Source organism: Netta rufina (assembly GCF_964035555.1).
Source record: "Netta rufina genome assembly, chromosome: 16".
NCBI lineage: Eukaryota > Metazoa > Chordata > Aves > Anseriformes > Anatidae > Netta > Netta rufina.
In genome coordinates this window covers 5,183,697-5,249,201 of record NC_140140.1, presented here as the reverse complement: position 1 = coordinate 5,249,201, position 65,505 = coordinate 5,183,697, and the positions used below count along the sequence as shown (strand labels likewise).

Below are 65,505 nucleotides of genomic sequence, written 5' to 3'. Positions count from 1 at the left end.
AGGAGCCCCCAGCCCCCAGTTCCTTCCATCTGCGCCGCCCAAGGTGTCCATGGCTGGGGATATCAAAGCTTTCCTCCCCATTGTTCCTTCCACAGCCAGGACAGCCCGTGGCCCTCTGCCACCACAGAGCTGGATGAAAGCAGGCCGGTGCCTTTGTGTCTGCTCTGCAGTTCCTGGCATCACGAGGCTGCAGAAAAGCCCCTGTGCGGAGAAAGGGGCACAGACCATGGTGTGGGGCTACCACAGCAGCATCTCAGTAGGCTCCGACGTGCTCACAGCCTCCAAAGCAGATGCTCATGGCAGCACATGGTGCTGCTACTCCAAAACCCACCCCCTTGCAGAGCTCTGTGGTTTGTGTTCCTCAACCTGCCCTTTCTGACAGGTGGACAAGGGCAGAGCCCTGTGGTGGTGATGCTCTTCTCCCTCAACATCTCTCAGGGTCCACCACCAGGTCCAGGCCACAGCTTTATGTCCATTAGGGTAAACTGTCAGAGCCTGGAGCAGAGATATTTTCCATTGACAGCTTTTACGTTGCCTTGTCTGTATGGAGAATTTGGCCAGATCACAGCAACTGGCAGAAAAGTCAAGTGCCAACAGCCTGGGAGGGGCACGTGTGTCCCCATCCTACAGCAGCCTGCCCTGCTCCAGCCACCAGCCCTGGAGCTCGCCCCAACACCACAGCACAAGCAGAAAGTCACAGTCAAATGAGGAACTCCAAATTGTTTGACATTACCAGCCAAAGCTAGGTCTGCCATGCAAGGACTATCTTTCAGGGAGATTTGTATCCTAAATGGGGCTTTTCATGAGAAATCCACTTAGTATTCCTCTAAAATTCCAGGAGGGTGAAATCCCCCACTCCCTCATCTCATTAAAATGAAGGAATGCCAGGTATGTGGCAGGAATCTGGGGTGAGAGGAGGAGTGGGGTATATTTTAACCAAGCTGCAGCACGGAAAAAGAAATTATAGTGATCTAAGGACCGGGGTTTGAAACATTTCCCGGCGCTGAGCAGCAGTGCCAGCCAGGAGCATCCTGCTAATGCACAACGCTTAACCCAGGGGACGTAAAACTCAGTTTAAAGATGACAGGAAAAAACCCAACCCTGCCACATTCAGGAACAACCAGAGCTGCTTTTCCTAATACTTGACAAGCTGTGCAAGGTATTATGCAAGCAGCTTACCAAGAGCTCCCAGCCAGCGCTAGCAGATGGCATCTACCTGGTAACAGCCCTCCTGGCCTCCCATAAAAACCCGAGGCGGATCCCAGGGGCACGCTACTGTGGGTACATCCGAGGGAACAGCTGGGGACATTTTAAGGGTATTTTGCCTCCGGAGAGCTGGCAGCAGGTTATAAAATCGAGGAGTAAACAAAGTTATTTCTAGAGTTGTGCAGAGGAGCCCTGCGAGTGCCTGCCAGCCCCCGGGGCAGGCCCTGCGGGGCTGGTTCTCCCCTGACGTGGCTGGGCTGCCACTTGGACCGCAGAAACCAGCGTGAGTCGGGCTCATGCTCCTTATTTATTACCCTTCTCCTTTGAAGAGAGCGAGAACACCCCAAAGAACAAAATCTCCACATCAAATTCTTTTGGGGAAAGATGTGGCTGTCCAAAAACCACTGTTACAGACTGGACCTGGCCTTCCAGCCAGCCTCAGAAGAGGCAGCAGGCCCTCAGCCTCCCCTCTCTGTCGGGACAGCCTCCCCTGTGGGGATTCAGCAGGAAGAGCTGCAGAAAGGGGGAGATAATTTAGAGAGGTGGGAAATCAGCCTCAGCCAGCAGCCTCTGGCCCCTTCTAAGCACGGGGGCACTCAGGACAGCCCATACACAGCAGCCCTACATGCCACGATGGCAGCTCTGAGGCTTTTGGGGCTGCAGGTCACCAGCACCTTCCTGAACTTCTCCCACCCGGAGGTCCACGAGGCTCTCTTGCCTGAGGGAGGCACCCAACACACCGCCGCCTTCCTGATGGCGGCCAGAGGCCCAAACCTCATTGCTCCCAAGCAGTTTGATGTATTTTGAACCCTAAAACCTGAGTGATAGGGCTCCAGTTTAAAGGCCACCTGCTCTGTTACCCCAGTGCATGTCCTCTGAATGCAAGGAGCTCAGATGCTTTCCAAAGGTCTCTCTCTTCTGGAATATATGTGACTTAGGTTTGAATAAAGCCATATTTTTTACCTGAATATTGTAAAGTCTGGTCAGACTTGCCACAACTGTTGCCCTGAGCTTCCTTTGGGGACGAGCTTCCTCTTGATTTAACAGCCTGATTTCACAGCTCTTGGAAATGCAGGAACCCAGATGCCTACAAGGAAGCCCATTGGCAACATAAAAGATGTTTTCCCCACCGACACGTCACTTTTATTTCCTGACAGGTAAAGGGAGAAGCTGCTTTGTACTTTACCTAGCTGTTGAAATAAATTAATAGGCAAAGAAATCCTGTCCTGCCTAAAACCAGGAATTTTAAGAGCATAAAAGCTTCTGAGTCAGCCCATAAATCCGGCTTGTTCCATATTCTGACAGCGATCAGTAGCAATTGCTTAAGAATAAAAGAATATATAGAGAGTGATTCTTACCCCACTGCCTGCCTCACCCGGCTTCAGGCAAGGTGTGGTTGGAAGACCTTCCACTTGCACCTGGCCTAAATGTGCATTAAATGAGCACAGCCCCATTCCCCACAGCCCCATTTCCAGCCTTCCCACCGCCCTTACGGTCTTCTGCAGTTTTGCACCGCGTGAAAAGCCTCCGCTAGCACACCTCCCAGGTTAATTCTGCTGTTACAGATGCTGAGACAGGGAACCAAGGTCGAAGCAAACGAGCACAAACTGGCTTGTCAGGAGTAAATAGAGATGAAAATTAATGCACGTCTCCTGGCTCCTGATGTAGTGCTATCATTATGGTCTTTACCGCATTAGGAAATTGCAAGCAAAAACAACAAAAAAAAAGAGATCCCTATGGATGGAGAAAACCCAATACAATTAAAATCAAACAAACAAACAAGAAACTTATGGCACTTTGCCATCCTAAGAGCTAGGGCTGGGCTCGTGAAGAAGTGGGGCAAAAGGTGTGCATCACCTAAATATAGCAAACCCGGCCTCTGAAAAGAGGGCACAAAATGCAGCGTGAAGAATCCCTGGCACACCAAGCAGCAGCCTGAGCCTTTTAAGAGCGAGCAGTTTTGTTGAAGCTGATGCTCGGGGACTGGCTCGCTATCGCACGAAGCAGTGGGAGTGAATAATGGGACTTGGAACAGCTGCTCTGCGCCTGACGTGTCGAACCGGGGTGGAAATCCCACCATCTGACTTGGGGGATAATGCTAAATCCATTACAGCAGCCTGCCCTCCCCTGCTCATCCCACACAAGCTTCAAAACTTCTCGCTTACAACGGGCTGCTACAGGATCCTTGCAGGCTGCCTCTGGAGGGATAATCCTAAATTTTAAGTGACAGCTCATGGGCATCTTCTCTTTCTTCTGACATGCTGTCTTACACAGCACATTAACTCTTCTGGAGATTAATAACTGGAGCAAAAAGCTCTAATCTTGGTGTCCTAGTGGAGATTTAGCAAGGAATGGTTACTGTTTGAAGTCGTTATGGTGTAGGAAATGTAAGAAGCCTCCAAGACCAAAAGCAACCCTTGTATGCAGCTCGAACGGAAATCTGGGACAGCAGACACGTGCTCTGTTCGGTCTCCAGGGCTCCTCACTGACGTGGTGTTTCCACTCGGAGCAGATCTTAGGGACCCTGCGAAAGGTGGAACCCAGATTGAGCTCTCATTTCCATTAAATAGACGAGCTCACCAAGCCTGATGAATTGCAGCTTGTACTTTTGCCTTCTTTGACCTCAATTAGGCGATAACTTGGTTGCATAATAAGGTTACAGCTTGCTTTGAACTTCAGGTATTAAGGACCAACCGTGAACCTCTCAACCACCTCTGACCTGGCAGCTGCACTTGTTGGCGTGCAGGACACCTGCGAGGACAAACACCCTACAGATTTTAGGGCTGCTTACGCAGCAGCTCACTCAGTGGCACCTCTACAACCGCTTGGCAAAGGCCCTCACAGCATCACTTCAAGTTTCCTGTCCACAGAACTCTTTCCAATATCTGGTTTTCTCATTGTAGCAGTTCCTCCAGTTCCACGGAAGTCCCAATAAAAAGAGACAAGGAGGTGCTTTCCTGGCCTCTTCCTGGCATTGGGTGGCATAAGCCACTGCACAGAAGAAATGTTCCAAGTCCCTTTGGGTTTGGTGAACCCTGTGACAGTTATATGGAAAACAAACACCCAGCTCCTGGCACGGGCATGAGAAAACCCTGCACAGAAGCGTCCCAGAGGTGGAGCTCCAGGAGCACTTCAGCCAACGCTGCTGTCAATGCGAACACCGCTGCGTCTGCCTGCCCTCGACATCCCACCCCCGTCCCACTTCTGTGCCACTGCTCATGTAGCACTACAGCGAATGTTCCAGGGAACCAAACCCAAAACAGGCAGAATTCATCCTGCTTTGCCACATCGCTACTCCAAGCAATTAAGTGACCACCAGCATATTTAGCACAGCTTCTGGCTGTAATTGTAGTGCCCAAGGTCATTCATTACCCCAGCTGCTACAAGGATAAAGTAACAAATTAACTGCTAATATTTAGGACAGGATAAAATTATGCTCCCTTGAAGGTGTTTAGGCAGCTGATCTGACATTTCTTTACTCCATCAGGCTTTGAATTCCTACAAAAAAGTGGTTGGAATGATTTGGCCAAACATTTAAAGCAATGTCACCATCTGCTGCAGGTTTCCATGCTGGAAGTTTTCCGCACAGCACCCAGCACCAGAACAAGTTTCTGCACCACAAGCATTGCTCCTGCCGTGACTGTCAGAGGGGTCAAACAGCAACAGGCCATCAGAGCCTGCACAGCAGCTCACCCACCCGAGCTGAGATCAGAAGAGACACTTGGCTGGGGTGTAACATTTCTGCTGTCAGCACAGCACGTTCTGCCACATTCCTTAAACACCTGCAGAATTGCCGTAATACTCCTGAAAAGCAGCAGGCCTCCAGGCAGCTGGGGACAGAGCGGCAGGCCGAATCTGAGGCCATCTGAAGGTAGCAAACTCCCTTCCCCATCCAGCTAGGGCCAGGCCATGGAGAGCAAGCAGCTCAGGGAACCACACAGGAGCAGGTGACAGCTCTTCCCCCTGCTGAGCCACGTGTGACTGCAGGACTGCCCGCACACGGGCGTGCCCTCGGTGTTTGATAGCAGATTTTTCTTAAGGTCAGGTGTCTGAGTAATGCTTTCTGAATCCAGCAGTGTGCGTATTGCATCCTGTAGCAAATAAACTCCATGCTCCAGCACCAAGTACCTCACATCCTTTGTTTTCACGCTGCCAGATGACTTCTCTTGGAGCTCTGCAGTTCTTCGGGGACTGCAAGCCACCACCTGTTTACTTTCCTTATTCCAATTATGGTCTGGATATTTTCCCCATAGTCTTACCTTTTCCAGACTAGAGGCTTACTTGCCAAACTCCTGCAGTCTGCTTGGGTTTCGGTTCAGCATCGATTATTCTTTTGGGAAAGCAACAGAGTTGTTCAGTGTGAGAACTGAATCCCTGGTCAAATTTCAGGTGGAGCGTGCTGTGCAGCAGGACAGGGGCCTGGCTCAAACCTGCATTTTTCAACAACACACCATCACTCACAGCCTGCAGTCATTAAAGAGGTCAAAGCACTGAAACACACACAGCCGTGGTAAAGCAAAGAGTTTGCTTTATTGCTGAAGAGACTTTTGATGACCATCATCTACGCTTAGACTGCAAGCAATTTAGAAGGGATTTATTATGCCAAATTTGAGCATCTGAAGCGTCTATCAACCCTGATACATCAGTGTCAGCATTCATCACAACACTGAGACCACCTGAGGTGTGGCAGGGGACACAGCATCAGTCCTCTTATTTCCCAGCCTTGCACCAATGAAGCTGACACAGATTGTTTCAGGGGATGTGCTATCAAGAGGCTTTCAGTGGAGGAAGCCAGTGGATTGTGTTATCATGAAACACCAGCGAGCTTTTTGCAGCTAACGTGGAGGTGCTTCCAGCCAGCTTTTGAAGAGCAGCAGAGAAGATTCCCCCCCAACCAAGAGCTGCCCTGCTCAGCCACCACTGCTGTAAAACCACCTGAGCACTACATGCACCTCAGCTTCCTTCTGGACTGTGCTTTATGTGGGGCTCTTTCTGTACAGCTGGACCCCACGTTATGTCAGGTCTCCAGTTTCAACCAACGTCAGTAATACCAACAACCACATAAAGCATCCAGAATCCTACTAATTGTAGGAAGTTTAGTGGAAAGCACGCAGAGGGATGGACATCGGACAAGACACAAGGCCAGGGGGCCTCAGGAGGAGGCAGAGAGCAGCCCCTCTGGCCTCCAGCAGCACGACACAGCCTGACAAGCACTCGCTGTGACGAGCGAGGGAGACGCCTGCTGGACTGCCTTGCGTGATACAAGTCGAGCTTTTGAATCACACCACGAAAGCAGCATACAAGCAGTAAGTTTTAATAAAAAAATGTAAAACATTTGCTAAATCCCCTGAGTCTTACTGTGAAAGTTCCTAAGGCTGTACTTTTCTCTGGAATGCACTGTTCCTGTGTTCCTGCTTGCCGACTCGCCCTCCCGCGCTATGCAGCAGCAGCACTGCGTCTGCCAGGTGCTGCAACCGGGCCAGCTGCTGCCCCAGAGCAGCTCGGCCTTCTGCCCCTTCAAGGGCCTGGATGAGATGCCTTGTGCTCCATGCACAGCTCAGACTGCAAGACCACAGGGAACTCTTCTCTTTGCTCTTTTATCTCCCCCTGGGGGGCTGTGGCAAAGGCTCTGTGCTACGCCTGCTCACAAGGATTGCCCGTGCTAGATGTCAGAGCTCTGCTGGGTGCTAGTGCCTCTGTAGTCCGTGGGGCTTGCTTTGGAAGTCTGATGGGAACATAAACGTTTGAAGCACAGTGTTCCTTGAGATATTCTCCCCCTTTTTCTTCATAGTCCTTCCTGGTTATCCAGCCTTCCTCACGGGTCATGTGTTCCACTGCCCAGTCCCTAGCCCCATACCAGGCATCTAAAATTGGGCTGGAGGCAAGGTGAACCTGGATGGAAGGAAAACACAAGAATAAATGTAGGAGAATATCGAGTTGTTTAATAACTAAACACAGTAAAGTCCTTTTTATGCTGGATAGAATAGTATGGGATGTAAATCACAATTTTAGAAGTCTCAGCTGATAATTCAGTGCTTCTGAAAGGAGCATGAGGAAAGGATTTGACATGTTTTCACCTTGAGATCAGTTCACCATGAGACTGCAGTTTCTACAGACTGCAAAGCCTGTATTATCACATTCCCAACCAGCAGCCCTCACAGCTGGAAGCCAACACAGGAGGACCTGGTAGTAATGCAAAAAAAGTATCAAGTGCTCCAGCGTGAATTCCAGCAATGCTGCAGGCTAAGAAATCACAGTATGTGGGGAAAAGACCACACGTGTCCTTTCTACTGGTGTAGATCCCATTTCTATTTAAGTGATTCCTGTCACTGCAGCTTAAAATGCTGTCCTGCTGCAGTTACAGGCAGGCTAGACTAGACACCATGCAAGTACCATATGAAATATCTGAAATGACAGATTTTTGACAGAACCAAACTATGGAACATATTTTAATGGAAAGAAATCTTTATTCTGTTAGAAATAGTGATATTAAAAGCAGCTCATTCTCTTCCCATTGCCAACCTATGGACCCCAAACTAGTAAGCAATATCCTTCCTAAAACCGCCAAGTATTTGGTAGTCTGTCAGTCACACCCCGCTCAGAGCTACAAAAAGACACTCTACACAGCAAATGTTACAGAACCTGTTACAGGACCACAAATTGCCACAAGAATCACTGCTTTTCTTCTCCTCCTTTGCTTAAAGTGATCTGCTATTTGAGACAGTGGTAGATTTTGGTACATAAGCTAGTTTCAGACCAGCAAGAGAGGCTTTTACAAAACGCATGGCAAGCTCTGGGTCTTCCCCAGCTGGGATAGTGCTATTGAGAAAGTAGCAGAGGACGATAGGTTTGTAAGATAGGTACTATTACCTGCTATCCCACAGTTGTTACATCAACTGTATCTTTGCTTCACCATCATTCTCTGAGTCAAAGCAGCTGTCATATGCCTCATCATGGAACATTCTCCATCCCATGCTCTAAGTACACTCACTCCATACCTCTCCCAGACAGGAATACTTTTTAACACATGTTTTTGTGAAGTCTGTTCATCTGTCAGGACACGTACCTGAAAAGATGACTGGAACGGCCGCATTTCGAGGAGTTCTTTCTGAACTCTAGCTTTCAGTCCAGGGTACATCGCATTTCCACCAGTGAGAAAAACATTCTGGACAAGAATAGCTTGTTGCTCCTTTGGATACCTACAAGGAACAAAAGAGCTTAACCTTTTCCAAGAGCAATATTCCTATAAACTGAACAGCTATGAAGAAAACACTGATAGTTTGCCTTCAAGACTCACTTTGAGAAATTTCCTTCACTTCACCAGCATGAGACCCTGTGCTCATTTGGTTTCTGAAAATTCCTGGGGTGGCAGAAGAAAACCCTTAAAGTCCTCTGAACCATACCCCCATAAATCAACAACTCAGCAGATCTGGAATTCTTGCCTCTCAGAAAATGCAACCTCACATGTTCTCACAGGTTGAGGGGTTACATTTGCTAATGTTAAGTTGGCTGGAAATAGGCGTCCAGCAAGCGTGCCTGCATCATACCTTACAGACACCACAGATGGCTTTGGTTTTACAAACCAGACTGCTAGCGTATTGTTTCTGGGGATGGATATTTACGAGGGTTCTTTGTTTCCCTGTACAACTTGTACCAGTGCTTTCCAAAGTGGGACATGTGCAAGACAATCCATGGGTATACAGGAAGAAAGTATTTTTCACAGTATCACCGTATCAGTTATGTTGGAAAAGATCCTTAAAATCATCAAATCCAGCCATCCATCAGGCACTACAAAGGCCGCCACCAAAATAAGTCCCTGAGCACCACATCCACACATCTCTTAAATGCCTTCAGGAATGGTGACTCCACCACTTCCCCAGGCAGCCTGTTCCAACACCCACTGCCTTTCCACGAGGAAATTCTTCCCACTATCTAGTCTAAACTTACCCTGGAACAACTGGAGGTCGTTTCCTTGTATCTTATCAGTTGTCACCTGAGAAGAGAGACCAACACCCGCCTCCCTACAACTTCCTTTCAGGCAGTTTTAGAGAGCAACGAGGTCTCCCTCAACTTCTGCTTCTCCAGACTAACCCCATTCCCTCAGCCACTCCTTATACACTTTATTTCCTAGTTCTTTCACCAGCTTTGCTGCTCTTGTCTGAACGCATTCCATCAACTCAATATCTTTGCTGCACTGAGGGGACTAAAACTAACTTTCGTAGCATTAATAAGACATTTCATCCTTTTAAAATTTCTATTATGTTTTATAATGTTAGCACAGCATCAAATATCTGTAATTTATAAATATACAAATATTGGGGGATCTGTGCTCTTTTGTTTCTTTTTAAACTATATGGGTGCATGATCAAAAATGTTTGGAGACCACTGACTTAGAGGCGACATGTGGCCTTCAGACCAGAAAGACATCTCTAACCTGCAATGCTCAAGCCTACCAAAAAGAACTATTCAAACATATTTCTCAAGTTCTTTTTAAGTAACCACCAGTATTGCAAAAGCTGATATCAAAACAAGACCAGCCTGTTTGAAGAACGTGCCTGTTAGCTTCATAAACTCACCTCTCAAGGACATATTGCATAGTTTCTGCTATACCAGCCTGGTCTTCTCCTATCAGGGAGGGCTGGAAGACAATCTCTGGAGCTCTGATTCTTTCAGTGCCAAGAAAGAGTTGGTGGTACTCTGCCAGGTTAAACACGGGCTTTAAAAACAAGATCGAGAAGTATTAGAAAGTTATGCTAAAGAATAGTAACATTCTATAGTAATTAAAGTTTTCAAACAATGCTTTACAAAAAAACAGTCATGATCTCAGAGAAAGGACAATGCTGTAAAAGGTTATAAAAGGTTAAAGAAAATGGACTTATCTTATTCCTCCCCCCCAATTTGTTGCCACTCATTTCTATGGCTCAATCTTACCAAATGAAAGTTTTGTTCACTGCGATGTGATATTGGGTTATGGATCACACACACACAAACTTAAGCAGGACTTTTTCCCTAAAAGCACAGAACTGCTATAACATGCGCTGCCTGTAGAGATAAGAGCGGGTACATTCATGCCCCAAACCATCAGTTACGATGGAGAACATTTCTCCTCTTGGTGTTCTGTTCAGAGGGTTAAGCACCTCTCCCAAGAGCAGACATTGTCTGTATTTGGAGAAATGTTAGCACACTAGTTAGACTACCAGCAGGCAGTAACCTCTGACACAAGAAGATACAGAATTCCAACCTGTACTGTAGCAACAGGCTTCTCAGCTTCGGGCTGGTCCTCAGCAAATAAAGGTTCGAACTCATTAATACTTTCCACATCCTCCAGTGACTGTTCACTGCCCAGTGGATCCAAATCAGGGGTCTGGAAATAGAGAAGGTTGTGGAAGGTTAGCTCAGATGTGGTAGGCACATACATGACTTCAATTCTGGTGACACTTGAAAAACTCAACCCAGATTCCCTCCAATCTCAACTCTAAAACACACTTGAAACTGAATATGCTGTTCTTCAGCACTGAAGAAAAAACAGAAGGATGACCAACCAAGAAAAGAGGTGTTAAGAAATACATTCACTCAAAGCGTAAAAAATCAAGCACTTTCAAAAAAAAAAAAAAGTTATCCTGAGGTCAGCTCAGAAATCAAAGGCCTTAGTCACCAGGCTGACTGCCAGGACCGCAGCCTAGCCGTGCAGTGTAACGTACTCCCTAGTACAACAACGTATTAAAATAGCTCTTTAAGTTGGTTGAAACTTGGTGCTCTCACTGCTCTAATTACCATTTAATTCCCTGCTCTGTTTGTGTGGAACTGGAAAACAAATATTTGCTAGCTACAAAGCTAGCACACAGTTTTTGACAGTTGCCTAGTTTCAACTGCCTAGCATCTGCACATGGGCTACACTGAAAAAAGCTGCATTTCACACAGACACGAAGCTCCTCTGCTCCCAAAGCTCCTCTGTAATGAGAAGTATCACAACTAAAGCACCGTTGTGAAGTAGGGACAATTCTTTAGTTATTTCATTTATTTCTGTATTTTAATGAAATAGCTTTTGGGTTTTATTGCTAAGGGTTTGGTTTTGTTATTTTACTTTTTTTTAAACAAACATTTGTTGCAACATTTAGCAAGCAATGCCAGCATGGGATACAGCTAGATCATTTAAGCCTTCTGAAGTTTACCTCATTTAAAAACCAAGCAGCTACTCAACACTGAAGTTTAAGCTGTATTGATTGTTACAGCAAACAGTAGTCACCTGAAGATGTCTCCAGTTTTTTTTTTGTCTTCTAACCCCCTGCCCACAAAAAAAAAAAAAAGCAACAGGAAAAAAAACAGAACTCAGCTGAAAAGTTGGCACAGACCCTGGGACAAAATAATTAGATTTTAATCTTCTTTATACAGCCTATACGTATAGGAGAGCCAGCCTATCTTCACAAAGGGATTTGGTGATAATAGTACGCTCTTTCACAAAGTGCAAAATGATCAGAAAGGCTTGCCAATTAATTTAAGGTCTGAGACTACACCTAGCAAACAGGAGGAGTGTGGGATCCAAAATGGACATGTTGGGACATGGGCACAACCACCTGGCAAAGTCACAAGTTGCTGCTGGTCTCTTTCTACAATGTTTTCTTTTGACAGAAGACAAGTGTAAAACCCATGATCTACCTCCATTTTGCTCAGATACAGTCCTCCTGATTCTTACACAAACTTTCCTGATAAGGATAGGGGAAGCAGCACCCAGAAGAAACCAGCTCACCAGCTAGTTTTGGCTATGTCCCAACTGCTAAATAAAACATGAGAACTCCATCTGGCATCACTCTCCTCTATCCTTCACTTTTCTGTTTTCTTCTCTACCTTTTCCTAAGGAAAGACTAATAAAACTGAAAAGGTTTTATACAACTTGAAAGGTGAACGTACAAGCAGTCTTGGACAATGTTTTAGAACTGGTATGTACTGGGTCTGTGTTACCCTGGCAAAGCAGACAAATGTTTCTCTTCTTCAAGGAACCCCCAACAACCAAGCCTAGTAATTAATCTTTCATTGTTAATTAAAAAGAATAAAGCATCCTACCTAATTGCACCAAACATAGCCAAAACAAAAGCAAAGGGTTAGCTGTTTAGCATGCAGTTCCCTGCACCCAAAAGCAAAGAACATAAACATTGGAAAAAACAGAACTTAATAGTTCTTCTGTATCTTTAATACTAGGCTACAGACATTTAAGGATGGTTTTTGACCTATAAGTACTTAAATCTCAAGATGTTTTAATCAAAGTGCCGCATCATTAATTCTCAGACACTGAAAAAAGTAAGGCCTGGTATGCCAGAATCTTAGAGTCATTAAGGTATGTTAAAAATAAGTTCACCAGAAGCAATGCAAAAGTAAAGACAGATTGGTTTGCAGCATGACCAAGAGCGGGTATGTTACCTGCTGCATTTACAACCCCCAAACCAACTCACCCTGAAGTATGGCCACGGGCCAGTACATGCTGCCAGCAGTAAGTACAAAGGGAGCAGTACCTTCAGACTGATCTTACCTTTCAGGGCTATTTTCCTTTTTCCAACCCCAGGTTTTTAAAGATAGTCAAGAAATCTTTGAGGAAACTTAAAGATTTAACATAGGTGTAACACTTTAACTAGTGCCACGAAGCCTAGGTGTTATACTTAAAGTTACATGGAATCAAGCTATCAGGTACTGCACAGTGATCTGGGATGAGCAGCACAAGATGAGTGATTTCAGGCATATAACCAAAACTCCCTTTCTGTAACTGCATAGGAAAGATGGAAGTGAGGAGCAGTTGCCCAATTAACAAGGAGTGTGTTAGAGGAGAAGCTTAGTTCATCTATAATACAGCTATTTACATAAAGGGCACATTTTAAGGCACAAACTTGATTCTCTCAGAGATAAGAATGGTGAAAATGTTATACCTCTGGTTTGCTGTCCACAACATCCACTTCAATATTGACTTCTGCCTGTAGGATTTTTTGCTTCGTTTGTTCAACGGCCAGGCTCAATTTGTTGATATAAGATTGAAGTTCTTCTGCAGAGTCCATGTTCAGCTCCACCAAAGCTTTGTGGAATTGATCCATTTGACCATCTTCTAAAAGTTCCTACAGACGGATCAGAGCTGCTTGTGATGAACTCCACGTGAAAATCAACTATGCATGTACATAAACTTTGCCTTCATTACGATAAATGATGGATGCGCATGCTTCTACAGCAAGCAGAATACTTCACAAAAGTACTATTCAAAACCTGCAAGCATCACCTGCATCAATTAACTTCTCTTATGCTGCAAGTAACCTTGAAGTTACATATCAGAAAATGCCCAGAACAGTTACAGCTCCTTTACTGTGACACAGAACCTTTGGGTAAAGCTCAGAGAGCAACCTACACTTCTCCCAGATGACTACCCAGAGAACTGCCACCGTTACCTGTACATACAGTAGCCTGTCCAGCCTCTCTTGGTCGAGTTGCAGCTTCTCCTCTCTACGGCGTGCGTTGAGTTCTTGAAGCCTGCGCAATTGCTGCTGTCTCCTCTCCTGCTTTTCCTCGGATGTCAGGGTGCTTCCCAGTAGTTTGTTAGAAAAAGGCAGCTGCATCTTGTGCACATTGTTCTCATAGTACTCCGGGGACCTCCACTTCTGCAGTTCTGAAAGTTTTGAGAGTAAAGGAACTATTTTACCAGATTGAACAGGGTGATTCACATGTGTATACACTCCATGCTAAGTTCAGACTTCAAAGAAAGAAGACTACAGTCCAGCCTAGGATCCCGCACACCTCTTGGAAGTCGCCCCCTTATTTAGCTACCTCTTCAGATCACTGCCTTCCAGTTGTACACTCAGTGCAAATGGTTCTTAGCACTCTGTTCTCCAGGGTGAAGTAAACACAACTCCAGGGTGAAGTAAACACAAAGTACTAAGAAGTGGGAAGTGCACACTAATGTCTCTTCTCTCCTCCCAGCCGTAAGGGAGTGAATTTTCATCTGCAATAATCTATTATCATTCACAGAGAAGTCTGACCTAATATGGAAAGGATTTCTAAAATTCAGTTTTGTTTCATGAAATGCTACAGCACTCAAACTGTTGACAAGCTTTCCCTGTGTAATAGACTAAAAGAAAGATCCTCATAAGAAAAGCAAAATAGAAGCAGAGCGTTTGAGCCTGAACCCTAGCCAATTTGAGAACAACTAGTTCAGATCTAAGGTTCCATGAAGGGTATTTTGTGATTAATAAAGTGTTTTTACCTTCTATATAGTCTTCTGCAATGTAGCTATGCTCATGAAGTATTTCCTCCATGCGACTGAGTGTGATGGCAGCAAAATGTCCAGGGTATTTCAGCTGTAGGAGGCGTTGAAGATATACAGCTGCCTGACACCCTCCAATATTAATACGTTTGCAGTTTTTAGCATCCAACCTGAAAATGCAAGGGAAACAAATGGAACAGAAAAGATCTAAAAGTTCACTGTAAAATAGACCTCCTGCTTCATTCAGCATTATTTGTTTTTAACATGGTCAAGCGTACAGATGATTATTAACATGGTAATATTTTAAGAATCATTTCTCCGAAAAAATCTGTTATTTTTCTCAGGCAATAACTGTAAGCACTGCTTTGTTTGCAAATGCATTCTGAAAGGCTCTGCTTTAAAAATGATAATTTCAGTTATGGCAACAAAAGACATTGCTTTATTTCAAGGACGGAAGTTACGATTCTGTGCAACTATAAGTAGTCCCTCTAACCTCTATAAAACTTTATAATTGGCCAGGTGTTAGCTTTGAAAACCTGAAAGCTTTGCTGGATGTCATAAAGCCCCCCTCCTGCAGTAACAGTTAAAAAAAAAAACAACACAAAAACAATGTAGCCGCATAATCAGAATGAGCAAAGTCTTAAGGACAGCAGAAATCTCAGAGAACACTTCCTTTTGTCCCAAAGCTACTTTAAATTCAATATGCTTTTGAATATCTGATCTTACTTAAGACAGATATCCCTGTCTGCATTTGAAAGTATGGATCTACGCGTGAATAGTAATTAAAAACAAGTTCTGTACAAGGACAGCACTGCTTTTTCAATTCAAAATTCAACAGAACTTCACAAGATCTGAAGACCTAGCTTTTCCTCCTCACTATAAATTAAGACTGATAAGAACATATTCTGCAGGAAATGCAACACTGAATGCTGGAGAAACAGGTATTGTGATCATTGAAAAAAAATAAAAAAAAATCAATGACTGACAAAGAGGCTGCACTGTACTTAAGACACCAAGAACTCACCTGCCTTCTAGGACTGGCAAAATATGCGTACACTGATAGCCTGAAGATATCACCAAACCACTGCAGGGCCAGTTCTGCCTCCTGTTGTGGTAAAAACTATACAAGCTATCCACACCATAGGACACTTTGGGAACCTGGTAACATTCGAAGAGGAGCTCTGACATCATTTGCCTCGAATACAGCGGATTGCACACTGCTTCTGTCAGAACAATGGGATGATCAACACAGCCCTGTAAAAGACAAGAGAAAAGAAACAAATGAAAGGACACAGAGAAAATCCACAGATAATTATCCCTCCTCCTCTTTTAAAGATCAGCAACTCCTCCAAAGCAGCAAGGAGAAAGCGCTTCACTTGCAGGCTGCTGAATGCTTAAGTTAAATTACACCTAGCACTTATGGGGAAAAAAAGGCTTGTCTATAACAGGGTTTTCAGTTTTAACTCAACCAAGGAACAGACTCCTAGGAGTAGAGAAAAACGGATGTTAAAAGCATATATACACTGTTGAAGGTACACATAAAGAAAAATCCATGGAACGAGTAGGCAAAAGGTGGCTGAAAACTGGCGGGGGCTCAGTTCAGCCCTAGGCAAAGCTTTTGTGCCCCAGAGCTGGCACAGGCCTCGGCTCTGCTGGGCACAAACCAAGGTGTGGACAGGAGCTGACCACACACCCACAACACCCGAGCTGGAAGGGACCCTGCCAGCGGCCCCTGCCGCCTCCCTTGCACACCCAGCGCCTCATCGCCACCCCCGGGGGGCTGAAGACACCCTGGGGACCCGGGGGGACACCAGGGTGCAGGCTGCGGGGCCGTGCCCCACGACGAGGGCTCCCCTCGGGCACCCCCGGGCGGTACCTGCGAGGAGACGCCGAGGCGCTGGAAGACGTGGTCGAGGAGCAGCTCCTGCAGCTCCAGCTGCACGGGCACGTTGCGGTCGAAGGGCGAGCGGAGCAGCCAGCGCAGCGGCTCGGGGCTGCCCAGGTCGTTGCCCACCTGAGTCTCGGCTCCTGCTCCGCCGCGGGCTCCCCGGCTACGAGCCGCCAGCGAGCGGAACCGCAGCAGGGGCTCGGCGGGGACGGAGGGGTCGGCGGCCGCCCAGCCCGCCCGGGTCTGGAAGGAGCCGTTGTCGATCACCAGCGGCACCGGCTGCGGGCTCCGCACGGCCGGGCTGGGCGCCAGCACCGGGTCCGGGGCCCAGCGCGCGTCGCGGAAGGCGAACACCCGGCCCGCCGCCATCTTGAGCCCTCCCCGCTGCTGCCTCCGGCCGGCGGCACCGAGCCCTGCCTGCCGTTCCGGGGCTGGGGTGCCTCGGGAAGGCGCCCGAAGAGGCAGATTGTGGGGTTTTCAGTCAGAGGGGGAATGTCCCGAGAGGCTGGGGGTGCCCCATCGCTGGGGGTGCTCGGGGTCGGGCTGGGTGAGGCGCTGAGCAGCCTGTGCCCCTCAGAACTGCTGCGGGGTTGGCAGCTGAGGTGCGGCTGACCCTCACCGCAACACAGCAAAAACTAACAGCAGGACTCCATAACTTGCTGCAAAAGAAGCATTACGTTAAGGGAATGCAGCCTGTAACCAGGTGTAATGGCACTAATTGCCACCAAGATGCTCATTTGTCCCCCCATATGCTAATTACCAAGCTCGGAGGGACCTACCCCTACTTTAAGGCTTTGAAGGGCAGGACCCTTGAGCTCAGCTTTTATTAATCACTTTTTGTTAAGGACCAGTAGTAGCTTACAAGCTTCAAAATTCATCTGCCAGGTACTAATAGTAACCCCTCCCAGCAGGTGTTACTTCCCCAATTTGTGTGCTCTAATCACGTTTTTCACATAGTTGCTTGACTGCTGTTGAAGAGCCAACAGCTGCTCTGATCCAGGTGGCAGCAGCTGCCCTGTGCTACCTGTCCTGTGTCGGACTGCCTTTGGAAAGTCACACATATGTAACATGCATTTCCTCAAAGCCTTGTAGTTCAGCTTTCATCTCTTTCTGCCAAAACAGGGTACCATGTTCAGAAGGCTGCAAGCTGTTGCTGAGATGTCCTCTCCTTTTCCGCTGACTACTGCTGCATTTGTGCCCCTGTTCCCTCGTGAAAGAGACAAGTGTGCAAAATGGAAAGTGTCCTGCTGCAAAGGCAAGCTTGCAACACCCACAAACTAAATGGGAACAACTACCCCATTCTCCCAAAACATAGCAGCGAGTGATTAGCTTAGTGAAGAACCTGGATATGCCCTGAGAGGTTCAAGTGTCCCGCTTTGGTGACAGCACCACTCTGGATATAAACAAGGTAGGCATGAGGAATCAGAGGTTTTCTTTAATTGTTCTACTGTGTTGAATGGATGTGCCTGGGTTAGTCTTCTGTCATTGTTTTCCTTTTCAGACTTTCTAATTTAAACTTGTGTATCCAAATGCTTTCATATTCTACAGTAAGTTTGAATTCTTTGTTTTGTTTTTTTTTTCCTTTTACATTGGGATTTTCTGCACATTTGAAGTTTGAATGCACTTATGGCTAGGAGAAACGTGTTACTACTAAAACTCCTGGATTTTGCTGTCACTCTTGTCATTGTATTTGTAGATTAACCACTAACATCCCATCCATCCAGAAATGCCAAGTACCTACAACTCCCACTATGTGAAATGGGGACTGCAAATATTTAGCATCCTTGAAGCTCAGGTCATTAATGGCTTTTCTCACTTGTTTACCCAATGCACAAAGTAGGTATAATAGCTGTCTTTTATCACACGGGGTTGTTATTAACATGAGCTAATAAGAATTTGTAAAGTTCATTTAGATCTTTGGATTAAAAGGCTCATTTCAAGGGGCTGTTACTATGTGAAAACAAACACATGCACACAAGCAAGAACATTAAATGCATGCAATCATTCATAATGTGCACTTACATAGCTGCTCTTATCCAAGGTTTTCTGAGAGCTACACAAACAAACAATTTTGCCAAACAACACCCCCCCCCCCCCCATAAGGTAAGTGATAGATAATGGTTTTATTTTATTGAGGGAGAAACAGAGACAGGTTAACTGGTTTGTCTACTGCTGCAGAAGTGATATCAAGTAACCAAGGCTATATATCTGCTCCTTCTTCAATTACTACTAAACTTCTTTATTAAGAAACGTGTATATAGACGCATCCTATGAGACATGCTAGCTTGCCTTTCTTGGAATGAAGGGAAATAGAAAGTCAATTAAAATATGAAAGTTTATTTTCCTGGTGGATTCACTAACAGATTGAAAGATACAGACAAGGTTAAATATAGAGTCCATGTTAACGTGGGACTTATATGTGGTCCATGTCCAATGAGAGTGCCTGGGATAGATATTTTTTAAGTAGCTAGTAGTCATCATCTAAACAGCTCTGCAAGTGTGCTTTGTTGTTTTCTCAAAAGTCACCTTCGTTACCCAGTTCCAAGCAGCAGTTCAAGTGCTTGGTTATCTCCCCTATATCAGAAATTACAAGCTTACCTTTAACTGCCATTTTAACATAAGCCTTGAAGGCTTTCTAATTAATATTTATCCTTTAATTACCAGCTGAAGGAAGGACAATCAAATCAGATGTTTCCTCACTTCTCCTTCTTAGCCCATACTTAATCCTTTTTACTCCCTCGTTGCTCTTAGAGGGCTGTCCATTCTGCTATCTATGCTGAGAATATTACCGGTCCTCTTGTGATTAAGACAGTGATGCAACGGGAGTTATTAAAAGGTAGTTAGTAAAGTGGAACAAGCAAGCTGTTCTAAACCTAGCGTAACCTGAAGCAAGCAATGAGGTACCCTCTGGTTCCTTTGGTGAATGAGCTGACCTTTCCTCTTCTTTTCTTCTGGTTTTGTTTGCCATTTGTATTTCTATTGATTGTACTGATTTTCTGGCTACAGCTTTTACTTAATGAAGGTAAGTTCTGCAGTTGACTGCATAAATGCTTTCGCATAAAGACTTTATCTGTTAACTTCATCTCTAAAGCATTCTAGGTGCTATTTTTAGCCTAACGCCACTCATCGCAGAAAGAAACTAAAGCTAGTTTTTTAGATAATTTTTTGTACTATTGGTGATATAGGAAAAAATCAAATCCAAATTGTTATGCTTTTCTGTTAAAATGCTTATAAGAAAACTAAATGCTGTCAGCTGTTCTTCCTTTCCCTTTTTCTCAAACATAATTTAATTTATGAAAGGTAAAGGATGAGTAAATATTTCTATTAAAAAAAATCCCTCCCCTCCCTGCCTCCCAAGAAAAACAAGAAAAAGCCTAACCCAATAATTTTGTATGCTTTCAAACACCAGTGTTATACAGTTCTCCTCTGTGGGTTAGGGGAGGGAGCAGACTTTGCCGGGGAGTTGTTAAAGGATTCTCTTAGTAGTGTGGAGGTAGATTAAAATTGTTTTTGAAGGGAACAGGACATGAGTTTTCATTTATTTGTGTATTGTGCATCTATTTCTGATCTGCTGCTGATTCTTGTTTCTAACATGTCAGTAACTACTAACAGGCTTTGATTTAGGCTAATAATAGGCTTGTTGATGTACTCCTGGGGATAAAGCTTTGCTGGTTTTGCTAATCCTGGAGCATAAGCAATTGCAGCTGAGGAATAAATCGTATGTTCAAAAGCAGCAATCCTGCCTTTGCAGGACAGCTATAGGAAGGGAAATAAGAACAAAACTTGACTTCAACAAACTTGAAATAAATTTTTACTTCTACTTGGTGCAGTCAGTTCTTACTTAGCATAATGGCAACCAGTCCTATAATAGGTCCCATAAGAGTAATGACAAGAAAACAATTCCTTTGGACCCACAGGCAGCAGTGGAACAGAAGGCGCTCACCACAACTGAGGCTTATGTTTTTCCCTCCTTTCCTGTCCTGCATGTGTGTGGTCATTGCAGTTTTTACTCTCAGCTCCCATTTTTGGGGGGCTTAACCTGTAGCTGATGCTCATAGAAGTCTCCGCTTGCTGCTAGCTGTTTCTCCACACACTCAAATGTGCTCTTGTGGATAAGCAATGACAGTAATTAAAGAATGCAGGCATATGAAGCTGTGATAATGGTACAAAACTACCCTGAGCAGTATAGGCATGGCTTACTTCTGATTTTTGTAAAACAGAAGAGAAGGATGTACGTATTTTGTGTGGGTAAGGGGTAGCTTTGCCACATGCTTATGCTGTGCTTGGGCATCAGCTTTTGTCTGGACACAGCAACTCTGGAACATTTTCATGTCTTAATAGAAATTTTCAGGTTATGTGTACTGCATTTACTTTTATAATATCTGGCTGTGGGATGACTGTTGTTGGCACCAGGCCTTCTAAAGTGCTTCTAAATCACTCTTAAGAGAACAAAATAGAACAGTGCTCTTTTTAATGTCTTTTTGATTAATTAAGTCATATCCACTTATTTTATGCCTCTTTACATCAGGCATAAGTAGAAAAGAAAACACAACTGGTGCATTATATTACCCCTCCCCAAGATAGTTGCTGGTTACAATCTAGCTGGTTAAAATCAAACACTTCTACAGACCTCTTATTGCCTAGTTGGGCTTGGAAATCCTTCATTTCAGGTGAAAGGGATTCAGAAAACCTTGTCCAGCTCATAGATAGAATGTACAAGGCTTGTAGCTAGAACAAAAAATGTTGTGGACAGATACTTTACATGGTATTTTAAAATCCGTTTGTAGAACAGGTACCCCCTGCAGAAGAAATAAAGAAACAATCTTCTGATGCATTTGAGCCTGATTCCAAATTTGAAGATGAACCGGCAGAGGATGAAAACCAGAATGACACATCCAGTACAGAATTTCAAGAGGACGCATGTTCAGGTGGGCCTATGGGAAAAATGAGGCCTGGATTTGCTTTTCCAAGTTCAAAACTAAAAAGCCAAAAGCAAACTTTTTTTTTTTTTTTCCCCCCTGCAGTTTCAGACAGCTGGTCTCAGAATCAGAAGATAAGATCCTCCCACAATGAGAAGAGTGCTCTTTGTAACATCATGATGGTGAGTAGCGTGACCAGTCTATCTCATTGCATATGGTACTGCTTTTGTGTCTCAGTTCTTATTTTTTTCCCTCTGCCTGACTCCTTTGCCTCTTGAGTAAGAATGAATCCTGTTATAGACCAAGCTAAAGGTAGTCCAAGACTGTACAAATATAAACGTTTCTTCCCTTTCTTGGTAAGAGCTGGAGCCAGAAGTCCCCATGTAAATGCTGCAGTCCTAACCCTTTTACACTTCATACAAATCCCAAAAGATAATCTGAAAGTGTTAGAGATCAGTGTCTTGTATGTCTTCGTTCCCTGTTCCTTTACTGTGCGTGCATTTGCAGAAGGGGCTTGGAAGGAAAAGCTGGTCTCTGCCTCCACTGTCACTGTTCAGTCCTGTCCACTCGTTTCTATTGCTTGGATTTTTGAATTAGAGCCTCTGAGTTACCCGTGTTTACTTCTACCAGCTTTGCTGGCTGCTTTATTAGGCTAGAATAGTTGAGGACTGCTATCACCTTAAATTGCTGTAGCTGTTTGACTAACCACGCCTTGAAGCTGACCTTTAGCATGGAATCAGGAATATCTCAAGTCGAGGTATTTTTGACTTCGCTAGCATCACCAAGGCAATACAGAATCAGTGTGGTAAGATTTTTTTCCCCCATTATTGTTGCTTTAAAAATAGAGGGAAAAATGCTAAGAATGAGCCCAGGCTTGGTCAGAGCACCATTTGGTTCTCCTACAGATCTTCACAAATGCATGTATCAACTTGGACAGAGCAGTCTGAAGAACTGGAGTTTAAACTTGTCCCTCAAATGACATAATGACAGCAAAGGGCTTGTTAGTTCGTTGGGTGGACAAGAGAAGGAAGCAGTTATGGTCTCACACCATTTATATCCTACTGAAAACTGAACCTCTTAATGAAAATATCATTGTCATGACAGTTCTCTTTCCCTTTTTCTTCACCAGCTGTTGTACACCATGGTTTCTTCTCTCATCTGGAATTTTCTCAGCCACTTGCTCCAGATCTCTAATGTCCTGAGGATTCAACTGCTGCCATCCTCTCTGTTTGTCCCTGTCACTCAGCTTTTTGATTTACTGGGTGACAATGCTGTGAAAATTCTGGGCTCCTTGAAGCTTGAAAGCAGAGGGCTGTTAACTTCAGTCTTGGGGATGAGATTCAAGAAAACTGGAATGCTGATGAAGCTCAGAGAACCACCTCAGGGTGGAAATGAAAAAGGTAGTCCTGAGACCATTGGCAGCAATCCTTTCCAGTGTCAGTGAAAGCTACTACAGAATGGCAGAGGGGGGTTATACAGTATTGAGTGGCTGTATATTAAATGGACCATAGCCAGTAGCATCTTTTCTGGTGCGTGAATATGTATTCTGCTACATTTCCACTTCAGAGAAAGATGAGTCACTTTTATAATGACCAAACTCCCCTCTGGCACTATTGATACTTTCTGTTTATCACCACTAACTGATTTGAAGCCAGTAAGAACAAGGTAATAACTCTCAGCAGTTATTACTGGAGCTTAAATGCAATACAGTCCAGTGAATATTTTACCTGTACTGCAATCAGAACTTTTCTGATCTCCAATTTGTGTGTTCTCAGAGTAGGAAACACCTTCTTCAATGCTCAGTTCTAACACATGAAGCAAGCCCACCTCCACTTAAGAATAAAGCCCTCAGTGGATGCAGAGCATGCATTTCCTCTGCTTCTATCCGGAGTACACCCTTTCAGCGCGTCTGACGAGCAGATTTAAGGTTAGATGGGCGGTCAGTGAAACAGCTCGGTTCTACCAGTTGGTGGGGCCACAAGTAAACGGGCAGGACGGGGGTAAGGTACGGGTTTGTTCCCTGAAGGTTTATCCAGCCATCAGTCCATAAACAGCACAGCTATTCGCGCTGTGTGTCGAGGCACACATTCAACAGACTCTTTTCAAAAGAAGCGTTAAAAATAGGGAGTCATACCCCACAAAACACACTGCCACTTGAGAAAACATTTGTCTCTGCTCCCGCTGTAAACACGTCCCTCCGCAGCCCTGCATGGGCAGGCTGTTTTACCAACCCATACTAATTACGCAGCGCGCCTTACGGCTGCTTATTTTTCCCTCTGCGTCCCTTGAGGTCCACACACCGAGCGTTCACCCGCTGCGACGTGCTTTTAAATACAAACCGTGTCCTCACAATCTTTACGAGAGCGCCTCCTTTATTTGGAAAGAAAAACAAAACAAAAGCCGTTCCCCGCCGCTCCCTGAGAACCCCCCAAACCACCTCCTCATCCCGGGGGCCACCCAGGGCCCGGGACCCTCCCTGAGGTGCCGGGGGCCGGGGGCCGGGCAGGTGCCGCGGCGAGGCCGCCCCGGGGCGGGGAAGGCGCCGCCCGAGGCCGGGCTGCGGGGCGGGGAGGAGCCGCGGCCGCCTGAGGGGACGGCGCGGGGGCAGCGGGAGCCTGCGGGTAACGCTGGGGGAAAGCGGGGACGGGTCCGAGGGTGGTGCTGGGGGGGGTCCCGGGGCTTCTTTCCAGGATCAGGGGGGGCTCGCTGGGGGTGCCTCCCGCCTGCAGGGCTTGGTGCTCTGCTATCTGCTGAGGAACCCTCGCGGCTTCATCATTTGGTTCCCAAACCAGAGAGCTCCGAGTTAAAAATGCCGTGCTGCGGCCAGCCCAGCGAAGGGGGAGATAAACCGAGGGTGTGGGTAACTGTACGGGGGTCTGGGTGGCATCGCCGCTTGTTGGGTGGCACGGTGATGGTTTAAAGCCTGCTGGTGCCAAAGTGTGTGTCCAGGGCAGCTTTCGGTCTGTGTAAGCGCCTGGAATAGCTGCAGCCTGGCTGGGCTGTGGCTTGGGTTCCCTGTCCTGGCAGCGAGGTCGGTGCCAGCGTGCAGAGCCTGCCCGAGCAGCCTGTGAGGATTAGTGGCTCGCACCGAGTCCCCCGGTACCGCAGCTATGGCACGGCGCTGCTGGCTTCTCCTGCTTTTCCTCTCTCTGAGCTGTGGGAAACGCCGCATGATTGAATATTTGGGTATTAGAAATAAAGCTTCTGTGTGTGGGTTCTGCTAAAAGTAAGACGGAAAGCAGTTCTGGCTCTGTTTCGGGACTGTGGTTTTTGCCAGGGGTCAGTGATGCACAAACCCGAACTGGAGAATGGGCCCAGAGCTACAAAGGTGGGGACTTGCTCTGAACCTCGCGTTTGTCTTTGTTAAAATTTTTTTCTGTCTGGGAGTCTGGCCGCAACGCCTGCCCTGGAGCCGGTTAAAGTGGAGCACTGAGAGTCCACAGTGTGAATGCAGCGCAAGCTCACAGCTACCTGGTGCTAGTCTGCAAGTACCTGAATGGCACTGGTGAATTTGTGCTTTGGTTTCTCCTAGTTGCTGCATACAAAAGCTGTTTTTGTGGCATTAGTAGTAGCATTAGAGCCTGCAGACCCTCGTGTGGTTGCAGAGCTTCTTCTAGTGTGCATGCTTGCAGTGATTGCAAGTAGAAGCTTCTTTAAAATGAAGGCTTCTCTGTAATTGTGGATTTAATTCACCTGTGAGGTCCGTTCAGCTGGGGGTAAAGCACCATTTCTCATGTGCACTCAGCAGCCTTTGTTCCAGAGTGTTCCTGTGCTGCAGCAAGCACGGATCTTGCTACCAAAGCCTGGAGGAGCTCAGAGCACAGCGGCAGAGGTAGCTGCTTCTGCCCGAATTGCCTTTCCCAGCTGTATTTCGGTGTTTCTTTTGTATGGGGTTAGGACTTCTGGGAGACAGCAGCCTGCCTGTGCGTATGCTGAACTGTAATGCTGTAATGTAGCTGTGTCGAACATTAATTAATCTTTATTTTTTTCCATTGTTATTTGTAAAGCATTTACTTTGCAGGCATTTTATAGAACAGGACTGGATAAGCGTCCACTAGCAAGTTTTCTAAGTTGAAAAACCTAGAAATGGGTTTTGCTCTCCACTGAGCTCTGAACTCTGGAAGAAACTGCTAAAAGACCCAAACTCTAACTCAGTGCAAAGTGGGGTGAAGCAATATGTTTTGATGGATGTAGATGATAAACACATCCCAACAGCAGCGTGTTAGAGCGCTTTGGGATAAGGCACTGCAGCGCGCTGTGCTGCCTTGTCGGCGGGGCCTCATAGGGCCAGCTGGGCTGCGTGCTGCACTGGGGCTGTTTACAGCCTTCTCCTGGAGGAGTCATGGGATGATTTAACTGGGCTGACATCTGGTTTGAGTGAAGAGAAATTGGGGTTCTTATGTCCAGCTGCGTGTAGAAAAACAGTGCTTGAGAATTGGCTCGTCGTGCTTTGTGCCCCAAGAGGGCGCAGCAGCTCAGTGCTGGGTGTAATCAGGAAACTTGAGGTTTTTTTTTTGTGGTGGTGGTAGTTTTGTGCGTGTGTGTTTCTTTCTTTGAGGTGGTGTTTCTGCCACTGAAAGGAAAAACCTGTAAACGTTGGCTTCTAGTTCTCAGCACCTTTGAGTAGTTGGATGGCCGATCACATCCTTGTCAAAGCAATATAAATCGAAACAGGTAAGGGTCCAGCTTGCTGTGAGGAAAAATAATGCTCTGAGTACAGGAGCAGTGCTGTTGTGATGGTTTGTGACCGGCGTGACTTGCACTGGGTCCCTCTGCTCTGGCGGGGTGAGGAGGGAGCTAAGGGTTACGAGTGGAAATGCTAAACACTCTTAGCTTTTCTTAATCCTTTAAAACTTGGGGATCACAACGCATGACCGAGGATGCCGTATATTCTAGCTCTGTATGGCTTTTAGGCTCTCAGTTCAGCAAAACTTTTGCTCGTTTTGGGATGTTTTGGCCCATGTGCCAAACTCCAGGCAGTTTAAGTGCTTTCAGTTTGGAGACATAAAAATGTCTTAGCTGTGACATGGTGTTGGAGCTTTCCTGTTGCAGATGTAAATTCCATATGGCATTGATTCTTAATTGAAACCTGCTGGAGTTATTTTTAATCGTGCGATGTATTACGTGAAATATTCTTCATGTAGCTGACTTGAAAGGCTTGCCCTTAATTAGATGTTTCTAATCAGTCTGTGGTGCTCCTTTCCGTAATGCTGTGCCTTTCTAAGGAACGTGACTTTGATTTATATAAGCCACTTGATTTCTTAACTCAGAAATTAGCCTTCAGCTAACCAGTGCCAGGCAGGAGCGTGAGTTCCACTGGTCTGTGAGTGTTAAATAGGACAGGAAAATGATTACTGAGGAAACCCATCTGCATATCAGACACGACCCATATGTTTTGTGTCTTATGCTGTAGACTTCAGGTGGTCATTCAGAGCATCGTTAGCCATGTGGCCGAGTCCTTCCAGGTGAGTCGTGTAGTGAAAAAGCTCATCTGAAATCTCTGAAAGCTCTGGGTTTTAGGTTGGGGTGTTTGTAATGCTTTCTGGTATTTGCTGTTCGGTAAGACCGTTAGGTCAGCTCGCAGGGGAGCGTGTTTTGTGATTGCAAAGAGGTTTGGAGAAAGAAATACAAAAGCTGATGCAGCTAGAAGCATATTCCCCAAAGCAGATTACTCCAAGAGTCTGGAATGTGTTGGTGGGAGGCTTCGGTTTTAGCGAGACGTTGCTGTGTGCATGCAGGAGTTCTTCCCCTCCGAAATAATTGTTTCCATCTGCACAGCTTGTTCCACCAGCGCCTGGGCTTTGGGCTGCATGTGAGATGTGGGGCTCTTGGTAAAATGAGGGTCTTCCACTAAGCCCTCCGTGCCAGCTGTGTGTGAAGGGAGCTTTGCTATTATCCTATAGGGAAAAAAAGAGGGCAGTGCCCACTGGGGGAACTTGTAAAATAAGCAGCAACCTGCTCTGTCTGCCACGTCGTTTTAAAGGGTTAAAGGGAGAAGTTTTGGGACCCTCAAATCTCCTTGCATAATGTCTGGCAAGTGCTGATGTTAATTCACAAGTTGGAGTTACTTGTTTAGTTTTTATGCAATGGGAAACCATCCATCGTACCTGGAGGTGTCCTACGGCGCTGGTATTGAATACTGCGGCTTCTTCTCCGGGAGCTGGCCGGGTGGGCCCACGCGCTGCCATCCTACGGTGGAGCCTGAGCAGAGGGAGCGGTACCGAGCAGGCAGCGCAGCGAGAGCTCAGCATTCCAGAAAACAGCTTGGCCGGGGCCCAGCCACATGGATTCCTGTTTGCTGAGTTCTGCAGCGCTAATGTGCTTAGTGCTTTGTCCCGTTTTGCCCTTTTACAGACCGTATCTCCTGGGACGAGGGACGTGGTTAGCAACGGAGGGTCGTGCCCACACGTTACTGGTGTGTGCAGTTTGGGATGGGGCTGCCAAGGAGGTGCTGAGCATGGTGGTGAGAGGCAGCTCACCCAGCACGTGCTTGTGGAGCAGCAGCAGCAGGGCAGGCAGCCCGTGCTTTGGTAAAGCCGTGGCAGCAAGCTCCTGAGCAAGCGTTTTGCTTTTTTTTTTCATGTTTCTGTTCTCCCTGCCCGCTCACCTGACGCAGCCCAAGAGGGAGAACCTTTTAACGAAGAAGCAGTGTGATGACACAGACTGGGAGCACCCGGCTCCCTCGCCTGAGAGGCTGTGTCACGCCTACTGTCTCCTCTCCGAAGGGCCAGGCTTCTCAATTAGCTGATGCCAATTAGTTGGGGTCAGGGCAGTGCCCACTTCCTGGAGCGGGTGGCACGATGTGGCTTCAGTTCTGGGTGAGCCTCCACCGCGCTCGGTGTGCTGTGGGTGCGGAGGGCACGCGTGAGAGGGAAGGAAGGAGGTCTGTGGGGGGGCACCGAGACATTCAGAGGGCTGTTTTGTAGGGCTGCTGCTTTGGGGCAGGGCGATGACTTTCACATGACAGCTCTGGAGCTTGTGCTTGCTGAGGGTGGCTGCCACCCGGCTGCTGTCAGCTCCGACTTCTTCAAGCTGCTGCTCTCAGTGAGCTCCTGTGCTGCTGTCCTGGGGTCTGAGATTTCTCAGCAAAGGACAATGCCTGCAGCTGGGCGCTCCCAAGCAGTGAGAAGTCAGTTCCCTTACACCAGCGTGTGGAGTGAGGTTACAGCACGGACAGAAACGTGTTTCACTGATTTGTGTGGTGGGGAAGGAGCCCAGGTGTGATACCTGACCAAACATCCAGCTGGCTGAGCTCATGCATCTGAAACTTGAAATGAAAAACATCCTTTATGGTCTGGGAGGAGAGAGGACTGCACACATCGGGAAGGTGCTGCCTGTTCTCGATCAGGCTCCTCTGTAGCCTAGGAGGAGTTAATGTCGGTTCTTGGGTGAACAGAAGCCTGAAACTCTTGGTAGGTCCACAGCAGGTGGCCAGTATATAATGGGACTGGAAGGATATCCTCTTTTGGCAACAAATAAATACAGCTTTGCTGATGAAAGTTGTTTTTCTCGGTCAAGGTAAAGCTCAGACAATGTTAATGTTTGCAAACTGCCGGGCCAACACAGTGGAAGGAAATCCTCGCATGCCTCATAGCGGAAGGTGGCCGCGAGGCTGCGACGTGTACATCCCTGCAGCTGACCCGAGGTACGGTTGTTTTGGTCAAATACTCTGCAACCCTGGACTGGCTCCAGCTCGTGCCTAAGAAGGGTAAAAGCAGATAAAGGTACCGGCTGTGTTTAGGTGCGGCGTTTCCTTTGACTCGCAGGAGGGGAAGGATCCCTGCCACGAGCACCCGCTGCAGGAGCTGTGGAGTTCCCTCGCCGCGCGCTTCCTCCGCTCTCCTGGCTCCGCGGGGCAGGCGTGGAGCTGGCGGATGTTTGCAGGCCAGGAAGAGCCGGGACCGAGCGCAGAGCTGCAAGGTCAGCTGGGAGAACCCAAGGCTTTAGTGAACACCAGGATGTTGGGGAAAAAGCTTTTTGCAAAGCTCAGGTTAGCAGTCAGGATGCATTAGCTGGAAAACAAAAATGAGCCAAGGCCGAATTAAGAAGTAGGATCGAGGAGAATTGCTTCTTCGAGGGTTTTGTTGGCTTGGTTAGGGAGGTTTGTGCAGTTCTGTGGTGGGTTACGCTGCCAGTGGGAACAAAGGAGGTGGCAAGGAAAAGCTGCTCTTCGTGAAGGTCCTGAAGTGTGGTTGCTAGCTGTGGATCTAGGAATATTGTTTAACCTTACGTGAGTATGGCTGGCAGTGACACCGAGTCAAGCGGCACGGTTTGTTTAGCCCTCTCGTCTACAGGGCGATGTGCCATATGAATCTATCATTTCATGAGCATTTGGGGTAAAATCCAACAAGGGCTTAGCCCGAGACTGGTGTAACTTGTGCATTTTCTAATCCATTGCTCCGTTACTTCACAAACTCACCAGCTCACGTGCTTATGAGCGAGCCAGTTTCCCAGCTAGCGTCGGGAGCTCTCGCCCTTCTCCTTCATTACGGTGCCTGCACCTCCCGCACCGCAGTGGGACGCCCGAGGCCCTGCTGATGGCTCTGCCCGAAAGGCTTTGGGGCAAGCTGCTGTACTGACACCTCCCAGCGTGGCAGCTTGGCCCAGCCCGGTGTTGGGACCCATGGCTCTCGGGCTGGCTCTAACAGCCCATCGGACTTGCTACAGCTGAGTTAAAACACAGTGCAGCATGCAAGTGCTTGTGTGCGTGTCTTTAGGTTTACTTTTATGAAATGTTCTTAGTTTCCAACTCAACTGGATCAAAAGAAGCAAAAGCAAGGAAGCAGGAGCAAAGCAAGCAGCACACAGGTGTGTGTAGGCTCTGCTGGCTCTACCTGAGCCCTGGGCCCATCAGTGCACAGCCAACCCCACCTGCCCTGGGTGGTTCTCTAAATTCTGCCCTCCAAAGCAGTTTGGCAAGGTCTGGCAAGCTCTTTGTTCCCCTCAAGTCCTAAATCACGGCTGCAATCTTCTGGTTTTCATAAAGACTCACGTAATGAAACTTCGTCGTGAGTATTTTGGAAAAACTGACCCGCCCCTGGTGAGCTAAGGAAGCCCTGCCTGTGACCAGCTCCATCGGAGTGGCTGCGTTGTGAAATTGGCTCCAGCATTCCCCACGAGCCCTGTCCCAGCTGTCACATCGTTTATAGACCAAACGAGTACAGACAAGCTCCGCGTGGTGGCTGCATGGCACACATGGTGGCAGCCGGCTTGGGTTTAACCTCTGAGCCTTTGAAGAAGCGTCCCAGTTCTGTTTCTGTCCCAGCTCCCTTCCAGAGGACAGAAGAGGAGGGGAATGTCCAGAAATACAACCCGTGGCGTGCTTCTCATCCCTCCACACAGAAAACAAGCTTGAATTTCTCCCAGCAGACCTGTCACAGGGATGACAAAGTTGAACAGAAGCCTGTTGGGGCAAATGCTGGCACTCCTGAGTACCGGCACAGCGGCTGGGTATGGGTGGAATAATTGACACTCGCTATTGTCTGCCTGCTAATTAAAAACTTCTGCTCCTAAGCTGGGTTACATGTTCCTTTTATTTTGGAACTGAGTGAGAGGGATCTGTAAAAATGCTGCTCCCTTCAAGAGGGGAGTTTCGTGCTGTCCCCCACAGCCCTTGGCAGGGACAGTGCTGCTAACGCAGTGCCTTTGCTCTCACGTTTCCGTGCTGGGGACCAGCACGGGGACGGGTTTCCAGAGCAGTTGAAGAGGGTGGGCAGCACAGGCTGGCCGCAAGCTCCAACTGAACTGCAGCCCGAGAGGTGGGAGCCCCCTGGCAGCCTTTGGGAGCTTTTCTTTGCTCCTAGGAGAGAGACCCGCATGTGAGCAGAGGGGCATTCAATTCCGAAGCAAACGTCCTGTGTCCAGGAGTATGCAGGGACCCGCACAGTAGCTGTTCTCCTCTGGATCTTGAAAGAATGTGGAGCATCTAGGTAAGTGGATTCAGTTTTCATTATTTAGGAATACTTTATTATTTATAAAAACTTCTGGGGAGACTTAAATCTTGTAAGGTTGTAAAATCAGTCCAAACAAGCAAAATAACCAAGTTTTTTTCCCCTCCCATTGTCTCAGCAGCCGTGTGGAAGCTCTGGCTGGCCTGAGTCAGGCTGTCAGTTGTTCATTGCCTCATCGCCTTGGTAGCTCGGAAGCGTTTGCTCCCGTGCCGGCCGTGGAGCTGTGCCATGTGCACATCTTCTGAGAGCGGCTGCCTGGCATTCCTGGGGCCCGAACTCCCGTGGGATGCCTGTCAGCACCCTGACTCACGGGGACTTTGTGGTGAGGAAATAAACAAGGTGACGGCCTAGCACATCACGGCGTGGGGCTGAGAACTGGGGCGGCAGAGTGAGGGAGCCCCTTTCTGGCCCTCCTGTTTGCAGCTGTTGCCCCATCCCTTTCCCCAAATAGGAAGGAAATCCAATCTGCAGAAAGCAGAGTGAGGGGTGTGAAGGGAGGAGAGGGTTTTTGCAAGGCAAGGCACCCAGTAGGTGTCAGGCGTGTGTTTGAACGGGGAGGCAAACAAGGCCAGCCTCGCAAACCAGCGAAGGTTTCTCATTTTGCAGTCTGAAAATGCCCAGGAGGCAGAAGCACATTCAAGTTAAGTAGGTAAATAGGCCCTGGTTATTCATCAGAATAAGTGTTTTTGTGCATTAAGAATAGCTGCTGTGTCTTAGCACTTCCTCCTATTGTTACAGCTCTTCCTTCAGCAGTGGAAATGTTTTGGGTGGTTTAAATTACATTTACAGTAGTAATTAGGTTTAAACAACATTGCAATTCACTTATCTAAATATACACGTGTAAAAAGCGCTGGCTTCTTCCTCCTCCTTTACTCCCCTGAGCTGTGGCAGGCTGGCTGGGGCTGCAGGCCGCTGGCTGCTCTTTGCCTTTTGCCTTCGTCCTCAAGGCGAGGTGGTGAACTGCCTGCAAATAACCTTGTGGGTAGTGGTGCTTGTAGGAAATCTGCTTAACTTATTTTTATGGCTTTCATGTTGCAGTTTCTCGCACCTAATCCGCTCGTTCTTGTGCACGGTTTCAATGTATGGTAAGAAGAGAGGAGCAGGAGGTGGCCGTGCAGCCTGGTGTGGCCAGCGTGGGGATCTCTGCTCGGGGCTGGGGCTGCTGCCTGGGGCGTGCCGGAGCGGCTCTGCCTCTGCCTGCTCATCCCGCTCCGCTGCAGCATCACCTCCATGCTGATACCTGTTTTATTTATTTTTAGTTGAAGATTGATAGCTATTTGTGTGCAAACAAGCTCTGCTTAGGAATCATCCCCTCTTGCTGCTCACCCACCGCCCGAAGCTCTCCCTAATCCTCTGTTTGCTGCAACCCTTCGGCGCAGCAAAGCAGCTTACGTGCCGTGACACGGAGCTCGTGGCTGTTTTACAGTAAGTGGGGTCGGAGCCGTTTGTTACGGGCTCTGAGCCATCCTCAGAGCAGCGGGGCAGGGAGGGTGAAGGGGCAGCACTGGAGGGCCAGGACCTCTGCCACCCCCTGGGTTGATGCAGCAATACCAGCGGGAGCTGGGGAGCTTTCCCAGTGAGATGACAAAACTGTGTCTTGCACCACGGAGTAAAATCACCAGCTGGGGCACCTCCCAGGGTCTGAGTGCTGCGTTTCTTGCTGGCTGGGAGATGTTTGCTTGATCTTGCAGCCGAGGGCAGGGCAGTGAGGCTGCGTGAGGCTGCCTGCTGGTAGCTGGGGCCTGGTGCACAGCCACGACTGCAGCTGAACGCTTTGCCCCCAGGCACAGCCTGGGTGCTGCCTCCCTGCCGGGCTGCGAGCAAGCTGGGGCTTGGGTAATGGCACAGCCCTGGTGGCTCCAGAAACTGGAATAATCTGCTAAGCGTAATGGCTCCGCGTGGCGGGTGGGTAATGCTGCCTGGGGATTTTCTTGGTATGTGATGGAGTGGAGCAGGGGGATAAATTATTTTCAGGTTTTCCTAATAATCTGGACTCCATAAAAATGAACCTCCCCAAGGAAAATGAATGGTGTTTAAGGGATTTCAGCTGCATTCAGGCTTTTTGCTCTTCTTCAGGTTGTAGTGCCTTTGACTTAGGTTTGATTTGGGGATGAAATGCTGACCTAAGTTCTCACAGTGCAGCTCGTGTTGACACCGACCTGCAGGTGCTGACAGGGAGCTCTGTCGGGGCAAAGGCTTGGTGCAGCCCTCCCAGACTCACAGGCCCTGGCCTCAGGTCTCCAGGCATCACATGCTTTGCTCAGCTGGAATTCCCGACTATCCGAAAGTGGGTGGGATTTTTTCCACTCTTTTTTTTTTTTTTTGGTCCTGGAGGAAAAAAAAAAAAGTTTCCTGAGCAAGCCAAGTCATGTCAGTTTGGCAGGGTGCACAGGTCCCTGCAGAACGAAGTCCTGCACTAAAGCCGTGTTGTTGGCAGTGCTGGGCTTGTACCAGTGAGTCACTGGAACTAACTGTGCCTGCTGGGAGCACTGGTACGTCTCTTTGTTCCCATGTGTGAGTAAGGTGAGCTCGGCCCGGTGAGCTTGGCTCATCTTTAATGCCACCAGGAAGTCTTTCCTGGTGAATGAAAGCTTAAAACCCGGGTTGAAGTATTTAGCCTGATCCGGTCCATCCTCAACTGCAGGCTCATCTGGCCCCTCTGTCCTATTCTTCTCCCTTTCTCATGAAGTGGGAAACAAACTTGCTGCTCATTCCTCTCGAATACCACGAAGAGCTGGAGCCCAGACAGGAGGGAAGGTGCGAAAGGCAGTAGTGGAGGTACAGCTGCTGTGTGCGTGCCTCAGTCAGTGAGATCTTGATTTTTCTTCAGTGCTTGCACGCTGCTTTGTGTGAGCAATTAAACGTCCCATTAAAGAATTCTCTTCTCATCCTGTATGCTTTAAATTCTCCCCAATTTTGCAACAGGCCTGTGACGATGGAGCTGGCTCATCCTCGCGCCTGACAGAGCCGGTCTGTCTGAAAACCTACCAAAAAGTAAAAGCATCTGGCTGCAGTTCTTAAAGGCGATGTAATGAGAAGGAAAACAGCTGAGGGATAAAATAAACGCAGTTACAGGCTGTCGTCATCTGCCCCCGGTTCTGGCAGCCTCTGTGTGCTTTTGTGCAACCGAGGCTTAGGGCAAGGTGTGCTTGGTGGGAAGCCTCTTGGAGGGGCTGGGTGGTCCCAGGGCAGGACCGGTGCTTCCTCGAGTGGTAAAGCCAGCAGGCTCAGAGCAGCCAAATCTCCTCTCGTAAATCTGCCTGGTGTTGCCACTCCTGGCTGTCCTGTCCCGAACGCCGGGCAGGCTGTGCTCACACGCGGTGCCTCCTCCTGTCACACCTGGCTCTGCAGCACCCCTCGGCCTGTGAGCCTGAGCGGGAGGGTGAGAAGGTTTCCCTGCCTTTTTGCACCTTCGGGAGGTCTCTGCGTTGGGTGCGTTCTTACAAAGCGCTGCCCTCGTGTAATTCAGAGCTGTTGTGCAAGCTGCAGCTCATGGATGGGCTTTTGTTGCAGCTGTGGCTTTCCCAAGCTGGAATTCTCCCAGGCTGATGCTGTCTGTGATTTGTCTTGGTGGGGGAGAAGCCACACAGACAACCTGCGTCGTGAATTCGATCCCTGGTGCTACTCACGAGGACCACCTGTGGTGAACAAGCTGAATAAGAAATTTAATGTAGGATGTGTGTGCAAGAGCCGGGGTGTGCTGGGAAGAGGCAGCCAGCTCCAGCTATCTGGGCTGATCTTCTCCCAAAACCAAGCTGTCAGGCGGTTTGCTCATGGGTCCTGGCACGGATTGGGGCGGCCGGGCGGTGTTACTGCTGGGGCAGATCGGCTGCGGGGTGCAAGGTGGGGTTAAAGTGTCTAGACTAAAGCAGTGGCTGAAATAAGGGCTGCGTTAATGGGTCGGGAACTAAACTGGGACAGCTTCTTTGCATGCTTTCATGAGGGGCTGTCTGGAGCAGCTGCTGCTGCCCTTTCAGGCTGTGGCAGGCAAAGCAGGCTGACCATGGAGCCAGTCCTGCTGGGAGCATGGGGAACCCAGCGCGTTATTACCTGGGCTAAATCGCTTTGCATGGCTTCATTAAGGAAACTTTAAACAAATAAGTCAGCTGTAACCTTAGCCGCAGGAGTGAGGACGATAAATATCAGGGGAAGGGAAGAGAAACGCTGTGAGAGGGGGTTTGGTGGGGAGAATGGGAATAACAAATAGGAATAAAGCCTTGTGGGCACGGCAGAGAGAAAGGGCTTTAACCCTTGGCTCGTTTGTGTATGGCTTGTTGATGAGATCTTAAATAGGGATCTGCATCTTGCGAAATCCCCTCTGTAGGTGGCTTGGGTTTGTGCTGCTCTTTCAACACCGGTGTCTTCCACAAAGCTGTGATTTACGCAGTGCTGAGCTACGGCAGGGTTTGCTGACCTGGCTTTTTCTTTTTTTCTTTCTTGTAAGTGCTCTGTTTGTTGCTGGTGTGCTGCTTTTTATTTGCTGCCTCCCTTCCACCCTACACCCAGGCAGATTTTTTTCTCCTTGATGTTCTCTTACACCTAAGGAGTTGTTACTGAGGAGCGTAACTTGGCAGAGCAAATCCCGTGTGTGGCTCCTCCTTCCCAGCGCTGCTTGTGGGAGTTACTCCTCTCACACGGCTGTGACTCTGGTTAATATTTAGCAACCTTCAGCTTCGGCACAGGCTTGGCAACAACTCCTCGCTACTCCCTGAGTCCTCCGAGCACCGGCTGCTGCCTCAGAGCTGTCCTACAGGCGTGGGCAGCTCAGCCCCTGGCCTTGAAGAGTCGCAGGGGTGCCGGTGGTGCCTTCTGCTCCGCGTCCCACAGGTGGGCTTGGAGAAGAGGCTGGGTGCAGCGCCAGTCGGCGACACCTGCCAGCTGACGGAGCAGCTCTCAGCAATCGCTTTCAGGCTCCTGGGCTTGGTGCGGCGTGGATGGACTGAGCGCTGCGCCCCTTCCCCGCCGGACATGGACAGGCTGGGCAGGCAGGGCTCGGCGGTGGCCAGGACGCGGATCCCCAGGCCCCGAGTGGTGCTGCAGCCCATCCAGGCACCTGGCTGCTCGCCGGGCAGCAGCAACTGCAGGTACGGGGCTCGGTGTGCACGGCACGGCTTCAGCGGGTGGGCATTCCTCCCCAGGGCAGGCTGCGGGGAGACCCGCGGCAGGGCGGGTGGAAACGAGGTGGGTGACAGCTCGCTTGCCTCTGGAAAGCTGTTCTTTAAAACTGTGCTCTCGCTGCCTTGCGTATGGAAACCAAACATGTTAAAAATTCCTTTTATTTAGTGTGAGCATAATGGCTTTTTTCCAGTGGTGTCAGTCTGGAAGTCAGACCCGCAGGTGTGTGTGTTTGGGGCGGTGCTGTGGGAGCTAGTGAATGCTGTGAATATTCACAATTCAGTAGTAAAGATGCCTTCACAGCTTCTGTGTTTTGAAGGCTTTTCAGTTACTTACAGAATCTGTAGGAAGGTAAGAACTGCTTATTTATAAATATTCTGCGAACCATGTGGAAGGTACAATTGAAAAGTGAACACCTGCTTGAAAGACACCATCCTCTTTGGGTGCTAACAGCACAGTAACTGACTTAAGGTCGCATTTAAAGCCTGTTTGCATCAGCCTAAAAATTGCACCAGGTTTTGAAATGTCTCCCTGCTGCGGTGACCTAAGTGTGTTGGTTCTGTGTGAATACACTCGCAAGCATCTTGTTTATAAACGTAGCATGCTTTGATGTTTGTGTCCGACTTCTCACTTTGCCTGGTCTGTTTTGGATTTGTGCGTAGAAGCAAGAAAGGAAGTCTTGAAAAGATCCCAGGCAAAATTTGAGATTCAAAACAAAATCTTAAGGAGATAGCCAGGAGTAATATGGTAAATGACTTTAAACTTAGCCAAGTGTAAGAGGATCAGATGAATCCTTAGAGGTTATTGAAGGGTTTCTTCGAGAAATCAAAATATCCAGTAACAATTTTTTTTTGCCAGGCAAGTTAGATTTGTGTTCCAGGGTCCTTACTGGTGCCAGAACCTCCGTGATCAGATCTGAAGAGGTGCTGCAGCCACAACACCCCCTCGGCTCTGTAGCTGTGACATTCAGCCTCTACCGAGGGGCAGTTTGCAGCTGCTCAGCCAGCTCTAACCAGCAGGTGAAATGTGTCCCGTGCATAACCAGCTTCCGTGGTAGCTTACACCTAGCGTGTGCCCATGCAGTGAGGTAACTGGGAAGCGATACGCAGAACATCCTCGTGGTCTAATTAATTGTCTTTAATGACTGTTTGTTTTCCCGGTGGTAGCTGCGGGGATGCTCACTGGATTCCCACGCGGAGCATGTGGCGGTGTCACGTCTCCAGAGCGCTCCTGAGCACAGGCAGGTGCTGGCCCAGCTCTCCCCACCCCGTGCTGCTCCTCTGAGCTGGTGCTGGCAGGAGGAGGCTCTGCAGGCAGCTCCTTGCTGCTGCGTGGGGTTAACCTGCCCTCGGCAGCTGCCTCGGATCAGCTCCCCAGCCTGGCTGTTGTTCTTGGAAGGCATGCTTTCTGCAAGGCCAGCGTTTCTTCCTCTTGCTACATGGCCTTGAGTGAAGCGCTATTTATAGGGCTTAACTGAGCGGAGGCTTTTCATGGCGATGTAACAGCCGAGCAGTTTGTCTTCGGTGTGATAACTCTCCCCTGAGAAATGCAAGCGAGGAACTTACACCTGTCTTTCCCATGCCCCAGCATCCCTAGACCCCTTATGCACGAAGCATAGCTCGGTTCTGCAGCACGTCTCCCATCCCCTCCTTACTGCGTGCTGGCCAGCAGCTTCTTCTCGTCTCCTCTTTGTCGTCTCTCGCCTGCTCCCACATATCTGAGCAACACATACTCACTTATTCTCTGCTCTGATGTAGGTATGGCTGGTAGAATGGGCTACAACGAGAGACAAGAACAAGTGGTGTCATCCTTACTCTAAGTTCAACATCGAAGCAGCTGTAAGATGTTCAGTATGGGTGAATCTGTGCTTCTCTAAAAAGTCTTTGTTTTAATGAATAATGACATGTCAAAAAATGCTCTGAGCTTATTTGTAAAGGATTCAAACCTAATCTTCCCTCTGAAAGCCACGTGGTCACTCTCCTGCTCTGTCCCCCAGGGGTGTACAGGGGCTGAGCATCTTGCCTAGAGTCCCAGGCAGTGGAAGTGAAGTGAGGAGGTGAGGGTGGCTCAATGCAGGAGCGTGTTTTGGGGATGTGTTCAGTGACTGGGAGGCATTGACTCATTCTGGCCTTGCTCAAGTCCCTGGCACCGCGTGCTGCAGGGATGTGACAGGCAAGTCCCTAACGGGCAGCGTGAGTGCCAGCACCTCATCAGAGTCCCGTGCGGGTGCTCTGCCCACGGCATCCCAGGGGGATGTGGGACTGGCTCTGCGTGGGGGAGGCAATGGGAAGGAACAAGCGTGCAGGAGCCCCGTGTGCTGCAGGAGGTGCTAGCTGCTCTGTGGGGTTTGGCAAGCTGGTGCCCTGCTGGTAGGAGAAACTGGTGTGACAGAGCCCTTGCAGCTGCTGGAAGGGAAAACTGTTCTGAGTTGGGGTGTGCCTGGTTCTAGCAGTGCGTGAAGATGGAAACAGGGCTGGAAACGCTACCGTTAATTAATGATTCTCATATGTTCATATGGCAGCTCAGTTCAAACTCGCATTAAATCTCAACGCTTTGTTTTGACCGCGTGCCCCTTTCTCCTGCAGGATGTCCGTGTCAGTGCAGGGCCTTTCCTGTTTGGCTTACCTTGCTGCAGCAGGGAAAGTCAGCCCTGGGCTCCTCCGTGGTGACCTTACGGTGAAACAAACAGAGGGAGGGTATGGCTTACGTCTCCTGAGGTCAACCCAAACCTTAATGCAATGGGGCAGGCACCTAAACTAACAGACTAGACTAAACAGGGCTTGGAGTGTTTTTGATTTGGCTGTGTCTGCATGGGTTTATCAGTCCCGTGTTTGTGCTGCTTTCGGTTTCAGCCTGAGACACCTCCAGGCAGATCTGCGATTTTAGGCAAATTTTGCTATTCCTTAGCTTGTTTATTTAGACCCTTACCTAAAGGGAGGGGAGGTAGGTCTCTTCCAGACGACAAGCTGAGATGGGAGTATTGAGATGGTGTTTCTTTGCCCTTAAACACTGTGATACCAGTGTTTGGGTTCAGGTAAGTTTTATAACCGTGCTTTATTCGAAACCTGCAGCGCTGTGGCAGAGGGAGCCTCCAGAGGCCAGGTCCGGACACATTACACAAGAGCATCCATGTGCAAGTGTTTTTCTCCCTGTAGTGCTGGACAGATAACGACTGTTGTCTTTCTGCTGTCACTGCGGGTGTCAGGACAGGAGCTGGGGAGTGGCTGTGGTGTGGGGGAAAGCTGGCTCTGGTCTGCGCTGCTCTTCACGTATGCGGAGTGATGTGGCGTGTCCCCTTTATCGCTTGCAGAACAGGCTTCTTCACAACAGCCGTCGCTGACGCTGCTCCCTGAGCCGCTTGCATAATGGCACGTCCTGATGAACTGATTGCTGTGGTACTGCAAACAAGCCCTAAGCTTCTTAGCAGGCTGCACAAGTGACACCTTAACTCTTCTGGCTCGTGCTGTAGATACAGACCTTCGAGTGCGTTGTCCCGTAGGTGCCAAGTCTGTGATAAAATGCCTTCATACAAACAGAAGTGGTGTTAGGCAGCAGTGGCACACGAGGCAGGGAGGGTTAGAGGCACTGTGATTTTTTTTTGTAGGGGATACACCCTGAGACAGTCTGCATGGCAGTGTGTGTAGGAGCAAACCCTGTATGGTTACAGGTATGCAAAGATCTGTGAGCAGCGGTAGGCTGCTGCTGTGATTGCTGTAATGCAGACTCTTAAACTGCTCTGGGTTGTTAAGCCAGGGAAAGTAAAGCATGCTAGGGGTATATTGGGTAAGTTATTGTTCCTCTTTGCCACAGTAATTTGATAATTAGTCTGTCTTTATGGTCTTGTCCAAGAAGCTTGAACAGCCCTGTGCTTCTCGCTTTCTCCCAAAGGAGACATCAGCACCGCTCTTCTGCTCCACAGGTGGAGGGAAGGGGGAGCTGGCAGGCTGTGCTGCAGGCTGTGTGTGGAATTTGGGGGATTGTAAGAAGAGTTAGACCTTAAAGTAGGACTTGAAAGATTTGCATTAGCTCTTTCTCTTGAGGTAGACCTTCAGCTGACTTGCTATGAATTGGTTCTGTTCTGTTCATAGAAAAGTTATGGAACTTGTGTCCACGACATCTCTGGTGTTAAACTTGCTATCTGAGCATTGGATGTTGGTTTATTTTTTTTTGTAATTTTGCAAGCCTGAATGAAATCCCAAATTGTGCATCACCTAAGGTTATGCTTCATCTAAGATTTTGATGAGTAGACTGTTGTCTTTCAACAGGGATCTGTTACCACATTAACACTGATATACTTGAAAGAATGACTGAGGTGTAAACTTCCAATTCTTTAAGTAAAACATATATACTTATATTTAGGTATGAGTATGTAGATATATCTATATATGACTTAGGAAAGTCATATATATATATATATATATAGAAAAAATAGAGAAAATCCTCACGACTATTATTTCTTGATGCCTTTATCTCACCACTTGATCTTAAATGAGAAAATCCATCATGTTACGGAACTGCGATGGTCTGATCTTCCTGGTTCTTCAGCTGGATTTAAACTGCTTGCTTGGGATAGGAACTTGGAAGCAAATTAAAGAGGGTTTTTTTCCTGCATAGGCATGCTTGGTTTGTTTCCTTGAATCTTATGTTCTTGTACTCATTGACTGTTTTTGACCTTGACGTGAGTTGCTGGTGCACATGTTTTGTGACGTTAACATATTTTTATTCTCTGACTTAGCATCTTTATCTGTCAAAAAATTGCAACAAGATAAAATAATTTCCAACTCTCTTCTTTCAAAAGAGCTTTTGTTTTGTGCTAGTGATCCAAATTGCTATGATACGACTCAGTGTGCTGCTCGTAGCTTGCTCTTGAGGTTAACTCAGATTCTGCCTGTTTCTTTGTTTCCTGTGTCTCCTTGTGCTTGCTCCACATTTGTGGATATGCCCTTAAACTGGGTGCTTGCATGTGCCTTACATAACTTCATTGTTCTGTTCTTGTTGCCTTCTTTCATCTTACTTCTCCTGGAAACAGCGCTAAAGGAGTTCCATTTTCTTCATTTACACTTGCCACCTTCTGTTCTGTTTGCAGTACTTAAGAAGGAACTTCATTTATTCATCTGGTAGGTGAGGAAAGGATGTTGAGCAAGCAGTGAAGCAGTCCAGGCAGCTCTGATCCTTTGAGAAAGTCTCTGATGAGAATGATTCAACCCTGGAATGAACAAATGCTAAGCAACACTGTTTATCTTATTTTGATATTCAAGAGGGCCAAGAGTTTCTTGAGTGTTTGCAATGTATTTGCTGTGTGTTGGCAGTATCTAGGAACAGATCAAACACTGCTCTGAGGTTTCATGTCCTAGCCCAGGGCTGGTGAGCCACCAACACTCAGTCAGCCTTTAAGGGCTACCAATGCTCAGAGAGGATTTGTAGAAGAAATGGGAAAATGAACCATAAAAGGACCGCACCAGTCTAGTTTTGTTTCTCATAACTGCTATTAATCCTGTAAAATCAGGCTAGACTGAATGTGTAGGTGAGCCAGGTGGATGAATCCCACTGCAATTAGCTCTCCTAGACAAGAGGAGGAGATGGCGTTAGGATGCTCAGTCTTCCCAGAGTCGTTCCTTAGTGGTTGCCCTTAGCTAGGTGTTTCTACCCAGCTCACTCCTCTGTTGGGTTAATTTTTAAATCTGACTGATGTTAAGCTTTTTTGTAATGCTTACAGTGCATCTGAGTGAACTTGATTATTCCACTTTGCCCAGTTGCAACTGAGCAATTAACATTTTCAGCCAACAATCTACACTTGAAATCTAAACTGTTGCTATGTTCATACGTCACGGATTGCCCTCTGCTGACTTGGGAATGCAATGAGGAAGAACAATCTGGTAGGTGACTGAATCTGAAATTAACCTTCCACTTGACTGGTGGGATTTGTAAAGCGTTGTGCAGCGTGTTCAAGAAAAAACAGACCAGAGAATAAAGCATTTTCTAAATTTTAAGGTCTGACTAGCTCTGGTGTTGTCCCATCTTTCAGGACAACCACAGGAGCTCAGGACTTGTAGAGCTGGGCTTTGGATCCTGCTAATGCTGTGCAGGGTTGCTGTGTGTTGGTGAACCAAGGCATAGTGCGTCACGCCGTGGGGATGTCGAGAAGAAAAGTTCAGATGGCTTTTGGGCTGTCCAACCCACAAACAGTTCGAATATGGCTCTCCTGTAGGAGACATGCAGTGTGATTAGCAGTGGAGCTCATTGATGCAAGGATTTCTAGCTCACCTGAATGTCCTTCCAGTGGAAGGAGGCAAAGTAACAGTGGATGGTACAGAAGCAAGAGCTGCAGTGGGATGTGGGTGCTTACAGCAGTTCCCCCTGGTGTCTGACAAAGCCACATCCTGGCTCCATGCTATGTTGTCATGATATGGAGCTGAAGGTGCTGGTAGACCCGATAGAGCCGGTGGCAGAAGTGCAGCCTGAAGATCTGGACTGTAGGGATGTTGTGGCCCTTCTCAGACATACACCAGGAATCTGCCCTAATGCTTTAGGTGGGCATTCCTTCACCTGCTCCTAGTACCTCATGGACAAAGCTTGCATTCAGAAGCTGGTGTCTGGATAAGTCGTGTGGAATACCTGAGTGAAGTCACCCTTTGAAAGAGCTGAAGATCCTAAAATATGGCCTTTCTGTTGTTGTTCATGTGTTTTTTGTTTTTTGTTGTTTTTTTTTTTTTCTTCTAAAATTTTTTCCAGGCAGGCCTGTGGCAGGTGTGGAGAAGGGTTTGCCATAGCTCCGGGTGACACAGGCTTGCTGCAGAGCTTGTGCTAGGGTAGGTGCTGCTGCGTCTGCAGCCTGGATGTAAATGCTGTTCCGGTGTGAATCCACAGACGACATTTGGATTCCAGATAAGCCTGCTCTAAACGAGGCTGAACACGAAGGAGAGGTACCTTCTAGAGTTACTTTGATCTGTGTAACTTAGATTCTGAAGGATACTTACATATCCACTGCACTGCACGATCCCACCACGGCAGCTTATGGCGAGAGGAGTAGTTACGTGCCTGCTAAGTGCCTCCAGCAGAGCAATTTAGGACAGCTTGTAAGGCAGCTCTTCAGCCTGTTTGGTGTTACGTGTTGAGAGACTGCTCTGCAGTGCAAACTTGGCTGCGTCGGTGCTTCTGGAAGTGATGCTGGCCAAAAAGCACGTCCCTCAAAGTGATCAGAAATTCTCCTCCTAAACTCACGTTGCACGTGGTGATCTCTGACTGTCCTATAACAACCTAACAGGACATCATGGCAATGATGTACTGAAATAGGCTTTTTGATGGTAGCGGGGTGGCTTTGTTTAAACCTAATCCTCTTATGAGAAGGCTGGCAGCCAAATGCGAGGAGATGCAGAGATGTAGAGGAGTATTGAAGAGTTGATGTAAGCAAAGTCAGCTAAAATTTTAACTCCTGATCTTGGTTTTAATTTTAACTCTTTACCTTTACCCACCAGGATAAAGAGCTTAAGTGTAAAGTTTAAAAGGAAAATAATGATTTAGGATGGTAGTTGTATGAGAGCTGTGAAAAATGGATGTGAACTATGAAGGTTAAAAACCAATAATAAAATCTTAGATTGAATATTTAAGTGCTCCTCCGTGCTGTGAAGTGGAATCTCAGCTGCAGGTCTGTTCATCCAGGAGTAGGAAGGGAGAAAAGATGTGGATGGATAACAAAGCAGGCAGAATGCCTCTGCCTTTGTTGGAAGTGGGCTGTGTGGTGCAATAGCTCTTTTCAATTTTTAACTTTTGTGTTCCTGTAGAACAAACAAAAGACTGACTATTCGTGTTCTCCACTCTGTTGCTGCCTCCAGATGTTCTGCAGTGATGGTTATCGCTTCAGTTCTGACCTTTAGAAGAGAGAGGCTGGCTGCATGCATGTTAGAAAAGTATAAGCAGAGTATGCATGTACATGTGTAAATATAAGAGCAAAATGTCCTCTACCATGTGCCTCCTAGTTTTTGGATCTTCACATTTGTTATTTTAAGACTTGAAATGCTTCTTAGAATAGCAGTTCATGCCAGAACTGCTAGTAATGGCTTTCCAGAATGAAGGGAACTAAAACTTGCAAGATATTTTGCCATCAGTAACTTCTGTAGTCCTTCTATACTTGTGAGGTTGATTTAATTTTGGTGGTGGTTTCGTTGTCGTGTTCTGTCAAAGCATAAGACTTAACTGTTGTTTTTTTTTCGTGTGACTAGGAAGCGATTCTGCGCTGTGTTTTGTAGTGGTGGCTGTTCACAGCTATTCTTGGAATGTTTTTCAAACCATGCCGAGTTGGCATAGCATGCGGCCTCTTGATTTTTGCGTTCCGAAGTTAAACCGTTGAGGTGTTTATATAAGTAGGCTACTCTTACACCTACTACTTTTTGTCTTTTAAAAAGATACACAGCAGGATTTAAAGGGTTTGCAACCCTTTGAAGAGAAGAACAAATTCATTTTAGGAGAGGCATTTCTTTATGAAACGATGAGAAACTCACAGCTTCCTTTAGGGAGGTTGAAAGCTTAGCTGAACAACGCCAGTCAGGACTTTGGCTGTCCATGAATTACTCAGCAGGGTGGTAAGAAAATTCTGTATGTTTGGGTTTCCCAGGACGCTTCCACTGTTTCACAGCCAAAAAATCTGGTCTGGGCAGGAAAAGAGGGCCTCAAACATCTGAGCTGTTTATTGCGTGAACCGAGCTGCAGGGCACAGAGCTGTGTCAGATTTTGCATACAGGGGACAAGCCTCCAGAGGTTCATCTGCTGCGGCTGGGAGTCGTCGGGCTTGCCAGATAGGCAGAGCACGTGTGTGCGAAGTTTGAAACATCTTGGTTGTCTGTGGATCTAGAGGGTGAAACAGCAAGCTTACGGGGGGATCTTGGAAGCAAGTCTGGGAAACGCAGGAGGTATCTCGGAGGTTGCTGGAGGGACAGCGTAGGAGGACTTGTACCGATATTGTGTCTGCTCACGTGTTTGGATAGTAGGGTTTGTTTTTTTTTTCTCCTGCTCTGGTGGATTTGATCCCAACCTTGTCTGTTATTGCCAAAGACTAACAAAAGGAAGTGTAGTACTTACCTCTGTTTGGCTTTTACTGTAACCATTAATCAAAAAGGATGTATTGTGAATGCCGTACCTGAATATGTGTAGCTTAATCTCTCTTCCTTATCTCTTCCTCTCTCAGTACCAGACATTGCCCTTGCAAAATGAACCAGCTTCCTCCGAAGACTCCTTTGGTATCCCCGTTGTCAGAGAGCGTCACTTCCAGGGTAGATTCTTTGGACAACTTGTCAATGGACAGTTTTTGGCTGGAAGTAGAGAACATTAAACAGAGCACTGAAGCCGAGCAAGAGGAATGCAGCCTTGCAGATGTCAAAGCACAAGAGGGTAGGTTGCCAAAAATGTTGGGAGTGAGGGGAGGAAGGAAGATGTTCGTCTTTGAAAATTTTCTTGTGTACCTGAATGGTTGAAAAGCATGATGGCATATGGTTAGAATGTTACCTGGCAAGTCACAGTTATATTTATTTAGAGATTATTTTTTTTTTTCACTGGATGATGGTTAATGCCCCGCAGAAGAGGAGTGCTGGCCTCACCTAGTTTCAGCTTCTGAAAAAAAGCTGACTGAAGATGGGTGAGAAGTACATTCGTGGCTCCAGACTTTTTAAAGCAGCCACCACTAAGTGTGGGTGCCCTCATTCCTTTTGCACCAGCTGTGTGGTGAGCATGCCTTGACAGCTAACAGCATTTAGGAAGGGTTGTTTGTGTAAGTGGTCCTGAGACTTTATCATAGTGGCTTTTACAAGAGCTGCCTTTGTGGAAGGCAGACTTTCCCCCTCTGATTTTCTGTTCAAGGAACCGTAATGAATGCTGGGTATGACAAGAGTACATCCACACAAGACTTTTCTGATACTGCTTTTAATTTTCTTTTCTTTTAAAGATCACTTTATGCATGTGGGGTGTTTCAGTTGGGCCTTCTAGAGCATTGATTTTTATCCAGGATTTTGGAATAATTGGAGTCTGTACCGATTGCCTTTTGACATGAGAGTTAAAATAAATATCCTGGGGTGTCAGAGGACTGATGAGCACCAAGCGGTTCCATGGTTGGGGCTCTCACATTTCCTGTGTCCATTCCGGATGATGGGATTGCAGCCTGCACAGCCTACAGCTGTTGTTCTGGCCTGATACTGAGAAGGATCTATGAGTGTAATGGAGAAATGTTTGAGTGAAAGTCCTGGTGTGATGCTGTGTTTGGGAAGGGTAAATAACTATGCTGGGTTCATAAAGGGGCCCTGGAGAGTAGGACAGGAAGATAATCTGTGCTGGCCATAATGGGCAAGACACTGAACATCAAGGCCCACTGTCAAGCATCAAAGATTTAAGCTTGTGTTTTGGAACTGGAAGAGATACAAAAGTGACTCAGAAACTGACTGCGTCAGGGAGGAGACTCTGGAAAAGAGGGCATGCCACTAGATGAAAGGCTGTCTAGGATATCCGAAATACTGATATGCTAGAGGCAATTTGGTTGCTGTGTGTAAGCAGGGACACAAAGAAAAGTTTCCTGTAATGCTGCGCGTTAATCTCGTAGGTAAGAGCTAACTGCTTAATTAGCACTTGTAACCAGACAAACTTGAAGTAACGCTCCCGGTGGCGAAGCCTTCCTGGCAGGCCAGGGAGGGTGGCGTGGTGTGCTCAGCCTCTGGGTGCCTTCTGGGAAGGAGTTCAGCCAGCGAGCCTTGTGCTCGAAGGGTAAATAATGAGGGGAAACTCGAGGCTGGCCTAAATGCAGGAGGCCAGGCTGGGCTGGTGCCTCCTGGCTTTGTGTCTCTGCAGCCTCCAGCCGGAGCCAGGTGAGGTGGCCGCGTGGCTGGGCCGCTTCAGGCCGAAGGCACTGCTGCTGTTTGCATACAGGCAGAGAAGCTGGGCTTGGGCAGCAGGTAATAGCTCTGTCTGGAGCCGGTGATGAAGTGCTGATAACCATCACGGCGCGGAGGCTTCGTGCAGATAAGGCATCGCAGAAACGCTGACCCAGTTGGAAGGTGATGAGCCCCGTGTGAGGGGTGGTGAAATGGGAGGCTGCTCGTGGCCTCCCACTGACAGCTGGTCAGCCTGTAACCTTGGGGAAGAACTGGGTCAGCAGAAAGGTGCTGGGGTTTCGTGCTTGTGGCCTCACCCACAGTTGAAAGGGGCAAAAACTGGCTTTTTTTCTCCAACAGGAGTAGTGTAGTTTTTTCTTAGCTACTTGCTCCAGCTATCTCCAAGGCCCATAGTACAACAGATGCGTGTATTGCATGTGGTGGTGGCACTAAAGTATCTGTTAGTATCCTCATAACATGCAGTCATCTCCGAGAAACATCTGCAAAGGCTGTTTCTTCTCTTCCTCTGAAAAATAAGAGGGAAGTTGTACATAATGTTTGTCTGATATCAAAGGATGTTTAGCTGTCATTCAATTTTTTGGAAAGTAAACATAATTGTTATGAATACTAGTTTTGGTTAGCTCATGTTTCAAGTCAGTTCTTGCAACTGATGTTCTTTAGTTTTCATATTTATTCCCGTTTGTGCCTCCTTCCCCAAATGTTGCTTGTCCAGATCTCACAAGACAAATGTTTAAAAGCTCTCCAGGCTTGAATCTGCAGCCAGACTGCTGTGGACTTCTCAATTCTGGCCTATTCCTCTCTGATTTTCCTCTTCTTCCCATAAATAACCTACTTTACTTGTTTCCCTTTGTGTTACTGGTAAACATAATTGGGCCAAAAATATTAAATTGAGAAATTAACATCTGAACTGCTTTGGCATCGGATGGAGCAGTAGGCTTAAACGGATGTCCGACTCGTGGTCTTCTGCTTAGTGTTGTGTATTAGATTAGTTTCCTGTTATGACTGGATTTGGATATTTTCAAAATTTGCAAGCAATACTCTAACTTCCTGTAGTTCCCAAGGACAAAATAAAGAAGTCTTTTGCACGCTGTGCTTCTGTGAAACCACGGATGTAGGAGAAATAGCTGTATAGACGGAATTCACGAATGTGATTGAGTCCCAACCCTACACACGCATGAGTAGCTGTAACCAAGTGAGCAGTGCCAGTGGGGATGCTTTTAACTGCTAAGCTTTTGGAGAACTGGACATGAGAAATGCCCAAAATCAATGTGGGAGAGAGAGCCAGTTTGCTATTTGCTCTGGTGTAATGCTCAATAGAGCTCTGTTTTCATGCAACTTGCAAAAAGATACTGTGACTCCAGTAAACTCCTCAGCTTTTGGAGTGTGCTCCTTCCATTCTCAGGTGCTGTGACAAAACAGCAGTCTCTCCAGAAAAAATTAAACAATTTAATCTCATAAGATGATCTGTGTGGCTTTTATTGATGCAACAATAATGAGGTTTTGCCCAAGCAACTGTGATAGATAAGAAATACCAGTCTGCATCAGAAAGAAAGAATGGGAATGAACTATTCCATTTCAGTCAGTTCAGTTTTGTTTTGTTTTTTTTTTTTTTTTTTTTTTTTTTTTGTTTTGTGTTTTTTTTTTTTTTTCCTTTTCCTGGTATAACCTTAGGTAGAGTTGTGCTGGAGTTGCCTGCAGTGAATGATTGTGGTACTTAAAATTGAAAAGGTAAAGACTCTCTGGTGTTCACACTATTCAAGTTGAAGCCAGCTGCTAAATTGCTGCTTTTATCCTTGGGTTTCAAGTAACTGCCATGCTCTGGGCACTTTCCCACTTGCACAAAAGGCACATCCTATAAGGGAAAATTGTCTTCCGTGTTTGAAGTGCTACTTTTGTATTGGAGATTGGCATGGAGTTGAGCTTGTTTGAATAATGCTGCTGTTACTGTCTCCAGGCTTGTCACACTTTACTTTGGAACTGGAATGGTCTTTAATTTTAGAGGTGTTTTGAGTAGATACAGCCATAAGTGAATGCACAGAGCAAGAATAATACTCTTGTCTAATGTCTGTGTGGGTAGCAATCCACTTAAAAACATAATACAGTAAAGGAGCAGTGATAGTGCATGCAAATAATTCTGCAAGTGTATTAAATAAAATCCATTTGAATCTATCAGACTATCTGTATCTGGATTTTTTTTAAGTTGATACTGAGGCATGCATATGGATAAATAATAATTAAAAGAAATGGCCAAGGGATTGGGAATTGTATGAAAGCCAAATGGGCAGTGTTAGACGTTGTGTGGTTTCTCACAGACTTTTTGTATGCTGTCAAAGGACCCTTTGTGCCCAGGGAGGCAGTGCTGTTCGCTCTGACTTACCGTACTGGTGTACTTGTGCCTGCTGCCACAGCTCCTCTTTGCGTGGATAGTCGGTGTGAAGGCAGATTTCAGCAAATACAGTTGCCTTTCCTCCCATATACTGTGAAAGCCCCCACTGGGTTCAGTTCCTCTTGCAGTCCTCGTGCTAATGCCATACAGTCACTGTTGTGCCCCTTCTGCCCACCATGTGTATTACCAGGGGCCTGGTAGCACACACATCTCCGTAGTCTTTCTCTCCTCACCCTAGGTGAGGAAAAAGGAGCGTGTGGACAGTTACAGCTGCCTGAAGTGCTGTCTTTTGTCTGGCTCAAGCCTGGTACTCAGCCAGCTACCTGGGAGCAGGATTTCAAAGATGTGACTCTCAGTCATTGCCATCCCAGAAAGGGAATGGCTTGGGCTTCCCGTTTTCTGATGTTTCAAGAACTCACATTGCTCTTCTTTCTCTTCTTGCTCCCCTTTCTTGTCCATTGTCTTGCAGAGGGAGAAGCTGAAGCTGAGTGGCTCCAGGACGCGGGCCTGTCAGACCTCATCAAGGACCATGCCTCCGAAAACGACAACGTGGTGCTGCTCTCCACCCTGACGAAGACCCAGGCCGCTGCTGTGCAGCGAAGGTTAGATACCTACTCCCGGTCTAGGAGGAGGAAGAACAAGCATCCTGTGCGTGATGTTCGGGACATTTTTGGAGTGGTCGGCTCTGGGGTATGTTGAGTGGAATCTCCCGAAAAGTTTTGTTGTACTGTGGTAGCAGCCTCAGCTTGCTGCGCCTAGGGCTGCTTCCATTTCCAAAACAGATGGCTTCATCTTTTAAGCTGAAATGAATCTGAGATTGCAGAACTTCTGCATCCAGGTTGCAGGACTGAGAAGAAATTACTACAGAACCTGCAGTTCTATAATCTTCCTAGAGACTGCCGGAAGAAACGCTTTGTGTAGCACCTACAGCACTGCGGCTTCATGGAGCTCTGATATCATTTGGAGCCCTCTTGTGTTTTCTTTATTCCAGTGACATTTTATTCGAACTGCAAGTTCTTCTTAAGTTCCTCAATTGAAATTCAGAAAGTTTTTAAACTTGCATATTAAATAGAAATCTGTTGTATGCTCTATTGTATGGGAATGAAGATTTTTAGCTCTTAACCTGAAGTGCCCACCCACTAGGTTTCTTCTATTTGCACTTGAAAATCTGAGAAACAAAATCCAATCTGATAAAGTAACATTCTGGTGTGAATTAGTTACAGATGCTAAATGGGACGTTTCTGCTTAAATGTTAAGGTCTTCAGTTGTATGCCTACTCTAAAAGTATAGTACATCTTCTGTACAGATTAACTTCTGTCCATCTGCAATGATTTTGCACAGGTTCCTTTTAGCTTTCATTCATCTGTCCACAACTCCATGTCATGAACAGGTTCTCAGAAAGTTGCTAGCTCCTGGTAACAGGATATGCTTTCTTGTATTCTGACTAGTTCTAGCAGGAGTAACATTTTCATTAGTAAAATTGACTGCCAAATGTCTCTTTATACTTTAAAGATGCACTTCTCTTCCTAGACCTGAAGAGGCAGGTTACTATAAAGACTGCAAGGGGAAGCTTTTAGGTGCTGATGTGTGACTAGATCCTTGGGCAGTTTGCTCAGTACGCTGTTTGTTAGCCCTTCAATGTATAAACAAAAAAGAAATTGGCTGCTGATCATGAGGAAGTAAGTCTTGTTTTCATGGTGTAGAAATTCGTCATAAATGCCATCTGTGAAAGTTTTCTGTTTTTCACCTGCCTGTCAAATCCCCTAATTGTTATTTGTTTAATAATTCTTAGTGTCCTGACCTTCAGCAGCATTTTCTCAGAGAGAAGCAAGCAATGTCAGGTGTTTTGTTTTTTCTACCAAAATCAGGGTGTCATTATGACGATTTCTGTTCTGCTTTGTGTAAGTAAGAATGTTTTGATTTACTTTTCAGGAGACAGTAGCTGAGAAAGAGGAGTCTACCCCAGATCAGTTGTGGCACAATCTACGGACTTCAAATGTTCAGAAACGTAAGAAGAAATTTTTAAATGTTCAGTAGGTTTGGAAATGGGGTGTAGGATCTGAAGTGGGGCTGGAACTGAAAGAGAAGTTAGGCTAATCTGGACTCTGAACTTGAGCAGCTCTATTTCCGATACTAGCTGTTACTATTAGGTAAGGCCTTATTTGTGTGTGGTTTTTTTTACTTTTAAATGCAAGCTTACAAATTTTGCTGAATTTGGTAAACTTTTCAAGGGCCTAGTGTTGTTAGGAATTAGCACTCGGTGATAACCTTCAATCTTCAAGAAAGCAATTAAAAAAACAAAAAAACAAAAACAAAAACAAAGATCATATAGTGAAATCCTATACACAGTTGCATGAAGAGAAGTTAGCCACAGCTACGTCCTTTAATTTAAGGGCATGCTCATGTCTTACTACTGACCTGGTGTTCATATTTGTAATGTTAAGGCTTTAAGCTAGGCTCGCTGTGCTATGACAGCACTGTTTTCAAATGCTAATATGATCCTTTTTCTCTTTTCCAAAAGCAGTTGACTCGAACCATGTCTTAAGTGGCAGTTTTAATGCAGTTGTTTTCTAAGCTTCACCCTTTTAGCTTTCTGAAATTCAAGGTGTTTTCTCCTCTGTAGCAGAAACCCAGGATTACTCCTGCACAGTTCGAAACTCTGGAAAGGAGGAGGTGTTCAACATGGACGTTGCCTACTCAGAGCAAGCAGCTGTCCTGCTCAAAGGATCATTCCTGTCTGAATCCAGGAGAATAAAGGATGGAAACGCTCTAACTGTAAGCATAGGAATAATTGTTCATGTTAGAGCTTAATTAGCTTCTCTTCTTGCCTAGATGGGTGCAAGACATTTGATTTAATTGTATGATCAACTCTTGGAAATGTCCTCCATGGATAGTGCTGCAACAGGCCTGTACTAGGCAGGGGTTTTTGGATGGGTAATGCAATCGTCCTTACAGTGGTGGGCAAGGATAACTGCTGTGTAGCGGGGGGTCAAAAGAAATAGTACTTGTGTGAGAATCCGTAGCTATTTGGATGTGGATCTGGGTTGTTGCCACTGGGGAAAAAAAAAAAAAAAAAAAGAATAACTGGACTTTCTTGCTTGTAATGCTAATAGTTCCTTCTCTGAAAATGTACTGGACTGCTTCCAAAGTTCATGTGGATTAGGATGGGCATCAGGCTTTCTTTAATTTAGAAAACTAGGACCTCCAATATATTTGAAGAGTAATGCTGAAAAAGGGAAATATTTTATTGAACTACGGTTTGAGTAGTAGTAGTAGTTTTGGTTATTTGCCTAGTGTTGAAAACAGGAGAATGCATAAATGCTTAGTTAGTGATAAAGAATGATGAAAATGCAACAGAACTTGATAATCACTAGGATCAGTAGAGTTGCTTGTACTGACCCTTTTGTGTATGTGTGTTTTCCTTTTAGAAATTTAAAATCCACAAGGGCAGACTGGGAGTGACCAGGGTTGGAGATCTATCTGCTCAGGACATGAAGAAGATCCCCACACTGGCCCTTATTGAACTAACAGCTCTTTGTGATGTTCTAGGCTTTGAGCTGAAGAGAAACAAGGCAGCAAAACTGAAAACAACAGGTTAGTTGTTTGTTTTCTTGATTTTTGTTTTTTTTCTTTCCCCCCATTTTCTCCAGAACTTATAAAATGTGCTGTCTTAGTCTGTAGTGCTGGAAGTATCCCTGACACCTGTATTAACAGTGGTATAGACTTAAAACATGTTTCTGTTGTAGAGAAAAAACTCTTTGGAGTTCCACTCAACACTCTGCTGGAAAATGACCAAAAACTGCTTCCCAACACTAAGGTCCCTCTGTTACTCCAGGCAGTAAGTTTTCTTGATTTCATTCATGCTTCTGTTCCTCGAAGCCGGGAAGCCTTTGAGGCTTGTGATAAGGAAGGGCTTACTGCTCATCGTCTGTGTCTAAGAGCTTTCTTTTTTTCCCCTTCTAATAGCTGCTATCTTGTTTGGAAAAGAGAGGACTTGAAACAGAGGGCATTTTGAGAGTTTCTGGGTCCCAGACTAGAATCAAGGTATGAGCTCTTTACCTTTGAAAATATTGGTAGTGATCAGGGAGCAAGTTGCTGAAGCAAGTCTCTAAATAAGGTCTAATTTGAATTGTTTTGTCTCCCTTCCCCGTACAATTAGAAGTGTCCATTACTGGGAGATCAGGCAATGTCTGTCGTTGAGGGTATCTGCGGTCTTTCAACTTGATGGGTTGACCTAGTGTTTAGCTATAGAATTTTCATTGCATTTGCTTACTGAAGCATGTAACAAATTCCATCTTTTTTTTTTATAGAGTCTGGAACAGAAACTAGAAAGGGACTTCTATACTGGCCTGTTCCGCTGGGATGAAGTCCACCAGAACGATGTATCTGGGCTACTGAAAAGATTCATAAGAGAGCTGCCTGCCCCGCTGCTGACAGCAGAGTATCTTCCTGCTTTTGCTGCTGTACAAAGTGAGTTCTTCTTTTGGCTGTTTAGTGTCAGTTTGCTAGTTTGTCCTTTCCTAGTCCTGGTCTCTCCTGTCAGGTCTCTTGTTAGCAAGTGGATTTCCTGGGAATGCAGAGCACGATACGTGCTATAGGTGGTCAAATGCGGTTTGCTGGGTGTTATGTATACTATTATATATCAGCCTCAATGTCTTAGTAGCTAGTTCTTGGTTGTACCCAAAATCTTTGTGTAGGAACACTGTCCTGAATAAGTTATGTTACTACATTTGAGGCTGCAAGGTTACCATGTGAATTAGGAGAACCTAATTAAAAAAAGGAAAAAGAACACGCAGACTGACCTGTGGCAACTGGCCAGGGTGCATGATCTTGGACCGTCTGCAGCAGTGCAAGACAGTGCATCTTATTCTGAGGTTTGTGCCTCAATAGGTGACTTGAATGTTTTGAGCCAACTGTGTGCGTTTTTTTGTTTTTTTTTTTGACGAGAAATAGGTGGTGGGGTCTACTAGAGTACACATAATACCAGCAAGTCTTCAAAAAAAAAAATAAAAAAATAAAAATAAAAATCAGTCATCTGGAACAAAAGTGATTCACTTCATAAAGGCTGTGTGAGCTTGATTTACTTCTAGGATTTGAGACCTTGTTTTACAGATGACAAATGCTACAAAAAGGAATTGCCTTAGCCCTGCTCTCAGTCTACGTGACTTGAGAACACAGTTTCCATTCTTAAAAAGATTGATGTCAGAAGCCTGAACCTGTCTTTCCTTTTCTAGATATTCCAGACCTGAAGCAAAGACTGCAAGCTCTGAACCTCCTGATCTTGATCCTGCCTGAGCCTAACAGAAACACGCTAAAGGTAAGTCTACTTGTTCCTGATTTAACTGGAAAAACATGTTCTCATTCCATGTTTTTGTTTAAGGAACTCTTATCACCTTTTGTAAAGGGGAGTGTAAATAACATATCAGATGATTAGGAGGTTTTACTTCATTGACTTGAGCATAGAAACTTGTGATGGAGGGGAATAAGCAAATTTATGGGCTGGGAAGTGAATGTAAGCTGTAAACACAGTCTGCCTTTTGGGGATCAACTTAGGAGGATTTTTTACATCATTTTCAGAAATGTGTTCTTTCTTTTCAGTGTACTAAAGCACTTCGCTATGGAGTGGAAGATGTATAGGTCTCATCTTAGTGCACCCATAGACAATATATATGGGAGAAATTCATCAGCTTTGATGAAGGTGTGAGGCAAAATAGATCCAAAGGGTTTCATTTCCCATATCTAGGAATAGATGTGGCAGTTCCTGGGGAAAAAGAGGGTTGGCTTTGGATTCTGTAACTTTTACAACTGGAGTTTGTAAATTGCCACCAGTCCAGAAATAAAACTTACTTATTTCCTACATGTGCTATCTCTTCTGATTCATGAATGCTGGACAAACCATCTCCCTGCTTGGTGTAGTTATTTGTTGCTATTATTAGAACTTGGCTGCCGTACTGCCTGACCAGAGAGTTGGTTTTTTTTTTTTTTTTTTTTTTTTCCATGAATGTCTAGGAAAAGGTGCTGATTAGATGATCTCTCCAGCAATTGTAACTAGTTTCTTGAGTCCTATTAGGAGTTAAGATATTAAGTCTCTTTTCCTCTCCTCAGGCTCTACTTGAATTTCTCAGCAAAGTGGTTGCCAGGGAGAACAACAACAAAATGAATCTCTGGAACGTTTCCACAGTCATGGCCCCAAACCTGTTCATGCACAAAGGCCTGCCAAACAAGATCCCCGAAGGGAAGGAGAAACAGCTAGCAGAGGGGGCAGCTGACGTTGTGCGGATGATGATCCACTATCAGGATTTACTCTGGACTGTAAGTTGCACAGGTGTTGTGCAGTGTGATATAGCAGTGCCTTGGTCTGGATGGAACTGGGGTAAGGAATGGGATAGTCTTGGAAATTTCAGACGAATTGATTGTTTCCAGACAAAGCTTCTGTCTGAATTCCAAGATTGCCTGTTTTGAAGGTATATAGATATTTCATCTGCTGAAGGGGCTTCATAAAGTGATGTTTGGGTTTCTAAATGGCATCCTCACCTCTGCTTGATTTGTTTAAATTCCTGTTTTCTCCCTTCTTCCCTGCTCAGGTCTCCTCTTTTCTCGTAGCTCAAGTGAGGAAACTCAATGAGAGCAATAGTAAAAGGTACCAGTTCTGTGACAAACGGATAAAAAATTTGTTGCGGAAGATTCATGCTGATAAAGACAAGGTGGAAAAGAACCAGGCAGAGGTAAGATAGAACTGGTCTCTTTCACAAGTGCCAAATACTTTCCCATTATAGTATTTTCATGAGAACTTTGAAAAAGTCTAAAGAGTGATGCTTTATACAGAGTGAGAGGGAGAACAATCTGCACCATCCCAAACTCTACTAGCCAGATTGTGGCAACAGCTGACCCTAACAGCAAGCGTACTGGTTAAATCTGAAACTACAAAATACTGTTAAGATGTTGCATGTTTACAGGAGAAGGGGGAAGAGACCGGGAGCAGAAATGCTGGATTTAACCTCACATGAACAGAATTTACATAGCTTTAGGTGTTCCGTGTGTTTAGACAGACATGTCTACTAGGATCGAGTCAGAATTCTTTGAGTGAACTTAAAGCAAAAAAATTTGGACCGCTACTGTAATGTGAAAGTAGGTTTTCAAACGTCTTGCTGTGTAATGCTGCTGATCTGTGAGGACAAAGTGAAGGGGAGAGGTGAAATTTCTCTATTTCACCTCTTGTGTTGTTGCTGGCTGAGACTTTTAAACAGATGTTGCTACTGGACCCATTTGAGTATCAAAGCTGCAGTCATTCTGCTGTTTTGGTTGCCACAGTTAATTGATGAGTGTAGGTCTGTAGCAGGTAGGTTACATTACACAGTGCTGGATTTTAGGTATCCCATAGCAGTGGCGGTGATGCTGCGATAATCTAAGGACATGAGCAAAATGAAGCCTGCAGGTAGGAATAACACATGGAGAGTTTAAATCTGCATACCTGAAGAAGAGTTTGTATTCTCACAAGCCAGTACATCCCCCATCTTTCTGTACCAGTTGGGCTACTGAGATGTGCACCTAAAACTTATCTGGATATGTGTGCATGTCACTCTTAAAGGCACTTGCATTTCAGAAAGAATAACTACAATTTAGGCAGCCCAACATGCGACTGCATACTTAGGATTTGTACCAACAGTGCTTCCTAGTGGTGGGTAGCACTGTTTCTGCAGAACTAGAATTATAAAATAAACATGCTTTGGTTTAGATCCACTTAGAATGGTTCCTTGTTCTGCATAAAAATTCTGAAAACTTGGTTCATGAAAAAAGCGTTAATGAGAACAGTTGAGAAAACAGCTCTCAGATTCTGTTCAGTGATAGTTCAGTGCTTCCTTCTTGAAATTATCTTTTGTTCTAAAATTCAGTAGTCTGTGTAAGACTGTTCAGTTGTCTAAATATTATTCCTGTTGTTATATTATTCCATATTCCTGTTTTTTAAAATGAATTCTAGAGAAGTCCATCATGCTAGTGGAAAAACACTTCTGAATTTATTCTGCCAGATCCCAATTTCATCAAAACCTGCAGGTGCCAGTACTGTGTTTGAACAGCAGAGAGCACCAGCACACACCGATCAAGACTAGTGTTTTTCTCCCCAATCACAACACTGATGCACAGATGATTTGTTTATAATGCTCACTTTGATGCTTTTATAAGCTTCCATTCTCTAGTACGTGGAATAAGAAACATTCTATGAACACCTGGCTGGATAAATTTCATTTTTCACATTCTCCAATCTAGTTTGAAACTTGATGTTTTAGCTGATAACAAAGTCTTTTGTGAAGTGCTTTATTCTTTTTTCTTCTGCTTTTCTTGTTCAGCCTTCCAAGGTTGTGAAAGTCCATGCTTCACTTCTCCTGAAGGATTCACTAGAGGTGCATCTGAACAATGCAACCAGAGTTGCTGATGTCTTGAGGCAGTTTCAGAAGAACTTGTGCCAGAATGGCTGGAATATTGTTAACACAGTCAACCTCCTCAAGTGGTAAGTGGCTTTTTCTCTGCTTATTTAGAGAAAATAAACTGCAGGTGGTCTAGTTATTATGTTTTCTGTCTTCTGGTGCAGCTGATGTGATGGAACAGGGAACTGTTACAAACTGCTGTCTGCTTTTCCATTCTAGATTTTGGGAATGGTGTCTTGGGTGGGGCAGACAAATAGCAGTTCAGCTGGGTAATTCCATCACTGTGCTCAGACTGGCAGGAGGATGGTGGTTCCCTCATCTGCTTGAAGGCAAATGAACCACAACAGTATGCGCAAAGCCTTGCTGGAGAGAAAGGGAAGTGGTGGAATAATGTTGACCATGCAAAATAAAACTTCTCTGACTCTCCTGGAGAAAAGCATCACCTGTGTGAGCTACTTGCCTGGAACAAATATTTCCAATGTGTATAGGTTCATGTAGCGGTTTCCTAAAATAAGCTCTACAGTTCCCTTCTGTGCTCCAGTGATGAATTGCTGAAGTAATCTCCAAAACGAACAACACAATTCCCTAACCCTGCAGGCATGTGCAGTATTCAATAGGTGAAATATTAGCGCATCCCCTGACTGTGTCCATGAGCTCAAAGAGGGTGGATGGGGAGTTGGCTGAATATGAGTCAGCTGGGAACTAGTATCTCAGTCAAGCTCTTACAGCTTCTGAAGTCTTCCTGCAGATGAGCTTCTCTTGCACAGGCTGTTGACTGTAGAGGAATGCTGACGATGACAGTTGGTATTTATGCCTTCTGTCTTTCTATCGAAGTGTTTGAAGTGTGCTTCTCATTAAAAGTAGGCATTATCTGCCTTGTTCTTTGCATAATTTTGGGTGTCATTTCCAACAACCACATAGTTCAGGAGAATCAGCAAGGTTGCTGTACTATACAGCCTTGTAGCTTCCTTGACCATTGCTGACTTCTGCACCGTGAGCAATTCCTTTGGAAGAAACGTGACTGAACTACCTAACCTGCCCTTCACAGAGCTTTAACTTCAGTGTTGTTTTTTTTTCCTTTCTATAGTAACAACTCAACGGAGTGCACAAACTTGCTCCTGTATGAAGTGGGAGGCAATATTGGTAAGTCTGGGTGGTAACTAAAAATAAGTTTGATACCCGGTTTTTATGTCTAACTTACAATGTGAGGGAATCATAAAGATTAGGTGATTTGGAGGGGGCTCCAGAAATTAAAAGACAAATGAACAACTGTGGGTTAACCCCACCAACAGCAAACAGCAACTGTCAGAGCTTTCCTCTATCAATAGGGTGGTGCCATCAGATGGAAAGGAAATTTAAATAATATAACAACAGACTGGGGAGTCTGAAAATGGAAAGGAATTCTTATGTCCTGTTACAACTGGTTCTGAAGATCATTGTCTACCAGAGTGATTTGATTTTTCTCTCAGTATTTCTCATAATGGCATGTGTAGAAGGAAAAATCCATCGTATCAAATACAACTTGCTCTAGCTACTGGATTTGATCACTAGCATAATTCAAAATGCATTTCAAAATGCTTTTCAAGAGCTAAAGTTATTGGGTATGAAAGTGAGATTACCTTTCCACAGTTGAAGCTCAGCCTTAGTGTGGTTTTAAGAAATACACATTCATTTTAACATAAAGAACTAGAATTTTTTCAGTTTTGTCTAACCGCTTCTGAATGGTTGTAGCATTGATATCAATGAGGACAAGAACCAGTCTTTGGGGGGGGAAAGTAGTAACTATGGGACTAAAAATATAAGAAATGTTTTTTTCTGAATTTCTTGTTCTGAATAGGTGAACGTTGTCTGGACCCAGACACTTACCTCTTAGACTTGTATCACATCAATCCACATGCTGAGTGGATAATTAAGCAAAACCCATCGTATCCTCGGATGTCCTAAGAGAGCATGAACAAAAACTTTGGTTGAAGGTTTCGGAAGGCAAGAGAAAGCCATGAAGATGTTCCCTATATAGTTACAGACTGGACAATGTTTGTGTCTTTGAAGGAAAAAAGTTTTATTTACTACTTCCATGACAGCTGGCTGTGAGTACAATAGCCCACATGTAAACAGGGGAGTTGATAAACAGCACCGATTATCCTTACGTAGCTGAATTTGCAGGGATATGATTATTCTTAAAAAGAATAAAAGACCCCAAAACACCCTGCAAACAAAGCTACAGCAATTATACAACAAAGATGGAATGTAAGACAAGAAACATCTCTTGAAGGTGGTAGAACAAGTTTGTTTCTTCTGGATTTGCTGTTCTTTGATCACATCCACATTTTGGAGGAGAGACAGTTACATGCTACAGCGGTACTAATCCTGTTGGTAAGATCCACCATTCACTGTTGCACGTTACCAGAAGAAGCTGTGATCCTGGGTTTCAGTAATAAGATGCTGTTACTTCCTCTGAAGAATGAAAAGGGATGCTTCCAAAAAGGCCAGATGGGATGCGAAGCTGACATCTTGCATTTAATGGCTACAATTAAAAACATATATTCATCACAAGAAAAAAATGCAGGCGTTTATTTTGCTGGAAAACCTATGTATCAACAGTTAACCAAGGAAATACTCTGAAGTGAATTTGAGGTTAGTAATCTGACCTGGAAGGCTCTGTGTGAATATGACTGTTAAAAACAAAACAAGAACCCTAAGACGTGCAGTGGCTCAAACAAGAGGTCTGTGCCTATATCTGTCTGGTCCCTACAGTGGGTACTAAATTGGGCCCTTTACCACTCCGACCACACGTTTTCATCCTGCAGAGCATGGTGGCTGTGGTCTGAAGAGTCCGGGGGAGAGTGGAGCACTTGCACCGTGCATTATTACATAACCAACATCTGACCTCAGTTCAAATGAGACTTTGCTTGTGGAAGAGGAGTGCAGAAATATTTTCTTTTGCAGTGATGCTGAAATACCTCACATGAGGGAACCTACTATGCAGTTACAGGTGGTGGAACATGCACCTTCTGAAAACCCTGACATTTTTTATACTGTTTTTAAACACTGTTGGATATTTATTCATGTGGCAGAAGCAGGGCTGCCCTGCAAGTGTATACTCAAAGTATTTCATTTGCCAAGTCCTAGCTGCACTAGTGACAAGCTCTCCAGTATTATTTCTGATGTTTAACTGAATTCATTTCCACTGCAGTCTGAACTTTCCCTCCCCTGTTGTGCCCCCTCCACCCCCTTTTTGTTTGGCTATACCTATTAATTTTCTCAAAGTCCTGATTTGTATTGTAAGAGCACTTCATTCTGTAGTTTGTCTGCGTGGTTAAATTCTCTTGGTGAAATAAGATCCTTGAGAAACAGGTGAGCCATAGTATGTATTCTTTCTAACCTGCTGTGAATATGGTATGAGTGATGCTGAAGTCATGAAATTATGCATATTTTAGTCTACTTTTTTTGGTTGAGATGTTGTTGCAGATGCACTGATTCAAGGGGCTATCTTCATAGCTATCTTTTTAAGAACCTGTAATGGTGTGAGGGGGAAAAAAATCAACCCAGAACCCCAGAATCAAGACCTCTTCAGATAACTTTTTTAATAGGGCTTTAAATTGTGCCTACCAGGGCCTAATTGTTGCCCTTTAGGATGGGTGCTCTGCATCTCTTAAAAGATAAAGCTGCTTTAAAATTGGGCATTAAAAATCAAAGGTACCTATTCACTCATCACTTCTGGAAGTCTTTGTTGCAGTGTTGGAGCTTAGCAAAGGGCAAACACCAGAGATGTCATTTTCTGAGAAATACCTAACTCACCAAGGTGTTTGTAGGAAAGACTGAAGAATCTGTTCCAGTTCAAAGGTGCTTTGTAAGCTAAATTACATCTCTACAAATCACAAAACATTGCATTTTTCTCCACCAGTTGCGTGCTAAACTTTTTTTAATGTATTAAGTGAAGAATGCTACATTGCTGTTTCTATGAACGAGAATTTTTTGTCTTTTTTTTTGAATGCCAAACAATGTGAATCAGTGCTGTGAAAAACAGGCTTGGAGAATCTCACAAGACAAATACCAGTTCTCAAATATGAAAGGTAATGTAAGAAAAATCTCTTTCCAGATGATGGCTATATTTTTTTTTCCCAAACTTTGTACCAAAGAACAAGTATGAATTTTGAACAGTCACTGATGTGCAACCTGCTTCTGGATGTTGGCTTTTAATAACTTTTTTTTACAAATTTTTAATTCTGTATTTAAAATTCATTTAATCAATGAGACAATAAAAATACGATCACACTTCTTGGCTCCAGTTTCATTAGTGGAATGAGTTAGCACAGTAAATGGCAGCAGTCTATGAACAGAATTTGCCCTGTGCCTCAAAAGGGATGGTTGTACCCGGAGTCTACATGAGCTAGACAACTTTCATGTTACAGCTTCAGATAAAGTTCATCTTTGGATGATCCTGTGAGGTAGCTGTGAAATAGCAGTCCAGGAGGAGGAAGAGATGTCAGTGTTGGGTTCAGAAAGCTTAGAGGAATGTTTGGAGCTGGTCTCTTGGCAATGAGTTGACACCCAGTCCCTTCATGAGCAAGGGGCAAAGATTAGCACTCCCTGAAGGATGAAATGCCCTTGTTAAAGAGGGGAAGGTGTTCAAGTCCCAGGGGAAGTCCCTCTTAAAAATGCTGTCAGTCCCTTCTCTGTTGAGCTGAGTTCAGGTGCATGCATGCCTGGAAGAGTGGCCTGGTTATCCAAGACAGGAATCTGATCTGAAAGTGTGGTTAGGTTATGGCTTATGTTTTAGTGCTTGATATTCAGTGATGGCATAGGGCATAAATCCATTTGTTTGTTCACTAGCAGCCTGTCCAGTATTACGATAGGCCAGCAGGATCTGCTATCCTGTCCTGAAACAAAAGGAAAGGAGAGAATCTGAGTGGCTTTAGAGAGCTTTCAAAGCAATTATCTGAGGAAAACACCAGCTTATCAAACTCATTTCACCCATTCATCTTCAGTAGTATCAAAGTGCTAATCTCTCCCATCCCCAAGGGCGTTTTTTGATTGATCATTACACAGCTATCTCCTCTGCTCAGAACAAAAGCCCAGTTTTTATTCTGTATGCAACTTAGTCGGGTGTGCTGAGATAAGGGCGTAGCATAAAAGAATCTTGCCAATGCTGGTTAAACATATTTGTAGGTGAAGTGGAACTGAAACACCACATCTTAAAATACGTAATTTGCTTCAGGCAAAAGCTCTGCAGAATTACAGGATCTTTACAGGAACAAGTGAAGCTTCAGCACTTGGAGGGAAACATCACAGGAGAACAATTAAATAGGCTTCCTGGAGCCAAGTAAGTAAATGACAGCAAGTAGTTGTAAACAATGCCTCCCCCCCCCAAAAAAAAAAAAAAAAAAAAGCATTTAATTAAATGTTTCTTTCCCTTAGTGCACCCCTTGTTTGTCTGTGACAACAAAGCAAACAGCATCTGTGTTTGTCTGCTGGCTTGTGTCTGTGAGAAAGAAACTTTCGGGTTCTCTCCAAATCCTATCTGGCTCCGATTATACACCAGGGCTGTGTGCAAGGTAATGCCCGATGTGAATATATATACACACGTATGATTCTACTGATACGACTAACTCAGGTTCTTGCAGCACACAGCCATGTCTTCGTCTTGAAAAAGTTAATTTGATCACGACATGTTTTTAACCAAGTGGGGGAGTGGATGTGTGCTTGAAGCTCTCTCCTCTTGGGCAGATCATCAGTGTCCTGACTCTTCTGCACACCTTGTGTGGCTGGAGCCCCTCTGCAGGCAGCTCCTTTTTTCACTAGATGGATTTACCCAATTCTTATCTGCTTTCTCCAGTGGGAAAGGAAAGAAGAGGGCATAGTTCAATGTTTTAAGTTATTAGAAAAGAAAATGCCTGGTAGCACTGATGGATCAGCCAGGAAATGGCTGTGGCATCCCTGGCAGGATCAGCTCCCATGTTCTTCCCAGTCATCTCTATCCACTACGGACTGAGGCTTGTAGCCTTTCTCTATGCTGACAAACTCTTGAAGCATCCCAGTTCCTTGCCTTGTTGTCCAGAGAAGGCAGGTGACCTCACCTGCCAAAGTACTTCTCTCCATCGCATGGCCACAGGCAGGACCCAATGGGCTTAAAGCAGTTTTCCCACTCTGTTTTGTTACGTAGCTCTTTCTAAGGCATGGTCTAAAGAATGTGGGGGAAGAAAATCTATTTTTCTATTCTTAGTTCTTGGAAGGAAATCTGAAGCGATGTTTTTGACTGTCCCTACTTACCTGGCTGGCGTAGTTGAAGGAGTGAACAGATAGGGGATGAAAGAGGAAAAGAGGAAGAACAGCAACAGAAATGGAGGCTGTAGGCATATGTCTGTGAGTGTGGTTCTTTTTGTAACTGGGTTTTTGTTTTTTCTCCTTTCCCATCCCTGGATTTGGAATTTCTGTGGATGCACATGAGCTCTGCTTGCTACCAAACCTTGTTCTTGTCAGGTTGCGTTAGAAACCTGCTCTAGTGCTTCCCTACCCTTTGCTGGCTCAAAATTAAAGACAGGCCTCCAGCTTTTGCTGTCCTGCTCTTTCAGTACTGGCCAGGGTGAGATGAGCCTTCAGGACTGTGTATGCTTCATCTTGCCCCATAAGTTCGGGAACAAAGTCTAAAGAGTACAGGGACTGCTTGTGATCACAGGAGCAGCATGAGTGGCATTGGAGGGCATCAGCACCCATGGACATCTGGGCAGGATGCTGGGAGCCCCCAGATTGACGTTGCCTTAATGCAGCAGGGTCTAGCACCTAGTGTAGGTTTTCAGCAAGCGAGGAACAGCAGCTCCTCTGCTGTTGGCAGCTGAGGCTGGCTCTGAGCGTGGTTGTGAACAGACACGTGCTAGCACAGTGATTACTATAGAGGGAAAAAGAAGGTGCCATATCCCAAAATTTTAAATTCTGGGGCCAGAATTTCTGCAAGCACAGGCTCAGCTACGGCCAGGGTTCAACTTAGATGTATGGAAATTATAACTGCTTTGTGTTTTGGGGGGAAAAGATGACATTTGGGGGAGGGTGTCTTATTGTTAGCAATCAGAAAGTGTTCTTGGATGCAGGACAAAGACCAAGGTACCTGAAATTGAATCTTTTGAGCCTTTCTCAGAATTTTAAAGGTTCCAAGGCATGAGGTTGTACCTAACCCACCTGTGTCACCTCCTGTCTCAGCAATTTGCATGTGCCTTGTCAGTGCAAGCCGTGTAAGCCAGTCTCTGGACACAAGAGGCAGTCAAAAAGTGGAATAATTGCATTTTACTTATAACAAACCAGCAGAGTTGGCTCAGGGTTTCAAGAGAGACAATTAAAGATATTGCATTGTTTCCATCAAAAGGAGAAATGGACCTGGGGGTTCCCTAATAGCCCTCCTGGTTCAGCGCTGTGCTCTCAGAGCACGTTGTTGTGGGTTGCATTTATTATAAGCCACTTACTATTATCCCTAATTATTTAGCTGGGGGGAGGTCTCTCACTAACAGGCGAATTTGTGACT

At 45.8% G+C, this 65,505-nt stretch overlaps 2 protein-coding genes and 1 long non-coding RNA gene across 14 annotated transcripts; 2 read left to right on the top strand and 1 right to left on the bottom strand.

Annotated features, from left to right (window-relative positions):
• Positions 1–5,085: 5,085 nt before the first annotated feature.
• ACTR5 (actin related protein 5) lies at positions 5,086–16,699 on the bottom strand. Of its 2 annotated transcripts, XR_014618899.1 has the most exons (10): positions 16,317–16,699; positions 15,465–15,694; positions 14,441–14,610; positions 13,629–13,846; positions 13,122–13,304; positions 10,448–10,570; positions 9,783–9,922; positions 8,273–8,405; positions 6,565–7,098; positions 5,086–5,636 (listed from the first exon to the last, which is right to left on the bottom strand). XR_014618899.1 is itself a non-coding variant. In XM_084296643.1 (9 exons), exons 1-9 carry the CDS (start codon positions 16,695–16,697, stop codon positions 6,841–6,843), a joined length of 1,836 nt encoding a protein of 611 aa, XP_084152769.1. In that variant the 5' UTR covers positions 16,698–16,699; the 3' UTR covers positions 5,808–6,840. The 2 variants fall into 2 exon arrangements, 1 of the variants encoding a protein (XP_084152769.1); XM_084296643.1 differs by lacking the exon at positions 5,086–5,636 and having other exon boundaries at positions 5,808–7,098.
• A 4,427-nt stretch (positions 16,700–21,126) lies between these two features.
• LOC311215490 lies at positions 21,127–22,476 on the top strand. The gene is made up of 3 exons (XR_014618900.1): positions 21,127–21,256; positions 21,353–21,429; positions 22,377–22,476. It is a non-coding gene; the product is annotated as an uncharacterized lncRNA (long non-coding RNA).
• Positions 22,477–23,840: 1,364 nt separating this feature from the next.
• ARHGAP40 (Rho GTPase activating protein 40) lies at positions 23,841–62,267 on the top strand. Of its 11 annotated transcripts, none has more exons than XM_084296541.1 (18): positions 23,841–23,868; positions 31,051–31,176; positions 35,742–36,281; positions 37,479–37,556; positions 45,494–45,696; positions 50,039–50,259; positions 51,502–51,577; positions 52,193–52,344; positions 52,998–53,163; positions 53,316–53,407; positions 53,536–53,613; positions 53,880–54,039; positions 54,804–54,886; positions 55,675–55,881; positions 56,154–56,294; positions 57,915–58,075; positions 59,080–59,135; positions 59,830–62,267. In XM_084296541.1, the coding sequence occupies exons 3-18, from the start codon at positions 36,166–36,168 to the stop codon at positions 59,934–59,936; spliced, it is 2,097 nt and encodes a 698-aa protein (XP_084152667.1). In that variant the 5' UTR covers positions 23,841–23,868; positions 31,051–31,176; positions 35,742–36,165; the 3' UTR covers positions 59,937–62,267. The 11 variants fall into 11 exon arrangements, with proteins under 11 accessions (XP_084152667.1, XP_084152669.1, XP_084152670.1 ...); XM_084296543.1 differs by lacking the exon at positions 23,841–23,868 and having other exon boundaries at positions 30,920–31,176; positions 35,742–36,024; positions 36,108–36,281; XM_084296540.1 differs by lacking the exon at positions 23,841–23,868 and having other exon boundaries at positions 31,148–31,176; positions 35,869–36,024; positions 36,108–36,281.
• The last annotated feature ends 3,238 nt before the right edge of the window (positions 62,268–65,505 follow it).

Excerpts from the sequence above, each read along its gene's own strand:
- ARHGAP40 (XM_084296541.1), top strand. The coding sequence starts at position 36,166 with ATGGACAGGCTGGGCAGGCAGGGCTCGGCGGTGGCCAGGACGCGGATC. Across the intron at positions 36,282-37,478 it reads CCGGGCAGCAGCAACTGCAG|CTGCGGGGATGCTCACTGGA; the intron begins GTACGGGGCTCG and ends TCCCGGTGGTAG. Across the intron at positions 54,040-54,803 it reads TGCTTTTGCTGCTGTACAAA|ATATTCCAGACCTGAAGCAA; the intron begins GTGAGTTCTTCT and ends TTCCTTTTCTAG.
- ACTR5 (XM_084296643.1), bottom strand. The coding sequence starts at position 16,697 with ATGGCGGCGGGCCGGGTGTTCGCCTTCCGCGACGCGCGCTGGGCCCCG. Across the intron at positions 8,406-9,782 it reads ATGCAATATGTCCTTGAGAG|GTATCCAAAGGAGCAACAAG; the intron begins GTGAGTTTATGA and ends TGTTCCTTGTAG. Across the intron at positions 7,099-8,272 it reads CGTTCCAGTCATCTTTTCAG|GTTCACCTTGCCTCCAGCCC; the intron begins GTACGTGTCCTG and ends CCTTCCATCCAG.